The sequence below is a fragment of the Scleropages formosus genome, chromosome 8, assembly GCF_900964775.1.
Source record: "Scleropages formosus chromosome 8, fSclFor1.1, whole genome shotgun sequence".
Taxonomy (NCBI): domain Eukaryota; kingdom Metazoa; phylum Chordata; class Actinopteri; order Osteoglossiformes; family Osteoglossidae; genus Scleropages; species Scleropages formosus.
Window position 1 is genome coordinate 4,688,321 of NC_041813.1, and position 72,089 is coordinate 4,760,409.

Consider the following 72,089-nt stretch of genomic DNA (forward strand, 5'->3'; position numbering starts at 1 on the left):
ATAAATATAGAATATCTTATTAAACACAACAAATATTGAGCTTAATTGGGTTCAGTTAGGTGTAAACCTCAGAAGAGTCCTATATATATTCTATAGCAGTGCACAAGTTTCTGTGCAAATTTTCATTTTACCTTGGCTCTTAAGTACTTTATTGAGCACATTATTTCCCTAATTAATAGAATGTAGTTTTTCCTCTAGTAATAAATTTAATAACTTACAGAGAGTTCAAATTTCCCTTCTGACCAGTTCTGTTTGATGTAGAGTGCTTGTGATACATGTTGAACAGAGTGTTTTTCCTATTGCAGCATGTGTTTCCTCTTGCAGCTCGGAGAAATGTCTGCATGTCACTGATATAAACTACAGTATGCGATTCTTCCCACTATTCCTCGTTAATTATATTTTCTTTCCAAAGCAAAGTTCCTTTGCCGACAGTTCTTCGTGACGTGCCAGGAATTTCTGTTGTCTTTCTGAAGCGTTACCCATACAATGCACACATACAGTACGTTTTTATGTTTAGGTGTATTTGTTTTTCAGTGATATCAGTGAAGTTGCAGCATATTCTGCATGTGTCTGTAGGGACGTGTGTACCTGTGTACATGTACACTGGAATGTGTGCTCAAGCAGGACTGCAGACGCTGTAACACTCCCTGCAAGGCCCATCTGCAGGCTCAGTATGGGGTTTGGCACAAGACCCAGTCAGGATGCTGGGGATGGGGATATGTAAAGGACATTTTCTTGCTTGTTCAGAGCCAACATGCAGGGAAAGCGACCAGATCTGGGATATGATAAAGGATAGATATGGTATGTACTTGAGGGCAGTATGGGATAAACACAATTTCTTGTGTAACCACTGTTTTACATGGATATAAAAGGCCTCGGCAAGTTTAAAAATCACCATATTGAGACAGCTGCAGGTTAGCATAGTCTGAGGACATGGGTTTGTATCTTGAAGTTTGTTAGTCTGAGTCCCAGCAGGAATAGTGCCTTTAAGCAAGGTACTTGGCTTCTAATTTCTTGGTAAAATACTGTATAATTAGTTAAAACAAAACCTTGGCTGAACAACATTTATATTGCACATCTTGTGATGCACGTGGGCACATCATCAGTGAATTAACCTGGAGTATTTTGAGAGGTGCTGCTCCATAAATTCCTAATATTTGTCAATCTTTCTTTCTTCAGCCTCTTCCATCTGTTTTTCCCAAGGAAGTGTAGCTCTGGCAACCCTCTAGCATAATACACTTCCATCCCATCCTTACCTCGATTTCTGCTCCACCAGCCCCAGGGTCACCTGAGTCCCTTGCCAGTGTTACTCTAAACTCTTCCTCTACGCTCCTAATAAGTAACTATAGTGTGTTACTCTGCCCATACAAGACAATGCTCTTCAAGTTTTGAGGTACATCAAGCCTCGTACGAAGGTAGTAGCTTTCCTTTTTTTAGAATACCACAACTGTTCACACTGGAACTCTGTAAACCTGAAGGGACCAGAGAACTTGTGGCAGGGTGCTCTACTGATACACCCATGCTTTAAACTTACCTGGAAGTCCCGACTTGTCCACTGCTGCTAGCCAAGCTTTTGCAAGATGCCAGAATTGTCAGTGTATCCCTCAAACTGCCATCAAACAGCTTGCCGAAACTCTTCGTTGTCTTTTCCAGAATGGATCAAATTACTGTGCTCCCTTCGCTAAAGCAGAATGCATCAGTAGGCTTTCTCTTCATAAGAAACAGTGATGTAGACTTCCATCCATCCATCCATCCATCCATCCAGAACCACTAAACCTCTCCAGTCCCTGCAAAATCCAGCAACATCCTGGGATGGATGATGTAGCCACAGTTAAACTGTTCATGATGAACAGTTGCCTGAAACCAAACGTAGTGCATTAACCTCGACACTCAACCTCGGTTGATTTCACAGATGTGTTCATTTCAGAAGTGCAAATGGGATCATAAAGATAGTACAGCCTATGAATTTCCCCTTCTACAGCCTGTGCTACTCGGATGTTACCTCTCCAATGAGACTTAAAAACTCAACTCAGTGCAGTAATTTTGATTAGTCCTGATTAGTCCTTAGTCCTCACACCTTCTTGCAAACTTTCCACGCACGCAATACATATTCAGTGCACAAAACCAGATTTCAAAAACCTCTGGTCTGAGCCTGTGGGTCATTGTCCCCTCTTCTTGTGCTCCCCTGAGGATATGTCTTATTATGATCACTTCATAGCTTGCCTTGGGTACCTTCCTCACAGAAGGTGTAGCTCCAGCTCCCAACCCTCACTGCACCATTTGCTGTCTCTTCAGCTGTCCTCTACCTTTCCAGACAAAATAATAGCACAATAGTTTTTGTCCAGCGTGAAATAATCAAAAAAAAAGAAAAAATTATGTCTATAAATCATTTTTATTCTGCTTTGAACACTGGGCTATTTTGTGTGAGTTCACCCTTCCCTTTAGTTTAGCAACAGGAGGTTGTTGTTGTAGACATGCTGTTTCCCATCACTGAAAGATCAGACACAAGTGACTCAGTTACGCACCTCATTAACACACAACTCAGTCTACGTGGGTATAGATTGTGGTGTCAAAACTGCTGCGTAGACTCTATGTTGGGACTTCAGAGCCTGACTTTGGTGGCTAACAAACCAATTAAATAGCTTGAAATTCACTGCTGATGTTTTCAAAGGGCCTGGGAACTGGTAAAAAACAACTTGGGCTGGATGGATGAGTCTGGGAGCTAATCACCAGGGAGCACTACCAGAGCGGAGCCTCACAGTCGTTATCACATCCCAAGTAATTGGATATCTTGCCTTTAAGCATGGAAAGGGCAGACCTTTGGTGGTTTGTGTATATTGACAGGTGAGCTTCCTTTGAAATGGAGACCACTGCTGAGAAGTTTAGATGTTCTCCTTGCCAGCTCATGCCTTCTGCCCTTAACCCTATTCCTTTCTGAACCTGTGTCACCATAGAGTCTCCCTGTTGTAGCAGCCCAGATTTCTGTGGGTATGTGGTATGGAGAACATTAGGTGTCATAGAGGTTGAGCAACTGGTCTGGGTCTGGAATTTTAGATCTGGAATTCTTCATATGATTTATATACATTAATGTAGGCTGTTTCATAAGCAGAATTTGGTGCGTGTTCTCAGCATTGCAGAAAACAATATTTTCTTAGAGTCTCCCGTTTTATTATTTCCACAGACTTAGAGATTGTCAGTGATATCTGGAACTGAGGCTCTCCAAACCCCAGGACACGTTTTGCCCATTGTAGTCAGTTTCTTGACACTGAATATTAGATCAGATTCAAATGATAGATTATATGCGGTTCAAGTTAGGATCTATAAAGCTGTATAAGCAACGTTTGATTTATACATTTATTTACCCTCCTAATTTCCATCCCTGACTGAAGTTTAGAAGATCAGCATAAGATTATCTATTTTTCATTTCTTAACAGCATCATTTGACTTTTCTGGCAAAGTTGAAATGATCGTAGCATCATTAATTGTAGTTCAAGTTTTCAACAAAAGGGCAAATGGATGACAGGATCCATTATCCTTTTGTTTTGTTTTTTAATTACTTCATGTTTGAAAAGGCTTCGTTTTAGATGGTGTAGCAAAGTAGAAGACTGGTATGTATTTCAAGATTTGAGCTGGTGATACTACGTTTCTCTGCCTGAAATCTAAGTCGATAGTTTTTTTATGAAATCCTTACTCCATCTTCCATACTGTACCTCTTTATGTCCACTTCATGTTATCTGAATAAAAATTACATATAGAAGCTCCTTAAATTTCACCGATCATCCTATTCAAGACAATACCACAGAGTCATTTGGTATTAAATGCCTAACGTATTAAGGGTGATGGCAAACTGAGGAGATCAATAGGAGAGCAAGAACAAATGTGGATTTGATAACAACACAATGATTTTCTAAGAGACTGCGATCCAGGCTCATGAAACCATTGAACAATCAATTTCTCCATCAATAATATTATATTATATACTGTATAGCGGCCAGATCAGCACCAGGAGCTGTTTGATTTCATCTCAGCTGCTGGGTCCTCTCTTGTTAACAAGAAGGCATGAGTCAGGCATCACTTGCCCTGAAGGCAAGGAGGGGACAGGACCTTCTGCACCATCCTTATCAGGACACACTTGAAAAAACAGCAAGACCTCAGGCATTGCCCCTGTGGTAAGGTGATGAGATGTCCCACTGAGAGGCACACCCTCTGCAGATGGTCAGCAAAGCAGCAGCAGCTTAGAAAACGTAGAACACAGAATATCCTGAATTGGAACCAAGAGAGACTGAAGCTGGGATTGTCTTTTTCACCAACTTATTTTTTTTTCTGTGTTCAGGAATAGATCATAAGGTCTCTTTCATTCGCAAAGTATGGATGTAGAAATCTAGCAACCTTAAATAAAGTAAGATTTACTGATAGAAATCAGGCCCAAGGGCAGGGCAGGAGATGGATCCAAGTGTTGGGTTTATTATTAGAAGGGCAGATCAATGACGGTCCAAAAAAGCTGTTGGCCATTGCAATGCAGCCCCCGTTAGGAATGAAACTGTAAAAATAATGCGGCTGGCATTGGAAGTTGTGAATATGAAGGGTGTTTGCGAACACCCAATCGCACTGGAGCAAGAAAGCCTTGGGATTTGTGCAGAGAGCATCATACCTCAGGGGAATGGGCATACACAGGTCTCTGGACTGAATCATCATCGGGCCGACTGCTGATGATGTTTCCAGCACTGCGGAAGCCCCAGATGTCTCTTCGGTTGTCGAGGTGGCACCCTGTTGGAAGAGTCGGAGGATTTCATCCACAGAGTTTGATAAGCAGCGTAGGGTCTTGTCATGGGTGCCCAGTACATTGCTTTGTGCCACCAAAGCATTCTGGACCTTATCGAACTCTGCTGGATCCATCCATGAAGTCACTGTGGGTGTTGTTTGGATTGTGGTCAGAAATGTTTAGGGTCGAAGCCGGGGTCGGAGTTACGAGAGGAGATGTACGACATGGTCGTGTGGTAAGCAAGATCTATGCCAGGCAGGAGTACTCAAGGTCAGCACGAGAGCATGGTCAAGGATGAAGCAGGGTTGATATCTAGGTCTTAGAGCAAGAGTCAGCACATGCGGCATTCAGGAGTGTATACAAGAGTGTATACTATATTATTATACTTCTTTAACAAAAGAGATAACCAGTTTACTTATTATTACTTGTGTATCACTTCATGAAAAGCAACGCAATATAACTACACATACTGGACTTATAGATGCATAAATTATGTAGAACCCTGTTGGAAATACTGTAAATTGTTCGTAACAGTAGCAGTTGCAACATATTTAGTACAGTTTTTAAAAATAGCATAGGAATCTTGGTTAAAATAATTGCAATCATAATTTTGTGGAAATTTACGTTGATAAGACACATCTTAAATGTATGCATACATTCATCAATGAAAAAAGTTTCTGGTACATTGTTTATCTCTGAAGACACATTATTGTGTTTTCAAGTATACTTCGGATACGTTCTGGCTTGGCTTTCGCTGCCTTAAGGCTGCGTGGAAGATATTTATAACTTTATTAATTCTGTGGCTTCAAGCATATGTGTTGGAAAGAGAATAAAAGCTATCTGCCCTACAACTAGCAGGATCCTTGCTCCAAGTGTTCCCAAGTTGGGTTTTTTGCTGTTTGTATTTCAGTTCAATTGACAAGATTAGTGTTTTCCAAGGTTTGCCTGGGACCTTCTCTCTGGTGGGTCTGGGGTTCGATTCCTGCTTGGGGTGCCTTGTGACGGCGTCCCGTCGTGGGTGTGTCCCGTCCCCCTCCAGCCTTGTGCCCTGTGTTGCTGGGTTAGGCTCCGGTTCACCTAAACCACCTTCGGGACAAGCGGTTTCGGAATGTGTGTGTGTGTGTGTGTGTGTGTGTGTGTTTTGCAATGGACCAAGTACTGGATGCAGGCAGACAGTAAAGAATATGCCAGTGCATTTTATCTGGAAATTGTCCAGCCTTTATAGACAGTAGAGTTAATAAACATGTTGCCTTTCAACCCATGGAAGATGGACATCTCTTGTTTTCAGTACAACGGACTTTTAACCTCAGCTACCTGCAAATACCTTAACTGTCAAGATGATATACTTCTGACCTCTGATGAGTCTCATTGGTGAATCTCTGTATTCATTTCTCACAAAGCACACCCTCCCAGGTTGCGAATTTCACATTACATTTAAAACATTGAGCATCAGTAACATATGCCATTATCTTTATCTTATGTTTCAGAAAGAAAAGGACTTTCTGTTTCATATGGCTGTTGTTTTCAATGTGATGATAAGTTTCTGTTGGATTCCTGTAAACTGAACATAAATGTCAAGAACAGTTAAAAGGAATTTCCTTTTCTATCTGTGTCTCTCTCCTTCTCTTTGCTTTTCAGCTGTGATACTTCACTTTATGGAAATTAAAGTAAAAAAATGAATATAAATGTTCATGGGTTCAAACAGGTGACATTAATGAGCTCCACTGCAGTAAACTGCACCTTCAGCAAAGTGGAGTTCGGCAGGTTATGCAGAAAAGAGGTGAAGACGAGGCCATGCATACATCACTCAGAGGAATATTGGTATATTGTTCTAGGAGAAAACTGAGAACCCACTTCTCAAAACTCTGACGAAATGGGCTTGTGAAAAGTTCACATTATACATGTATTTTAATTTGTTTGGTCAGGTTTTAATCTTTTTATCAAGCATATTTATCTTACATTGAAAGTCTTGCAAACTGATGTTTAGACATTTAATTCACATATACTGCAATGTGTGTAAAATAATAATGAGTTTGAGTCATAACAGTTTTATAGTACACGAGAAAGGCAGGAGTTGAGCTTTATTTTTTTAGTAGCAGCTGAAATAGTATTTTAGGCATGGCAAAATACTTATTTCTTCATAAGCAGGAATGAATGTTGGCTACTACAGGCTGCTATCAATGTGTAGACTTCCAGTGTGAAGAATAAGAAAATGACTTCTGCCAGTTCACACTGATTTTTTGTATGCAGGGGAAGGGTACAGATTTCATTTTCAAAGGTCATACAGGAAGAAAAAAAGGTTTGTGAATTAATTCAGCGGTCTTTTAATGAAATAAATTCTCAAAATCTTCAAGTAAGCCTTGAAGAAACTGTATTGTTGTTGCTTAGTACTAACGGTGTTCTGAATAAAACATTTATGTAAAATCCCAATAAAACTGGGATGTCTCAGTGGACTTATATTTAGCCACAGGATGTACTTGGAGGGGGGCGTGGTGGCGAAGTGGGTTGGACCTGGTCCTGCTCTCCGGTGGATCTGCGGTTTGAGTTCCGCTTGGGGTGCCTTGCGACGGACCGGCGTCCCATCCTGGGTGTGTCCCCTTCCCCTCCGGCCCTATGCACTGCATTGCCGGGTTAGGCTCCGGCTCCCCGCGACCCCGTATGGGACAAGCAGTTCAGATGATGTGTGTGTGTATGATGTACTTCGATGTAAAGGCACTTGTAAACATTTCCAGATGTTCAAGATTATTTTCTCTGATAAAGGGCAAAATATTATAAGCTGAGATATTACATTCAAGAACACCTATTGCTCATACTATCACACTAAAAGTGTTTTGTTACTATGGGACGGAACAAAGGCAGGGCTGTTTTATCCGCCTTTCTCAAATATGGGCAATTATCTTCATGTGTTTTCCAACTTGTGGAAGGCCATCTCTCTAACCTTTCATGCAGAATCATTCACAGCTGCTCCCTACCAATCAGTGAAGCATTTTCATGGAGTTTTATGACCCAGTGCAAAGGTTAAGATAACCCATCCTGTAGGATCGTCTTTAATAAGTGTGGTTGGGCTGTTGTCAATGTGTACTCAGTCTAATATTGATACAGCAACAATTTCTTTTAATCCATTGTTCTCAGATTGCAGCTGCTCTTCATTAAAACAGATGGACTAACAGTGACTGAAACAAATGAAAGAATGCCAGAGCAAACGCAGTAAATTTGAATGCGTGGAGAATAGTAGGTAAGCTAAAATCCTTCTAACGCTTTGCCGGATTCAGTGCTGTACGGTAACAGAACTGATGTGCGAAGATGATAAATAGGCTGAAAATCGTCTTGACTGACCGACTGATCATTGTCCTTAAGGAATCACCCAATCCGGCAGAGTTCATGTGTTTGAGATCCATTACCACAGCTTTGTGCCCTCCCAGTTGCACAGCTCATGTGGAAACTTCAATATTTTTCCTAGTAAAATACTGATTATCCCTTTTACTGATGAGACTGCAATCAAATAAAATCATAAAATGTAGCTAAGAAAAGTGCTACTGTGAAGGACTGGGAAAATGAATGGTTTGTGTAAGAGGATGAAGGGTTTTATAATCTAGGAAGCAATGAACGCCTTGAGCAGAATTAAGTATTTACTAGAGACGGAACAAGTAAGACGTTTCAAAATTTTCTGCAGAAAGTGAAGTAATTTTAAATATTAATGGCTGAATGTATTGATCATGCGAATCAATTCTGCAGTCTCTGCTAAAAGTAAAAATGCTGTTGTTTTCAATTATGAAGCTGAAAAATTTCAAATGAGACATTGTTAAATTATCAGAATCATTGGCCCTCAATGATGGAGGAGAATAAATTTAATTATATTATCCTGATGTAACTGACTCCTTTGTCAACGCTCACTTACGGTATTAGATAATCAACTTTTCCCTGATTTACCGGCTCTGTTTTGCTGGTGTCTTGCTGCACCTTTGCTGTGTATATATGGGTTCGAATATAGCTCGCTCGTCTTTTCTACGCGTGGTTTTGTTCCGAGTGCTCTGGTTTTCTCACACAGTCCAAAGCCATGTGTTTCAGTTTAATTAGTTCATTAGAACTTATCATTAATTCTGCTAAATTGCTCTTAGCATGTGAGCATGAGTGAATGAGCGTGTGTGAATACCCTGCTTGTGCCTTCTTCAGAGTTTACTAGTGCTTGCTGGACAGGCTCCAGACCACCACAACCTTGCATTAGGATACACTGTTACTGGCAAGGGGGGCGCAGCGATGCAGCGGGCTTGGCCGCGTCCTGCTGTGTGGCGGGTTAGGGGTTTGAGTCCCGCTTAGGGTGCCTTGTGGCGGACTGGCGTCCCGTCTGGGGTGTGTCCACTCCCCATCCAGCCTTGCGCCCTGTGTTGTCAGGTTAGTCTCTGGTTTGCTCCGGGACAAGCGGTTTCAGAAAGTGTGTGTGTGTGTTACTGGCTATGAAAGATGTTCTTGCTATTTCCCTTCAGGGTAAATGCATTGATTGAGGGTACTGAGTGTGATTCAAACCAAGGACCTTCTGATTGCAGGGTGACAGGCTTGAACACTGTGATACCTACTGCACTGAAAAATGTGAGTGACATGGTGGCACAGTGAGTAGTGCTGCCGTCTCACAGCGCCTGGGTGGTGTGAGAGGACAGGGGTTTGATCCCCACTCAGTCTGTGTGGAGTTTACATGTTCTCCTTGTGTCTGTGTGGGTTTCCTCCCACACTCCAAAGACATGCACTTCAGGTTTACCCATAGTGTGTGAGTGACAAAGTGTCATCCGCTGATGTATGGATGAGTGACCTAGTGTAAGTAGTGTATCTAGCAGTGTAAATCACCTTGGTGAATAAGGTGTGTGGGCTCATAACACTACATAGAGCTCACTGGAAGTTGCTTTGGAGAAAAGTGTCTAATAAATAAATAAATGTAAATATGTCAAAGTTGGGGGGAAAAGGCTGAGTTGGGTACTCGCTGCTACGGAAAGCAATTGAATATGCGCGCACAGCAGAGCTGTTTCCTGCCTGCAGTGCCCTATACATCCTCTGCTGACAGGTTCCCCATGCGCAGCGACGCCGAGGAGCGGACTGCGCACCGCGTCTTTTCTCCTCCCGCGCGAGGTGTGTCGCGCGCCCGCCTGCCTTCCGTCGCGAGGCACCGCGCGCGAGAACCGCAGTAAAGCTGTTCCGGACACCCCCCGGCGCTCTGCGGTCTCATCTGTTCCTTCCCCGAGACTCATTTTTCACACCCGTGGTGGCGTGACGCGAAACTTGCGTCCGGAGCGTTAGGAACGGTGTGTGCGGAAGAAGAACGTATATAGGATTTCGAACACCCCCCGCCCCCCAGCCATTAGTCCGAAAAAAGGCTTGTGTTGCAGTCTTTTGCACTGCAGAAGGGATTTTGCTGCAATGCAAGTGGTACGTGGTGTAAGTACCCCAAAAGTGTCTTTTTTGTTAACACTGCTATTACTCAGATGACCCAGGCATAGAGGTCAGATTTCATTTAAAAATGATTTAAACACGTCCGAAGTTTTATTCTTACACGTACTTTTAGGTGAAATACTTGAATTATTAGAGTGCCTATTTCACTCTATTCTTCTTTTTATTATTATTATTATTATTACTATTATTATTAGGTAATTTTTCTGTTGTCTCAGCCTCCTGCCTGTTGAACTGGACACTGATCATCTCGGGAGTGTTTTTTTTTCTTTTTTTTTCACGCGGAAACTCTTGGGATGTGACACGATGCCTTCTCGCCTCTCCTGAAGGATTGCAGTTCGGCATCATGAAGCCCACCTGACAAGCTGCCCTGGCTACACCAAGAAGTAAATACGCTGAGACGGAGCCAAATGCGCGCGCAGTCCATTAACGCGCCGCAATTATTTGTATCCTTTTATTCGCCGGACTGGCAGCGATGCGGGTGACAGCAGCTGATATGATCCCAGGGAAATACGATTTGGTGCAGCGACCCAAAGGATGACGCTGCCTGCCTCCTCTTGACTTTTAGGATGGACAGCGAGGGGAACGCAGCCGAGCGCCACTTTTTCTCCAGCGAGCACTTAATTACATCCTTTCAATCAGTTAAGAGGCGTCTTTGCTATCGATCACTGGATCATTGGATGCGGTATAATGCGCAAATGTGCTTTTGAGTGATGGCAAACTCCTGCTTTTGACTGAATGCTTCGGGAAAAGGAAAAGATTTTCTGAGGTGGACACCTTAAATGGGTACTTTACTTAAGAATCTGAGGAAGCGGCGCACTTTTCGTCTTTTTTGCGCCCTGACGTCGGGGTAAGAGTGGGCCAGTCTGAAAAGCCACGAGTCTCATTAAACTGCTTCTTTTCCTGCGTTTTCGGCCATGTGGGGTCGGTTGTACATGTGAATGAAAGGCTGGAGGGGTTCATGCCGTGGAGGGGGGGGGGGTACGAAGAGAGTTTCTCCTAGGGGCTTCGTGAAGCGCTCGGCTCGTGGCGAGAGCTGAACGGATGCCGCTCGTCGCGCCCGTGCGAAGCCGCGGCCGCTGTCCGTGCGAGTCGCGGTGCTGAAATCTGGATGATGCCCGGCCAGCGGACGCACGGCTGCCGCTCCTTGCACATCAACGAGGACAACGGCCGCTTCCTGCTGCTCGCCCTGCTCATCGTGCTCTACCTGCTGTGCGGTGCTGCCGTGTTCTCCGCCATCGAGAGACCCTCGGAGCTGCGAGCCCATGGCCGCTGGAACCGGACGCTCTTCAACTTCAGCGAGACGTTCAACATCAGTCTGCAGGATCTCAACTCGTTCCTGCGGGAGTACGAAACGGCCATCGCCGCAGGGATCCGAGCCGATTCCATTAGACCGCGATGGGACTTCACCGGGGCGTTCTACTTTGTCGGGACTGTGGTGTCAACTATTGGTAAGGAAAAAAAAAAAAAAAAAAAAAAAAAAAAAATCACTTTTCACCTCGATTCGAAGACGTATTTGTTGGGAGTTTTCCCAATTAATAGTTGAATAAGCATCAATTCCCCCCAGTCCAACCCGTCTTTTGTGTGGAGCTCGCTCGCTCTATATTATAATTCTAAATCTAGCATGCCACACACACATATATGTGTACCCCCCCACGACACACACACTTTTGATTTAAGTTCTGCCCTGACCGCAGCCACTGAAGTAACTCATTACAAATATTGAAGGAAGGGACTATTTAAGTTCATCTCTAATGCTCTGCCCTTACTGTACTAACATCATTGAAATCTGCAATTGCCCCTCATTCTCAGTTTGAAAAAGAGCTGTGTTCCTACATGTGAAAAAGGCTTGTTTTTGGCTCTGTCTGTTCTATTACAGGAATTCATGGCTATTAACTCTTGGGGTAATTTGTACACAGTCTTAATTACCTAATTAGCTGGAGTGTCTTGATGTATATACCTCTGTTGATTACTCTTGGGCCTTGCATTAGCTGTCTGTCTATCATTTTTCAATATATTCATTTGTGAGAGGAAATTGTCTCTCCAGCTGTGGTCTCTAATTTCTAAATGTGTGTGTGTGTGTGTGTGTGTGTGTCTACACGATTTTTTAACCAAGAGTCTGTTGAACCACTATCAAATATATTTTTGAATTTCACAACTTCTGAGTTGTCAGTGATCACACGACAAGGAAGTCCAAACAAAAGAAGAACAATACACTCTTACTGGAATGCTTTACAGAAGGAGCCTGTTTATAGTATAACTGGCAAAGTCCTTTGTTAAAACAGGGATATTACTAGATCAATATTATCTAGTAATATGATCTAACCCTTCTGACATCAGCAGTGACTCAAGACCTATTCACAAGACATCTGTTTCTTCTTTAACAAAGTCAGCTGAAAAGCTCAGATTTATTTTTGGTCTCTGAAAGCTCATTTAACTTGGTTGATTCGACACAATACATAATTTTTTCTAGCAGAATCACACAAATGCCAAGTGTGCAATTTTGTCCTTGCATGGAACAAACATTGTATAACATTACTAAATTTTATTATGGAAAAGTATGGAAGTACTGTTGTCTATCTTCTGGTCAGTTTTATTATTATTATTATTATTACTATTATTACTATTGTTACTTGCAGCTGATATCTGGTCAAAAGTGGAGAGAACATTCTAGCTTCTCTTCCACTGCGCAGCATGCCCTGGCTCTACAGCTTGCCGCAGAATGGCCTGGGGGTGAGAGAATGGGGGGGTGCAGGCTTGGGATGGAGGAACAACATCCCTAGGAACTAACAATGGGCCAGAAATACAGAAATCTCTTCCATAGTCTCTTGACTTGGAGCGTGACGCCCCGGCCTGCATGCAGGCTTAGAAGGGTGGGATTTTTCTCGAAGTCCTTGTGTGTGAGGTTCTGTATATGCTAACATGCTTAAGTACACGTGTGCTTCCTTCTGTGTGTGGACATGATAGATGTTCTGGGGTCTGCGTTGAGTAGATGGCCATATTTTTGATGTATGTTCTCTCTTTGATCACCCCACTAATATTCATGTTTCTCATCCTTGTACGTGTTTTCCTGTATGTATGCTTTATTTGTACATAGATTTTAGCTTGGTATAGCCCTCCTATCCAAACCTTTCCAGTCTCATTGCCCTCTTTGACACCTCCTATTTCTCCAGCACTTGACAGACACTTGTAACACAAGCTCTTGCGACTCCAACACACATTTGAGATTAGCAGGGTAGAGTGTTACTGAAGACATCACTATTTCCTCTTTCCAACATAGGGAGTTTCCTGCCAAATCAGGGTTATAGCATTTGTTTCATAGACCATGTCATACCTGGGAAAAGATAATTATGATTAGTATCCTAACCTGGTCTCTGTAATTGATAACACCAAATCGAATTGGTGCTGTCAAACTAAAAAGAAAATGTAGTGAACATTGCATGGAGGTCATCAGTTGAACGCGGCATACTTGCCTGGCAATTAATTACTTCAAGGACTGTCTGAACAGTCAGTGAAATTCCAGAGAGCATCCTGGTCCCTAAAGGGACTTCGTATTGCAGTACATTCCCTCCTAGTTGGAGCAATTATATTCTAGCTAGAAAAAAATGTTGTTTATTACAGATATTTTTAATGAGCTCATCTTCGCCTTTGAAAATTTCTTTTCTTTGGTCTGTCATGGGATCTTTACTCCTTTCTCTATGTTTCAGTAACGGTAGGGCTTTACGGGGCAAAAGATATGATATATAATGTATAGCAGTGGGCTGATTTTTGTGTGACATCACCCAATGCCTGGAGCAGGTTTACACAGGGGAAAGGTAAATGCCACACTAAATAGGAACCTGTTGAAAATATTAGACTGTTTGACCTTGGTGTACACATCTGGGATGTGGTACAGTCTGAAGATGTATTAGAGGGTATTAAATACTCTACCGGTGAGTAATATAACACATTTAAGAACTTTGGGGGAGTCTCTGATTCTGTCAGTATGGAAAATTATGCACAGTATTGTGGAGAGACCCTTGGTTCTTCATGATCTGCAGTATCATCTGTGCCTGTGAGTAAGTTCTCTGCTGTCTGCTGACAGCTTGCAGTAGATGTCCAGGGTATTGTTGGCTTCCATGCATTTACTGACATTTACTGAAGCATCAAGTAAACCCCACATTCGACACTGATGAGGTGGCTGCCTATGGCACCCTCAACAGCAAGCCTACCCGCAGTGGAGAGAACAGAGAAGTGAAACCCATGGTTGTTCCACACCATAGAGACTTTCGTGTGCTTGCACTCAGAATGCTTCGATAGCTGTATTTCTTTAAAATTGGCAACAACCCTTTTTCTCACCTTGGACACGATGCATTTCAGCAAAAGGGAAAGAGCCCCTGGCTGAAGGCTGTTAGCCTTCTGGGCATGATAGGGCAAGCTACACCTGTGATTATTTTCTGCCAGTGTACCACAAGGGCATGCTGGTTTACTATACTCTCACCCAACTGCTACAGGCCTGCCAAGGTAAAGGCATTCAGCCACCCAAGCCATAACCTCACTTCTTTTACTTAACGAAGAGTCCTGATTTCAGAGTCACTTACATTTTGCAACTCAAGATGTGAGGGTCAGCACATGGTGTACTCATCAGGGCTGTTATTTTCAAGCTGAAGGTCCCTTGCTTGAATCCCTGCTTCTGTCATAGTACCATTGATAAAGGTACTTACCCTGGATTGATACACTGCTGTATAAATGGTCAAATCACTGTAGAATTAGTTATCTATTATGTCAGCTTGGACAAAGGTGTCACCAAAATAAAGATTACTTCCAATTTTATTTATACATCTATTTTCATAGTTTGCATGGCGGAAACGGTTTGTGCAGCAATGCAACCCTTCTGTGGGTGTTACGCCCCCCACGGCTGCGCAACAGGAAACACCTGCTTCGAATTAGCAAGCACAAGCTTAAAAAGGGGCTGCGGAACACAGCCCGATGCGGAACCTTGTTCAGCCTTATTGATCACTTGCGCTCCTAGTCTTGCTCCTCGTTCCTCGCCCTGCTCCTTGTTCCTCGCCCTGCTCCTCGCTCCTCGTCCTCACCTCGTCTCCGACTCACTGGTTTGCCTGATCACTCGCCTGTTTCTTGGATTACGGTTCTTGGATTTGCCCCTTTGGATTCTGTTTCTACATCGGTGACCCTTTGGCCGTTCCCTGACAACGTCTACTGAACCGCCCCTTGACCAAGCTTCCTGTGTCCCGCACTTGGGTCCGACGCAACCGCGCCGTGGGAATAACATAACAGAGGGGAGATGATCTCAGTGTTTTCTATGTCTGACAAGGAGCTTGTTTTCCCAGAAGTCATGCCTTCCTTTGTGTTGGAGTACAGAACTCAATCAGCTGGTATGCAAGCTGACTAGTGCACTTCCTCTCTACCCTGCAACGAAGTAAACCATGTTCACGACTAGGCTTACATAACCCCATGGCTTTGGATTCAGGTGACAACCCTTCCTCTGACTGACCACCATATGACTGGTTTTAAATTAGAGATGATCCCCATAACTTGCCATAGTTTATGAGTTAGTTCCAAGAAGCTGTCCTGCTTCCAAACAAATCCCTTAATCTTTGCCAGAGGCTACAATGCTTCAAGCCGCTTTCCCCCGGTAAGGTGGAAATTGTACAGCTAAATCGAGACCGGCTCTTTTACTGGACTGAGCCCCAATCTTTTGCGCAGACAGTTTCTGATCTCTATTCCAGCATTTTCTCTCCATTGCATGCTGATGACACACTTGGGTCTGCTGCATAAAAATGTTTAACACTGGCTGTTTCCACTAAGCCCAGTTCTGCATTTCTTTGTGTTGAACCCACTGCAATGCTTGACATCATTTCAACGGTGTTGTGTAATCAGCTGGAAAAGTGACATGTCAAGGATTTGCACATATAGATGTACACCCTCCCCCAAAACACACACATTCACAAATGAACTTATTGCAGGCCACCAGTTTCACACCTTGTGTTTCCAGGAGAAATGTCAAAGGACACCTACTCACATTTCTGTTTTTCTTACTCAGCTTCCCTTCCGCAGATCTTTGGTTCGTTATGAAAATCCAGGCAGAGCAGGAAATCGTAGAGTTAAAAAATGGAAAACCACTCTGGTCAGCAAAAATGAGACATTATTATGCTAGTGTATGCTTCAAGCGCGATTAGAGGCATGAGTGTTTGACCCGTCTTTGAAAAATTATCCTGCTCAGACAGCAAACAAGAGAATGGAATATGAGGGCTGTATATCAAGGCCTTGCAACAGGGCTCTTCTGTCACATATGGCTGCAACAGTGTTAAAATGATATAAATGCACCACTTAATAAATCAAGACTGGAGAACACCATAACTATGACTGCCATAATTAACACTAGTAAGTGTGTTCACGATAGAGTTAGAGTGTGAATCAGAGTGCAGGCTCTTGAAATCCGGTTACTACTTTGGTCAATGTCAGAACAAGTATTACAGGTGTCCTATTTTATAACTAATCTAACTACTGTACAACAGAGTGGAAATTTATGTAATATATATTGTATATATTGGTTTATACGGTGGTGACAAATTGTACTCAAGAATCATGTGTCTGCATCCAAATCTCTCCTTCTTTTGGATTAATGCACTTTTTGTATAGTTCTTGGGGATGGACATTGCTTTACATTTACATTTATTTATTTAGCAGACACTTTTCTCCAAAGCGGCTTCCAATGGGAGGAAACCAGAGCACCCAGAGGTAACCCACACAGAAAACATTCTTTTTTTTTTTTTTTTTAAATTAAGGCAACACACATCCTCTTGCACCATCCAGGCACTGTGAGACAGCAGCGATACTCACTGTGCCACCGTGCCGCTTTGGAGAAAAGCATCCGCTAAATGAATAAATATAAATGTAAATTCAATTTTGATTTTATTTATTAGAATTTTTCCCAGGAGCCACTGGTGTGCAGACTGTGAAATAAGAACAAATGACGATGGTGATTTGTAGCCTGATAATACATCTGGATCACAGGAGGCCCATAAAATCACATGCAATAGAAAAGAGAGTGGGCAAAGGAGAGGAAAGTGGATTTGGTTGCTTCATCCATCCCTGTCGCATAGTTGTCAGGAACATGCTTGCCTTTCACTATGTGGTAGAGAGAATCTCTTTGTCCTTTCGCTATCAACTCTTTGATAGGACAAATAAATCTCCACTTTACTGAAGTGCTCCTCCTGTTTCAGGGTACATCCTAAACTGTGAACTCAGAAGGAGGTGTTGAGTGTGTGTATGTATTCAAAGGTGAAGTGAGGATGGGAGCTGTTTGACTCCCCCCAGCTATAAGTCACACACCTGTACGATCAAAGCTGTGAGAAGGGAAACGTTTCTGGGAACTAGCAAACAGCAGCTCCAGCCTCCTCCCCCGGTAACTTACAGATCTGATCTTTCTGTGAACTCTTCAGCTAAGAAAGGGCAACCGTTTCTTTAGTTACTCACAGTTCTGTCAACTCTGTCTCATCTTAATTCATCCCTGCCTATGGGAAGCCATGCGTTCAAGTTAGAAATCCTGGCATGTTCAATGTCAGTAAATTCCTTACTGCACCTCTGCTTTTCTCACCTGTATGATGTGTTGTAGGTGATGAAAAAGGACTTATGTATAATTCATTTTCATTTTATTTCACATCGGTTGAGCGTTGATTGGTGTCAGATTGAAAGATGGATCATTCTGTGGGTGTCCGATTCCTCGACGTTCAAGAACGGCTTGTTCTTGGTTCCAATCCATTTGCTCTGCCAAGCTCAGTTCTTCACATCCTGACAGGACCCACTGCCATCCACAAATTGCACTGTATTGACCACTGCCTGAATTAATTCAGGCTTGAAATATTTCCAAAATAATGAGCTGGAACTCATCAAACTTTCCATGTTCTTGAGTAACAACAGTGGTTTTGGGCATTTGAAGGTGTGAACATCGTGTATAACTGGACCAGGCAAAGTTCAGCGCTTTTTCTTGTGGGTATCGTGTCAGAACATAGCACTCGTACTCTATGATCTTACATGGGTTTTTGCTAATGAGAGCTGATCCATGGTTGCGGGGATTTGATTTAGCCTTGAAGATAATTTCTTTGTGACATTGTCTTCTGCTTAGTGGTTCCTTTAGTTAAAACCCTGGGAAAGTCTTTGCTCATTCTCTAGCTGCACGTAGGGTCATTTGAAAGACTCCAGTAAGGGCTGAATGGAAAGGGAACGAAGGCCGACTTCACATACAATGGCTCGCTAATATAGAGGAGCTTTTAAATTAATTGCAACTGACAGCAGCTTCCAGAGCAGTCTCCTTCAAGCCCACATTGAGGGGTGCACGACACAATATCTGAAATACAATGTGAGCTCGTGTAATGTTATTACACATACCTGTCATAAGAGCGGTAGAACTTTGTGAACGATGACGTTCCGAACATTTCTCTATTCCTCTTCTCACTTAACCAGCTGACTGGTACCATCTATACTGTCCTCTCAAAGTTTTTCACCTCATTTCACCTCATTTTGGTCCACATATTAATAGCCAAGGTGACTGCAGTGCTGTGATTTGTCAGGCTCCTAGATTGATGGAACTCCTCAGAACTTTAGGCTCAAAGTTCACAGAGTGTTCAGACAAACTCCGGAGCCACCATTCTCCATCTGCCACTTTTGCACCACAGTTTAGATTTTTCTAATTTTGACAGTTTTTCTCTTATACGTTGACAGTTTTAACAAATTTATGCACAGTCTATCAGGCAAGACCCTGCCCACGCCCACTCCCTTCCCACACAGACACACCAGGTGCAGGTGTAAGCCCGGGCCAATTCGGAAAAAAATGGTTTAAAATTCAAACACTTCACAGAAAAGCATGATTTTTGGAGGAAGGGAGTAACTTGAGATCCGGCTTTGAGTTCAACAGATTTTTTCTAGTTTTCCGTTGCGCTGATTTTAAAAAAAAAAAAACATTTTCTTTAACTTTCTCATTTATTTTTCTTATTTGATTTTGAGACTCCCACTTTGTGTGTTCAGAAGTTACGGGAATAAAATAAAATCTTCAACAAATCCACTTACCTCTGTTCTTTGGCCTAGTCATTCCACAGATGCAAGCAAAACTGTCGGGAGCTTTTTGCTGCCATTTTGATGAACTTCAGTTTTCTCACAAAATAGTTGGCCTTCTTGTCATATAGCGCTTCATGATTTTGCTGAAGTGCATTTCAATCTCTGTCCCAGTATCTGAACACTCAGCTAACCTGAGATGAGCATACCTGGGAAAAAGTCACTTAAGTAGTGCACGTCTTAAAAATGTATCAAAGTATAGATACGCATTCAAAAACAAACAATTTAGTGAGCAGCCGCGGCATGTTTGTTGCAGAGAAGCTCAAACCAAGTTCAAATTAGACAGCGTTAAACTTCGGCCCAAGATGGACTGACTTGTGGGATGAATTTTCTCTGAACAGTGGAATCAGCAGTTGGCTTCATGTGGAAACAGTCAGCATGGGATCCCTAAATGGGGCAGCTGGAAAACAAACTGACAGGTGTCATGAAACACTACAGCAATACATGGCTTTTTATGAAATATTACCAAAATGTTGTGATCCAGTTATACGGAGCAGTTTCCAGAAATGTCTTAAATACGCCAATAATACGTTGTTGTGAAAATCACTCACTTTCACTCATTCACTATTAGTAACTGCTTGCTCAGCTCAGGCTTGCAGTTGCCCAGAAACTGAAACACAGCCTGGACAGGATGCCATTGCAGGGCACACACTCAGTCATGCACACATTAACACACTATGATGGTCTAGAGAGACTCATCCACTTGATATGCGCGTCTTCAGAGAGAAACTGGAGCACCTGGAACAGAGTGAGCGCGATGAACACTGGCAGAACATGAGAACTCGCTGAGACCGAACAGGCATCGAGCCTATGCACAAGTGCGCGATTCATACTCTCTGACGCACTCCTATTGCCTGCTCTTCCAATGTGCTGCCCCTGCTATGGAAAACGCGTTTCAAGATTAACAAGACAAATGGCCAAGAATTGTCTTCAAAGCATCCAGAAGAGTGGGCTGTAATATTTCACTGCTGAAGAAGTATACACGGATACCAGCATAATAAAATAAGTGAAATTTAAAAAGTTAGATTTTTAATTCATGTTACTCATCCAGGAAGGACTGTCTTCCAGAAATAGGTGTGAGCAAGTGGGTGGTGATTCCTAGGCAGGCGGCAGGGCGGGCTCTGATCGAGAGCTCTGCATTGCATCCCTTCACTGATTTATAACAACCAGCTGCTGACAGTAGAGACGAAATCAGCCAGGATTTTTAGGCAGCTGGTCTGACGACTGTGAGAGCTTTTTGGAGACTGTTGGCAGGGAGTAGGAGGGCTCCCTAGAATGGCCCTAGGTTTGTATTGAATCACCCCCCTTGTTTTGCTGTGATATTTTGCGTGAGCTTCATTTGGTTTTGTGTTGTGTTTTAAAGAGGGTACATCCCTGGTTGATTTAGTCGAATTGTGTAAATAAAGCCCTTTTGTTCCTGAGTTCTGCTGTCCTCACGCCTTTGTCCGGTCTGTGTGGCCACCTCCGTCCCACACAAGGCCACATTACCTTCAGGGAAGCGCTGCAGAAAAAAATTGTGTATTTTTTTCCAAAAGTGGTCTCCTTCCTACCAAGGCCAGTTCATCTATTAGGTCACAGCTGCTATGACAGTTGCTTATGCTATCTTGTAACAGGTTTGATTGTGCAGAAAGCATAAAAGTACTGCATAATATAACACTTTTATTATACTTTAATATTTACCTCTAAAGCTATGTCCATTATGAGTTGTGAATATGTACTGCAGTGTTTTAATATCCCGGGATTGTAAGTTATTGTGAAATCAAGATAGTATTTGCCCTATATATTAATTGTTCTATTGGGTTAAATGTTCCCTTTTCCTCTTGCAAGGACAGACACAGTCATAGCATCATGTGCATGGTCAACAATTTCTGATTCTAATTAAATGAACACCCCAGGGTGGAAACTCTACTTTTCAACTAATGTGAAGTTTCATGTGCTGCATGGAAAAAAAAACCTGTTCTTCATATCTTCTGCAGCAATTTAAAGTAGATTATAAAAACTGAATTGAAGAAACTAAATCTATGACAAAGGAAAGAAATAAGATTTTGCTTATTTTTTTACAAAGAAGCAGAAGGGATGCTGTTTTGCTTTGACAGTAAATCAATGCGTGGGACAGCAATGTCAGTCATTACTTTTGTCTTGAGCTGGAAATCCTCCAATAGTGAATAAAATACCAGAGAAGCACCTGGGTGCACTGTGAGGCATTCAGGGGATTCAAGAATTGGGGAAACAAAGCAAGAGGAAACAAAAATCCAAGATGTTCCTGCAAATCGTCCTGTTCACGTATATTGTTAATTTCTAAAAATGGGCTGTATTTAAACTGGTAAACCTGTTGTAATATCTGGGTATGCACAGACAAAAGTGTTAAAAACCTCGCTTAAGTTAAAAACTGTGGTTTCCATTTGGGGTTTAAATTTGCATCATTCTGCTAGAGTCAAGCTGAGCTCTTCTACACAAAATCACCCTTAGATCCATCAGCCTGGGGTTCTCTCAACAGGAAACAAGTAAGATGCATATACAGCATACTAGGAAATTACTGTCTAACTGGCAGGTGTCTTTGATGGAGGGAACTATTTTAAATATCTACATTACATTTATTTATTTAGCAGATGCTTTTCTCCAAAGCGACTTCCAACAAACTCTGTGTAGTGTTATGAGCCCGCACACCTTATTCACCGCGGTGACTTACACTGGCTCACTCATCCATACATCAGTGGAACACACACACTCTCTCTCTGACACTCACACACTATGGGTAAACCTGAAGGGCATGTCTTTGGAGTGTGGGAGGAAACCAGAGCACCCAGAGGAAACCCACATAGACATGGAAAGAACATGCCAACTCCATACAGACTGAGCAGCGATCAAACCCATGTCCTTTTGCAGCACCCAGGAGCTGTGAGACAGCAGCGCTACTCGATGTGCCACCGTGTCGCCCCATATGGGCATCGCTCACACATTTTAGCCGCTAGCCAGGGTTGTAAGGTGTTTTGCCAACCAAGAAAGATGACTCATTTCATGCCATCAAAATCCCTCATCAGCTCAGTATAATTAATGTCAGCTCCCAAAATGACTGGTACGTTTCAGCTCAGCTTGTGCCTAATTGATTTTCTAGATTTATTTTTTATTAGGGTTGCTCCTTTCCAATTAAGCACCATCGTGTAATTACCACAGTCCTAATGAGGAATCTGTTAAGCACTCTTGGCAATTTACACATACACACAGCCAGCATTAGACTATACACTGCAGGTGCATTGGTGTGTGTGTGTGTGTGTGTATGATTATTTTGAATGTGTATGGAAGCCTTTTGAGCTGCACGTCTCGCAAGTGGAGTTGCCAGCTGGATTGTTGCCGTTGCTTGTGGATAAATACATCTGTTTGGTCTGTATTACGTATGCAAATTTGCAGAGGTATGTGCTCTTTTGTTGTTTCTCTGCTGCCGTGTTTATGTTTTTGTGCATGCTTAGCTCTGTAAGGACATTTTTCAATATTCCTTGCATGAGCTCTACAGCCATCCCCCCCCCCCGACCGTACCCCCTGTCCCGTACGGGCAGCAGATGGTGCGGTCAAACTCAGCGGACAGTCCTGTTTTTTTGCCTTCTCATTTTCATGGGGTCGGGATATTATAGTCTGTATAGGTCCCTGTAAGGTCAGCCGGCGACTTTATATAAATTTGATATTTTCTGAAAGAAATGGGACAGATACAAAATTACCCCGAGTGGAGCATTGGTTTTAGTCATAACCTCCCTGGTTTGTTTCTTATTTCATTAAACGGCTGCCCGATTAGCACCTAGAAATAGCTCTTGTCTCTTAGTTCTCTCGGCTGGGAGATGTAAATGAGTTTCTTTGATTGCTGCTGTTGCAGTAGGAACTGGGTGTGCGTGCTGGATCATTTAGCTTTTTAACAACTCTGGCTGGGTAGACTGGGGGATGGCGCTGGAACCAGCTCTGTGACACTGCCAAGGGGGGTGTGCAATAGCCCTTGGAATTTTAGCGGAGCCTGGAACCGGAACTCCCCATCTGCTGTGTGGATACACAGACATGTCAACATGCATGTGCACAAACACAGTCACGTGCACGTGCACACATGCTCAAGAACGTACATACACACACTAACACGCAGCACGCACTCATACACTCGCGTATTGCTAGTGATTTATTTTGACAAAAGTGATTTCTCTGCAACTGTGAGCTGGAGTTCTGTTCCTCTTCCTGGAAATAATTAGTCACCATATGCCCCATTGAGCATGTTGCGGGTAGCAAATATTATTGTGACATTATTGTGGTGTTGTGTTTGATCCAAATAGATCCCACACAGCAGGACTGGCAGAGTGCGGTGGACCTTCGTTTATGTCACCCCGACTCAGCCAGGAGATCTAACCAGCAGTACAGAGCTCATAATGGACCCTGTAAATATCCTATATTCTGTATTCTATATTTTTTTTAAAAAAAAAAAAAAAGCTTTTGTAGCTCCTGTACAATCTGTTGACATTTCTGTTTATTAGACTGAACAAATCACTGCACTTGATCCTGGAGTCTTTTTACTTTTGTAGTTTGCGTATTATTTACATATTATTTATATAGTAGTTATATAGTATAGCAGCATTACTTGCATTGTGTAGTAGTAGTAGGAATAGCATATGTTGTTCTCTACATTTTCCTCTCTGTTCACACGCTGATCCAGGAGAAACATTATTTCACTCCTATGCATGTCCTACATATATTGTGGGAATGACAATGAAGTTGACTTTGACTTTGTCTTTGACTTGAAATAGACATTTTTGGTTTAAATCACCTGGAGACTAACATGGTCGTGGTAAAGAAAAACTGTTCTTGCATGTCTTTAATTGTTTTTCTGAACTGTGCGCTTTATGCCCATTTTTCTTACACACGCTGGAATACACATGTAGATTATTGATACATTGAATTAGAGGGGGAAAAATGAAAGATTTAAGTCAATCTCGTCTAATATTGCGCTTAGATTGAACAATACTTACATCTTTTATCTTATGTGATTTATTTATTTATTTATTTTGACATTTTTAAAGTAAATACGTTTATTGTTTAGTTTTTGACATGTTTCTGTGGGTACTGTGGCTTATTGTTTTTTCACATGTTCATTTTTAGCCTGTTTTACCCTTTTCTTACAGCTTTTCCTGTTTTCATTTCCTGATTTTGTGTGCGTGTGAGAGAGATTAAGGAGTCCAGCAAAATGACATGAGTTCTAGCCATTATGATTTTTTAATCTGCTCCCCTTATTGCACTTAAATTGCACAAGGAAGCAAGTGAAAATGGATGCTCTGCAGCTTTCAGTAGGGTATGTAATTGGTTCATATATCATTTCTTACAAGCATGGTAAAATGTTTTTTCAAACTAATCGCAAGTTTATTACTGACAATAGTAAGCTACTGGAGAATTTCAATTTGTGACAAAGGTTTAACTTTGGCCTTAATATTTAGGTTGTATTTTCTTTAAAAATTCTTACCCAGCGGTTTTAATAATGAAAACAAAAAAATCACTACTTTAGAAAGGGCCCAGTTTCCTTTTTAAAATGTATTTTAGAAAAGATCCATCTGGAAACAATATTATATTCCCTTTTGCCACCATAAATACTTGGTTCAGTGCATAGTGGTGTTCCATGTCAAGTTCAGCTCGTTTATATGCACTTGAATGCCTTTCATCCAAATGCACTGGTTTCCTCCAAATGTTCTTCAGATCAATTGGTGCTTCGAGATTCTTGGTTGTGTTGTCCGAGGTGTGTGTACCTGACCCTGTGCCTCCTTGGATTTACAGCTACTCATTGCTTTTCTCCAAAACAACTTACATTATTAAACTGGTGTAATTCAGGGTGTGTACATTGCTCAAACATACTACAGCCAGAGGTGAGACTTGAATCTATGACCTTTGGGTCCAAAAGCAGCAGCTCTAACACCACACTACCAGTTTTGCGGTTTTACTTGAGCACTATTCAGCTTGAGCCTGGAGTAAGACCTCATGAGATGTGAAAGAAGCTGAAGGGAGAAAGGTTGAATCAATTCACCAGCTGTTTAAACTTCCTCCGTCTATTTAGCTGTATCATCCACATTAAACTGAGTGATTCCCCATTGAGATGGATGGTTTCTAGATTGTTACTCATGCTTTAACTTGACCTCTCTTTCCTTAAAGGAGAATTTTGCCATCCTTGTGGCTTTAATTCAGACCTGCTGTGCTGAAAGGAGAGAATTACTTTATGTATTTAAACTCAGTAAATTTATTTAAACTCATGAAATCTTTTAGTTTTTTGTGTTTGGTTCTACGAAATTGGTTGAAATGCTTTCTTTTGATCAAACGCTATTGCACGTGTGATTACAAACTCAAAACTCTTACCGGGAAAGGATTAAACGAGCATATTGCAAGAATGACAAGAATGATCGACGATACTATTAAAAACACAGCATGAGAAGCACCCTTGCTTTCTGAGTAAGCATTTTTATAAATCATAAATAGGGGAAAAATTCTTAAATTTATCAGGATGTTCTTTTGGCTCACGACATGAACTTTTCAAAGTCCGCTGCACTGCTGAGTTGTCTTTCTGCCTGAGAAAGCAAGGGCATCACCAGAAACTGCAAGACTCGATTTGATTTAGTCTTGGCTTTGTTCTTTTTCCACCCTTAATACATACTGGCACAGCAGTGTAAGGTAATGGCTTGAGACAGCATAGGGAATCAATGCCTCTGCATTTTTAGACCTGCTATAATTTGGGCCTTAATAAAACCAAGCCGGGTACTGCATATCTCTGATGTGGAGCAGAGACTTTAACCTCCATACTTGACAATCATGCCATTTCAGTAGGATTGCGGGAAAGGAGCCCTAATTAATTAGCAATGGAGCTCTGGGATGGATGGCTTTCTAAAGAACGCTTAACAGTTTCTCTCTGTTTTCAATCACTGAGATTCTCTGTAATATCATTGCTGAACAGTCCCAATGCCTGTAAATACTGTTTCAATGGTCTTTTATAGGAAGCCGGTCATGGTCCGAGGCTCTTGGGGAATTAATTTAGGGGTTTCATTTACATTTACATTTACATGTATTCATTTAGCAGATGCTTTTCTCCAAAGCAATGTACTTCTCATAGAAAATACAGCGTGTTCATTACATTATGAGAAACAGAGATATAGCTGCAGACGCATGATTCTTGAGTACAGCCAGTTTCTTTCCACCATATGCACCAACGTTCATCACACGAGTAGCTACATAAAACATTATCACAATATCCACGATTCCTGATCACCTTCCTAGTAATTTTTTTTTGGAGGGACATATAAACATTTACGCTACATTACAGTTGTCTTCAGTTTGGACCCAGCTTACTGGCTGAGCCACATATACCATCAAATTTCTTTCCATTGTCTAATTGTGACATCTGAAATTTGCAATTTTCCAGGATGTTGTCAAAGAAGTGAATGTACTTTCAGTAAGAAGTGACTAGTTTTAATATTACCCAGTTTGGGATGCATATTTACGAGTTTGCAGTGCCTGTTGCTTTTTAAATTTTTTTTTTTAGCTCGGTCACAGCTGAAAAAATAGTAACGGCATCACATGGCCTGCAGATATCGTGGGCTGGGGACCGGAGGAGATTGTCGTCCACGTGAATCGGAAGGTGATGTTACGATATAGGAGACCAGCTCATCAGCTAATGCTCCTTTCCGTGTGCCAGTGTCAAACTCTGACCTTTGTTTTAATTCAGTTTGGGAGCGGACGTGGAAAACTTCACTTTGCCTGTGCAATCTGCTTAGTTGCTAGGTGTCGGACCTGCTGCCTACCCATTGCAATCACTGTAATTGACTGGAATGGAAGTAAAAGATTTCTGTTCAGACTGGAAGTAACAGTCCATACCACCCATAGTTTGCTAAATCATACACAATTAATGAACCCCTTCTTTTTTTGTTTCGCTGAGCATCTCTTTCAATTTATTGACAATCCCAAATTACGCAGTATACTCAAGCTTTATCATAACTTTATCACTTTGTCTTGCTCTAAAGAATCCCTAAACCCCATGTGTGCTGTCTAGCTATTCTTTGATGCTAAGTCTGTTTCCATTCTCTTGCCTCTCGCTCTACAGGCTTCGGCATGACCACTCCTGTCACGGTGGCGGGCAAGGTGTTCCTTATCTTCTACGGGCTGCTGGGTTGCGCTGCCACGATTTTGTTCTTTAACCTGTTCCTGGAGCGCATCATCACCCTGCTGGCGGTGGTGATGAAAGCAGTACGTGAGCGGCGGCTGCGCCATAGCGGCCTCCTGCCCCCGGGCCTGCGCCGCGACTTCGCCGAAGGGTACCTGCCAGGCTGGAAGCCCTCCGTCTACCATGTGATGCTCATTCTGGGCCTAGGTGCTGTTGTCCTCTCCTGCGGAGCATCAGCCATGTACACCCCTGTAGAGGGTTGGGCCTATCTGGACTCGCTCTACTATTGCTTTGTCACTTTTAGCACCATTGGCTTTGGGGACCTGGTGAGCAGCCAGCGTGCGGCCTATGCACACCAGGGCCTATACAGGCTGGCCAACTTCCTCTTCATCTTGTCTGGTGTCTGCTGCATCTACTCACTCTTTAATGTCATTTCCATCGTCATCAAGCAGGTTCTGAACTGGATGTTGCGCCGAATGGGCTGCCTCTGCTGTCAACGCTGTGGCAAAAATGGCGGTGCTTTCCTGGGCCGCCGCAATGCCATTCGACCAGGATCACGTGTCCGTCGCGGCCGCTTTGCACGGCCACCTGACTCGGAGGGTCCTTGTGACAGCGAAACCGAGGGCCGTCGCCTCTCCGGAGAAATGATCTCCATGCGTGACCTCACTGCTTCGAACAGGGTGTCATTGGCCATCATGCAGAAGCAGCTCTCCGAATCGGCCAACGGCTTCCCCAGGACCGTGTGTGGGAGCTCTCGACAGAACGGCTTCTCCGGGGGCGTCGGTGCCCTCGGTATCATGAACAACAGGCTGGCTGAGACCAGCGACACCAGGTAGAGGCGGCTAAGGGTTGGAGAGAAGGAGAGGGAGGGGGTGAAGTGGTTAAAGGGAAAGACAATCATGAATAAGAGAAGGAAAGAGAAAATCAGATATGGATACAGATCAGAACAAACCTAAGGAGCAATGGAGCCACAAAGTTTGCAGCCATTCAGTTTCTCTCATGGGTCTCCATCGATGTTCTTGTTTGTGGTGTCATTCTCATCAGGATACGTCCTGAAAATTTCTATCAAGCTGCACAGGAGGTCTGAGCTGGACCTGCAGTAACACGTCATACCGGATGCTGGCACATGCGCCATTATTAGGGTCATTGAAAGACTGCTAAGTATCAAAACCGTTGGGAATTACGTAACTACTCCAAGGTCTCGAATTGCAAACATTGGTGGTCTTCAATTGTCTGCTTCAAAGCCACAGAAACACATTCTGTTTACTATATATCAGCATTTGTCACTAGTCCTCAGTGTTAGAGAAAACTTATTGTAACATGGACATTAATACTTGTGATATTGTAATTGCTTTAAAATTAAAGTTGCTATGATGATCATTTTATAAGTTGCTGCTAGGTATACTAGCAAAATACCTTTCTTCCCAAAAAGTCAACATACAGCATTTAAATAGACAATTAAGAGCCTTTTATCTCAAAATTACTGTAATATCATATATATCTCCTCAAACTATGCATTAGCTTTTCTGAAACTGGAGGACAATGTTTGATCACAATGATTTACAGTCTTTTCAGTAACTACCTGAAAAATCTCACAAACAAAGGCTGGTATATGAGGGTAAGCCAAAAATATCTCCAATAATGGTTTTATTTTATTTTTTTTTTAAAAAAAAACATTATTATAGATACTTTTTGACTTACATGGTAATTTAAGCATACATTTTGATTACACGTAGTTAGACTAATAACCAAAAAGATCTTTGTCCACTCAAACTTTCCTTTTGCTGCATTACAAAGGAGCTTCTGTGCCTGGATTAAAGCCCTTTTGCCTGTTAGATGATTCAAAGGCCTGACAAAATGATTTGAATGCTGTGTTTCGGTCTTTTCAAAGCATGTCTTGCATGTAGCCAGAGCTGTTGGTAGCACAAGTGGTTTTATACAGTATTGTGGGTTGTGGTGATAATAGGGGAGGAAGCATAGCTTATTTTTATTTTTATTTTTTTTAACTTTTCCAAATTCTTCATTCTGTCCATCATTTGGTGTTTTGAAGGAGGCAGAATTTAAGTCGCAAGACGCTGTGTTGCAGCCACAACAGTGCTTTTACAGCAGGTTCTACTTTCGTACTCCGGTACAAGATTTAAACGTCTTCACGAAAGACCTCAATAACGCCTTTGCAAGTTATATAATTAAGTATTTATAACGCCGGTTTCTGCACAGATAGAGCATTCAATGGGGCCTATATAAAACCTTTAAGACACTTTCCCAGCCGAAGCATTAAATCTTTGATAATTAGTTTAATTGTAGTGTTGTTAAAGAGTCGTACAGTACTCTTTGTTTAAATGCTATGATTCAAATATTTTAAAAAAAAATATACAGGCGTCCTCATGTTTGGTAGTTGGTAGTTCAGCATCGGACATGGTCCACCTTGTCTTCACAGTGTTCAACCTCGCTTCAGTCAGATGGAAACCCGCAGACTCTGGCCTACCAGGGCACAAGAAGCACTGAAAATCTTATCGAACACTTGGTGGTCATGCTTCTTTCTTTGCGTTTTCAGATACCTAGTTGGCAAAACCTGCGCCCTTTGCAGAAGAATCATCAAACTAAAACAGATTAACCTTCTTTTCCTCTTCAGTGCTTGACCACCACAGCCTGGTTCCACGGACCACACGGGGTGAAACCCTGAAAATATAAACATAAAACCTACAAAATTAGCTCGTCCTCTGAACAAAAGAGGAGGAGTGCGAGAGTAGATTAACCAAGAATAAGACTATTATCAGCTCTTATCATGGATGTTGTCGCTTTCAATTAGAGGTTCGTTGCATTGAGCTCTCCATTTCTGACCAGGTTCTTATTTAAACGGCAGGAAGAAAGGATTCATTAATGTAGAAAAGAATATCTCATCAGACCCCTTAGTGCCTGAATTAATAGCACAGAGTGCCGTTGTCATACGATAAAAACAAGCGTAGGGTCGGGATTAATGGCGGAATGGACCGTTGGCTGGCGAAGGATGCTAGAGCAGGCACGTTGCATATGAATGAAGAAGGATTGTGGAAAGAAGAAATGAGTTCATGAATTTCTTTTTTATTTGCATGGTTAAATAGTGCTGCCAAGAAGATGTTCTTTTTTCATTTTTAAAGAAAGCCAAAGCTTTGTTGCACAGCAGCTTGCCTGATATTAGCCTCCTGCTGTTTTTCCATGATATCATATGTAACATGTGGCCATTGTTTCAGGGCTTGACTGGACGCCTCGTGCAGGCTGTGGAGCCGAGGAGTGGACTCGGACACAGAGAGGGAGAGACAGATTGACCACCTTTTTTTGGATGACCTTGGCATTTTTTTTTTTTTTTCTTTTTGGGTGCGTGGAGTTTCAAAGCGGGCAACTGAGAGGAAGGAGTAGACGCAGGAGCACGAGAGAACAAGGAGCACAGATGGAGGAGCGCTACGGAAGACTAAGGGAAAGAGGAGGGGGGGTCCTGCGGCAAGAGCCAGGCAGCGAAGGCAAACGATGAGCAGTCAGTGCATGTGAGTAGAGAGGGCAGCTCACTGCAGGATAGGGCAGCTGCTGGAGGAGGCCAAATCGACTCCCATTAACACAGAGGTCTCCCCATCCTCCATGGCTCTCATCATCAGCATCTATCTCCCCCATCCTCCCGCACATTCAGGCTCTCCTGCTGTTCATTATCTGGCACAAACCACTATGCTGCGCCTGCATATCCCAACCTCTTCTGCAGTGCTCACTGCTACCAAGTCCAAGCTGTGTATATATACCCTGTTAGTGTATATAGAAATTAAGCATCTATAACGGTGTGCCACGTTTAGAAGGAAACTGATAGATTACTGCTTTCCATATTTACCATATATTCTTTACTATATAGTTTGCATATATTCTACAGCAGTTAGAGTAAAAGAAGAAAAAATCTCAGGTAGTTGAAAACTTCAGGCTTGATATAGTTTCCTGCATGCAGTTATTGTAAAGCCATACGAAGTAAACATGTACATAGAACAGAAATCTTAACAGGTATATTTTTGTAAACCTAGAAAACGTCATCGGCCTACGATTCAGACGACAAACACAATGTACTGTACATACCGGGAGGGAAGCAAATGTTTATACAGCCTGTCGAGTTCTGGAGCTCTTAAGAGACTCCTGAACACTCTCCTTGGGATGCATCCATATAACAGTTCCATAGATAGGAGGGGCCTGTGGCCGATCAACACAGCAAATCCTGTATTGGGTGTTTTTAATTCTGCAGTGTCAGCAGAAAGAAGGCCACAAAATGATCTTACAGGATTTTGAAATTGAGGGTCTGAAGACTGGAAAAATGTAGGTGTGTCCAACTGTGACCGGTGGAAACCATCTCATCGAGCTGGGTTGGTTCACCTCAACGTCATCCCCTATAGCAACCCTCACCTACCTCCCTTCCTTTATGGAGAATCATCACACACTGTAACTCCGGAGCGTAATTCATTTGCTGTATATCTGATATAGTCCTTTTTTATAAGAAGGCTTTGGAAGGTTAATAAGATCTTACCAAATTTTGTTACAAAATGGATCAAGTTGGGAAAGCGGTGTGAATATACTCTCCTCACCCCCCTGCCGCCCTTCATGTCACCATGACTTTGACTGTGATGTTCAACTGCAGTTCTGCCCCTTCTTAGACCCTCCATTGGTGTCTAATAATACCTAATGTACCTGCGCATGCACGTGTTGTATGTGTGAGTGCCTACGTATAATACTAGGATGATGATACACATGGTCAGTGAATAGGGTCAGGTAGATAAGGATTTGAAAAAAAATAAAGTAGGATTAAAAAAACCTTGAAATGCTTTATTTTTAAAGACGCTGTTGATGCATTAAGCTTGTACAGAATTAGGAAACTTAACATATTAGAAACCGTTTAAATCCATGCATGGCTTTGTTTTAAATTGCCTTACATTTTCCCTGCAAATATGGACACGTTTCTATATATAACATATATGAACATGTCCAAAACTTAAATACATTTATATCTAGTTTATTCTGTAAAATAATATCCTTTTGCATTTTGCAAAATGTATTTCCATTGATTGCAATGGATCTTACTGTCATAATGTCCTCTATATCCTCCACTCTGGTAGTGAGGAGGTCTGTGGACACATATGTCTTTGTAATTAGTTTCAGTGCTTCTGAGAGGTGATGTCAATGTATTTTTTTTTTCTCTTTCCCTATCAATATCAGTCCGTCGTTGCATTGTTACATAGAGCAATATGAAAGCCAAATGTGTCCAGATGGCTGCGTGAACCTGTGAATGATGTTACACTGAGACGGTGTTGTTTGTCTGAAATGGCCACTGAAGATCTGTGATGCCCATGCAAAAAAACCAATGTCTTAATAAAGGAGAAACAGTAGTCATGTAATACAGTACTATGGGAAGTAGCCGGTGAAACCACAACCAGTGAACCCCCCAAACCCCCAACGGCTGCTCTTGAGTACAGGCCCATTAAGTCCATCACACCTTGGTGAAAACTAACATGAGAATAAGAAGGCCCACTGGGAAATGGGACAGAAGAGTTTAGGAGAGAAGGAAAACGCACAATACATTCTTGCCTGTAGTTTGTCACCCCAGCAGTATTTTTTTTTAATCCCCGAGTACAGTTACTAATCATTTCTGCCTTTTTAAAATATGGTTAGGAAATGTTATAAAAGAAAGGTGTTAAAACTCAAATTGCCCTCTTCTCTGAATTATTCAGTTAGCTTAATTGTATCTTTTTTTTTAAAAAATAAAAAAACGAGTTTATGTGCTTGTTATGAAACTAAATTATGTGTTGGTGAACATATAAATGGAAATGTCTACCTGTTAGCTTCCTTGCAGAACAGATGGAAATATGTTGTTTGTGTTAACAGCAACATGTGAGTCACGGACTGCTTCACATTTCAACGGTTCTCTGTTTCTTTGTGTATCAGTGGAACATTATACTTTCCCTCTGTCTGATTCCTTTTGCCGTTGTTCAGGTAGCCGAGCTGCATCATCAGACTTAAGGTCCTTTCAAAGACTCTGGTTCCAGGTTACTGGTTAATTTACAATCCATGTGTAACAAGCCTTATGCTGCGCTTGTCAACCCACCCTCCTTATGACATCACCTCTTGGCATCGCAGTACTCTGGCTCATATTGCCTGCGTCGTCTTGTACCATTAATTTAATGTATGCAAATTAATTCCGGTTGCAAGTTGCACATTTATACCAATGATTGTACTTTTCTATTTATGTAACTAAAACAAAACACAAAGAAATTATTCATTTAAAAATAAATTTATTCTATTGAGTTTTTTTGTTCCCTGGTCTGTCTTTATGTGTCTTTTCCATCTTGTGATTCACAAGGTGTTTCGAATGCATCCATGTGTTTTGTGTATTGTTGACCAAGGCTTTCCGTGATTATGTGTGTGTGTGTGTGTGTGTGTGTCTTCATCTGCGAAAAACCCTCTCTGGGTATGAGACCGAAACACAGTATTTGCAGGCTGTTTAAAATGCACTTTCAGGTGAACTGATGATGCTCAATTGTCCATAGTGAGTGTAGGTGTGAGCAAAGGTGTGTGTGTGTATGTGTGTGTGTGTGTGTGTGTGTGTGTGTGTGTGTGTGTGTGTGTGTGGCTACCCTTTGTTGCACTGGCATTCTGTCCAGGATGTACCCCTCCTAGCGTAGTGCACAGTGATTCTTGGGTAGGCTCCGGACCACAGTGATCCTTGCTTGGAGAAGCAGGTAATGATAGCGAGGTAGTGAGAACGAGTGACTAAAACCAGACGAGTGTTCAACCAGACATAATGCTTATCGTACATGAAGGTAAGCCCAACGTTCATCTTACCTGTCCGTGTTACCTGCACTGGGCTGGACAGGACATTGTTGAGCTCTCAGCAGCCCCCCCCCCCCCCCCCCCCCCCCGATGATGTCACTGTGGGGTCCTCCTCACTCTCTTTCAGATCATCATATTTTTGCCGAGTTAGACAGCAAAACAGAATTTCTGCATAAGAGAAGCATTAAAAGCCTTTCAGGGTCACATTAAATGTATTTCTGGTCTATGTAGTTAAATCTGACCATCAGGCTTTAAATTTCTTGAACGACTTTGCAGAGCTTTCAGGTATTCACAGCAAGCGAGAAAAAAAAAAAAAATTCCTGACATCTCCCAGCTTCCTGTAGACATAATTCCTTATAAGGTGAGTCATTTTCAAGAAGGTTTCAATAATGTAATCATACGTATGATGCAACTGCCGGTATAGCAGTCACGCTCATAAGGGAATATGACAAAAGTATTCAAGGCAGCTGGACAGAATCACAGCAATTACAGAAACTTAAAAAGTTACTTTAAACTCTCAGTAAAATGATTCACTTTCCTGGTTCATTGCTATAATAAGATTCAAGAAACGACCCAGCAAAATGCTAAACTTGCCCTTTGCTGCATATAAATTTGAGCCCCCCCCCCCGACCTTTACAGTAGTTTTTATTTTTTGTGTTTCCTTGCACTTGCTCAGCACAAACCCCCAGCTCCCTGACTTCTAGCATGCAGGATGCCTCCTGAATATCAAACATCTGCTTGACGCTCCTCTGAGTCGTTGTCCATGTCAGAATCCTCCTCGCAACATTTCCCAAAGGAACCACAGCCTTCTGCGCGCGCACACACAGTCCAACACAGGACAGTTACGAAATGTTTTATCGTCAAAAACAGAATGAGCTTTTGCTATCAAAACAAGATGTGTGCTATTTCTGAGAACAAATGCATTTTTTTTAGACAATAAAAATGCTGGCATATTTAAAAGATGCGGTACATATCTTCATATTTTTATTTCCTTGCCGCTGAAATACACAGATACAAAGTGCACATACTGCGGTTTACTGAAAAGCCCAGTTACATGTTCATTTGCATCCCACTCACACTCAGAAATCCATTCAGATTCTACAGAAAAAGAAGCTAAACAACTTAATGGCACAGCAGCAGCAACATCTCTAGGAAGACGTTAAACTGCAGTTAAAATGACATTTATTGTCTATCAGACATTGCACTGTGGAGACAGCAAGCTGTTCAACATTAGCACCACTCAACGTTCAAAACAAGAACATTGTCTCCCACGCTCAAATGGTTGAGAACAGCAGAAGCTGTTGGCTATGTTTGGTTTGCCTTTCAGACAGTCATCCACGTTTCTATGATAGGTTGACAGTACTAGAATAGACCTGTAGGCAGGCGATCATGTAACAGAAGCTGTCGTTCGGGACACCTTATAGTAGCGGTGCAAAAACTGCTGCACCTAGTAAAAAAGCGCCTGGGTGGTGCGAGAGGACGTGGGTTCGATCCCTGCTCAGGCTGTGTGAAGTTTGCATGGTCTCCCCGTGTCTGTGTGGGTTTCCCCCGGGTGCTCTGGTTTCCTCCCACACTCCAAAGACATGCTGTGCAGGTTCACCCATAGTGTGTGAGTAACAGAGAGAGTGTGTGTGTGCTCCACTGATGTATGGATGAGTGACCCAGTGTAAGTAGTGTATCTAGCAGTGTAAGTTACCGCGGTGAATAAGGTGTGTGGGCTAGTAACACTACATAGGGATCATCGGAAGTCACTTTGGAGAAAAGTGTCTGCTAAATAAATAAATGTAACAATTAAGCTTTTCCAATTTAATGCTGCGCACATTTGTTTGTACAGACTGCAGGCTGACAATTACTCAATAAGACTTACCTGACAGCCAGTCCACTCAGTGACATCTTGTACATAAGCATCACTCATCAGGGCAACGTTGGTTGTTTACACGCTCTCGCAGACAGGCCAGTGCTGAACATCTTTCACCAGCAGGCATAACAATGGCTCTGGCAAGGTTCCCACTGAACTCCCACCAATCCATCACAGTTCAGCTGCCAACCGGAATGTCACACTGACTAGGATACAGGAGTAGAATAAAGCAGGTGAGAAACACAGCCTAAGAGAACAAGGTCATAACCTTAACCTCAGCAAAGCCCCAGCAAGGAATCCCCACACACATACACACACACACATCATCAGAAACCTCTTGTCCCATACAGGGTCACGGGGGGAGCCGGAGCCAAACCCAGCAACACAGGGCGTAGGGGAGGGGACACACCCAGGATGGGACGCCAGTCCATCACAAGGCACCCCAAGAGGGACTGAAACCCCAGACCCACCAGTGAGCAGGATCCAGTCCAACCCATTGCGCCCCCGCAAGGATTTCACTCCATCCAAATAATCTTTGCCCAGAGACACCACAATCTAAACAAAGTCCCAAATCCAGTACATGCCACACAACCAAAAAATACCAACTTCTTACAATAAATTAAATAAATATAGCAACGTGCCAAAACCCAGAAAGCACTTCAGCTTGCCTTCAGCTCTCTTGATTTTCTGTGAAACTGTTGACAAAATGATGAAGGGTCTATAATGGCCTAGGCAACAATCTCATGGGCGTCACTGGCTCCAGCGATTGCTTTGCATGTTGTGTAGGGCTAAGGAAAATAAAAATACTCCTTTGTCTTACTCTTCACATATTCCAATACAATATCAATAACACACCCATACACACTGCTGAAAGGATTCGAGGGTAGTTCCATGAACAGCAGGATGAAGTCAAAGGTGTTCCATGGCCCCACAAACTATCATGACAAACTTCTTCATCCATGAGGGTCCCATCCAAGGGCAGGAATCTTTCCTGGATCAATAGCTAATTTCACACCCTTCAGAAATTATATGAAGATGGTCCAAAAAGAACTGAAGCAGTTCTGAAGGCAGTTCAGAAGGTCTCTCTCCTTATTTACTACTGGTTTAAATAGTACCTTAACTCACAATTGATTTGAGAGATCCTTCCTTAAATGGCTAGTTTGAGGACTCCTCTTGCCCAGTGGTTGGTTGCATAAATCCTCCAACATTAAAGAGGTAATCTGAATAATTCATCAACATGCAAATTCTGGTTTGTATGGATTTCTCCACAAGTTTGAATCGACCATCAAAAAACAACCAAATCCATCATCCCAGGACTACAGTTCTCTGGAGACTGCCTATCTAAAAACATGCAGAGTTGTTTTTTCCAGTAGTCAAAATTAGTTTTCTGCTCATCACTAGAGAAGAAAAATAAGCATCTTCTTTTAATAGTGTTACCATATTTTTCTCCTGTTTGTTTGTCAGCTGAGAAATAGTGCTTTTCCTGTGTTTATTTTCTAAACAAATGAAAGAAATACTTTGGTTAAGAAAAAAAAAACTTTATACAGACAATAATTGTCAAGATACTTCTTGTTGCTTCTTAGTGGAATATTCTGCTGCCATCCCACAGTGTGCAACATGTGCCAATTTAGAAAATTCATATAGTTGTAAGTTACTTACTTGCAAAATCCCTCTCTAATAAAGCTAAATGACAATTTTAGTTGATTCCCAGAAAACACCTAAGGTACAAACTCAAGGCCGATGATGCACACATTGTCCTCTCGTCCATGGGAGATGGATGTTGGAGATGGATGTTGGAGATGGAATGAGGGCAAAGGATTCCAATTCCTAGGTGAGTGGAGTCAGTCAGTCCTCTGTGCTGCTTGTTGAGAAAATAAATCAGGAAAGATCCCAGGGTAGGAGCTCCAACACCGCAAGATATTTTATCCTCCTCAGTTTGCAGGGGCCTGATCTACTTCCAAGAAGCTAATGGTACTTCCATTCAGTCAGCTCGCATTTTTATTATTTTAATTTACATTTATTCATTTAGTTGATGCTGTCACGTCCATGCCCACAACTCGGTCGACAGCACCTGACTCCAATTCAGCACCTACACTTTAAAAGACACTCCGCAACTCCCAGACCTTTGCGGAATCTCGTCAAGGATGACCACCCTTTCTTGTGACTCTTCGTTCACAAGCATCGCTAGCTCTTCATTCACGTCCTCCGGTTTCTGACTCCTCGCTTCGTTTCCCGACCACGTCCACGGATCCTCGTTCCCGTCCTGTTCGTCGTTCGACCGACCCTTCGCTAAGTCCCCTGACCTCGCCCATGGATCTTCGCTCTGACCCTGACCGCTGATCGACCAACCCTTCGCCTGTCCCCAACACCGAGAACTTACCTCACCTTACCTCCGGACGAATGGCGCCGCACTTGGGTCCAGCCATCCCAGGCCTCTATGTTTCACGTGACAGATGCTTTTCTCCAAAGCAACTTACAATGTTAAGCTACTTAGAGTTATGTTATTCACCCATTTATACCACTAGAGTAAACACCTGGCTCAAGGGTACTACAGCCAGAGGTGGGGATCAAACCTGCAACCTTTAGATGTAAAGGCAGTAGCTGTAACCATTACAATACCAGCTGTCCCTATAATTAAACCAATGCATTAATTTCATGAAAACAATGTGCATCAAAGAGACCCGTGACTCCGTTTCCTGCCTGTACAGTCACAAGTTATCTAACTGCAACACACAGGAGGAATTCAATTTCAGTTTCCACTGTGTCATATGAAGATAGCCTCAGAGCATCTCAGCTATCGACTGACAGCGGGACAAAGCAATACTGTAAGCAATGCCCACAGGCCATAGTGAGAGCAAGACAAATCTTTACCATCTATGAAAAGTCAGGAAAGACGCAGGTCGCAGTTGAGGGAGAGCAGGGTCGACGGAAGTTCACCTGATGGTGAAGTTAGAGGAATGTGGATTTAGGGATGTTGAAGCTTCCACAAACAGCAAAAAATAGCAGGTTTTGTTAATATTGTTCTACATCTCAGTTTGACACCTCTAGCTTGTTTCATTATAATCAGTCCTGGAACACAATGATAATCTTATGTACTATAATTGGAATAACTATATTTTTCAAACTTCCTGTACCTACATTGAATTTGACTGGTTACAGCTAAGCATGGAAGTTAAATAACACAGAAACAAAGCGGCTGAAGCGGGAGTTATTTTACGTGCTAGTAAGAGGTGAAACATATGAAAATGATTTATGAAAATATCTGATCAGAATGTCAGAAAAAAGCATGTAAATTGTTAAATTACTGAATGATGTGCATACATGTCAGTCTGCTGCATTCATGTGAGTACATCTGGGCTTTATGAGACTTTACTGAATATAGGTTGCTAGGCTACTGCCCCAGATTTGGATTGATGCCTAGAAAAGAGAGAAAAAATACAGCTCATCTAACAGAAATATATCAAGTTCGACTATTGTTGGAGACACGTTTTCCCTGGTCATTCAAAATTATGGTATGGGAAAAAATAGTAATTTATGGGGGAAAAAAAGGACTTTTGAAAGAATCACGCAGTCTCCTGTAATTTCTGAAGGGGATCGGGTCGGCAGAAAGCCTCTAAACCACATCTTTGCTGTGGGAAATAAGAAGCACTCGGTAATTTTGTGTGACATGACATGGCAGCAGGCTTTTGTAAAACATGGCATTGGGTTATGAGAAAGCCTTATTCTGCAGGTCAAGACATTAGTTATAATACATTAGCGTCTCACAGCCGAACTAGCCAGAGAGAGTTATTGTGGGCATCCTTTGCGGTAAACTATATAACCATGTTCAGTCACACCTGGAAGTGACCTTGGTCAGCCCTTTAGTAGAATATGAAAAAAATATTGGATAATTGGAAAAATACACCTGGTGTTGTGGTTAAGTGACATTAACAGAACAGCGGAATACCTTTGTAGAATCATAATCTGATTTATTTGGCCAAGTATGCACACACATAGAGGGAATTTGGCTTTTGTTCCCAATGGCTCATAGTGCAGAGAAGACAAAAAAAAAAATCACAAAATCCATATACACACACATATAAACATACATGCATACAACAAATTCAGGGATGGGAGGAAATAAGGAATGAGGGATGGAATAAATAATGGGGGACAAATAAATGATGAGGGAGGGAATAAGTAAGAGGGATGTTTATATACTTGATCACGTGTTCGGTGTCTGTTTTATTCTGAAGGAGTGTTTGAAAAGTTTGAATCAGTGACATTTCATCCCCACAGATGCCTCAGGAAAAGGAACAACAGTGACTAACTTTTAATTAGTGGTCTAAGCTGTTTAAAACTCACATGTGTGATTAAGGATGAGGGAATTTTAATCAGCTCTCTTACAATGAAAAATACTGCAGCTCCCAGAACCATCTTTGATTGTGCATGATCTTAACAATAAGATTGGTAATTTGGTTTCTGGAAGCTTCTGCTCGAGTTTGATTTCCAGTACAGAAAACCAGAGGGTTCTTGTACCACACTAAGAGCTCCCTTACAGCTTTATGCATTAAATAAGCACATGCATTAGGTCTGCTGGGGATTTTATATGGATCTCACAACGGTAGAATGTCTCGAAACAAGGATACAGACTATTTCAAACATATTATTTACATATTTATTTCATTCTGTTCACTTTTCTGTTCACTTTTTTAATGCAATGCAAAGCGTTTGCGCAGGGAATGTTTATAAAAAAAACGAGTTCATTTCGTTCGTGCAGAAACAGCTCCAGCATAAATACAAATTATAATCCAGTTGGCAGCCGACTGATCGGGTGAGTATCATTCTCGATCTGAAAACCAAAAGTTTGCTGGTTCAAGTTTGACTCCATTCTACTGTTGTTTTTACCCTTTAGCCTGGTACTTACCCGGAACTGATCCAGTAAAATAACCAGCTGTATAGACAGATCAAATGCTATGCGTCACCTTGAATATAAACCAAAAATTAAGAATAATGTCAATAGAGCTTCTGTGTCAGACATTCTATTTAATTTGCGACTCAGAACCTAAAACTAACCATAAACTGAATTATCTATTCCTCAAAAGCCTGTGTATTCTATATTCATTAAACATGCAGCTGGTAAAACATTTCCCCATCGATTGGAATTACCACCCCCAACCCCATGCTATAAAATTACAAAGTGCCACATCAATCACTTTAGCCTGTATTTATAGGCAGTTAAAATATTATGGAAGGTTACACATTATGTGCTCAAGCTATTGTCAAAGCCATTAAGTTGGAGAGAAACTATTTTAACCATGCATAGCTACCACATGCCACATGAATATGCATACATGCATAATTACAGAAAGGGAACCAGTTAAACAAATTTGGTTCCTAGCCTTCTTATTGTTATAAACTTCTCTGTCTTTGACTTAATGACTCAGTGTCATCATGACCATAAAGAGTGGATGGATGGATCGATTGATGGATCGATGGATCGATTGATCAATATTTACTGCATATTCTCCAAGCTCCTCACTCTATTTAACCAGCGGAACAGGTCACCATGCATTTCAGTGGTCTATAAACCATCGTTCTATCCTGATGCAGACTACAGTTCCATTGTTATATTTTCCACTCCTGTTGAAGCAATCCATTTCATTTTCGCATGGGAAAATGTCACCCATAATCTGCCTCTTGAGTAAATGCACCTCAGTGTAGGTAATCGCACAGGCTTTCGGTGTTGTCTTCAATGTTCGTTTATTCGTGATTGGCTTAGGGAAAATGCACTGGGGTTCCTATCACAACATGTGGAGGCCAAGCAGTCACCCACACACCATCTGCGCTGAATGGATACATTTGTAGGAGTGCAGCAGAAATACAGATGTGTGTGTTTGAAAAGAAAATTAAACTTTTTTGCACCCCGGAGAAGATGCTTGTGTGGAAAAATCGCATTGTGTGTTCCTGAGCGTACAAAGCAATCTATGTAGGGTCTAATACAGGAGTTGAAGTCTATGTTGTCAAAGGAATAAATTTAGGAGCTTGTCAATTTCAGATTCACATGGACCAATTAAAGCCCAGAGTAGACATGATTTAAAATGGTAACCATTATTGCAATGCAATGAAAATTGCCATTAGAGACCCAAAGTATGGATGCAAACAACATCACTTGACACAGACAGGCCCCTAGGAGCTGAGGGACCCTATGCATGAAGCACCAACCATCAAGGAAACTTCAAATTGCCTTTATTTGTTTGGAATAATAATAATAGCACCCATTATCTTCACCATCGCCGATTTAAGTTTGATAAAATGACGCATTTCAACTTGATGCTTCATCAATTGGTTAAAAGGAATATCTGCAAATAATGTATCTGACTAGAGAGGATATTTGCACAGAGAAAAGTGTTGGATAAAAGTCAAAATGAGTAAAGATTATGCTCTATGGTGGGCCACCAAATTACATTTTGAACAACAAGGGAACGAAAACTTGTAGCAACAACAAAGGAGCCAAATGAAGAAAAATAAGGAGATGGCTGTCTTGAAATTTTACTAATCTGGATAAGTGGCACACACAAATAACTTGGATGTACACTCTTATTTGCTCATTTCAAGACCCGTTCGTCTCTGGCTTGAAGTTGTTGCTCAGGCACAACAGGGTGGTACAGCGAATAGCACTGCTGTCTCACAGTGCCTGAGTGGTGCGAGAGGACATGGGTTTGATCCCCTCTCAGTCTATGTGGAGTTTGCGTGTTCTCCCTGTGTTTGTGTGGGTTTCTTCTGGGTGCTCTGGTTTCCTCTCATACTCCAAAGACATGCTGTTCAGGTGAGTGTGAGTGACAGAGAGTGTGTTCCACTGATGTATGGATGAGTGACCCAGTGTAAGTAGTGTATCTAGCAGTGTAAGTTACCCTGGTGAATAAGGTGTGTGGGCTGATAATACTACATAGAGTTCGTTGGAAGTCGCTTTGGAGAAAAGCATCTGCTGAATAAGTAAATGTAGCTAAGTGCTTCTTCTCCCTAGCATGGCTTGACGCCACAGAGATTTATACATGTATTAAATGCCTTGATACCGTTTGAAAATTACCTCCACATTTCCTGTGTTTTCTCTCTGCTTGCTTTCATTTGCAAATCGTGCACGACCAATTTTTAGGTTGCGGTGAGCTTTCAGCATCTGGATGTCAGCATTGGTAAATGTCAGTCAGAAACTTGAATCCTGCAGTGTCAACAAAAGATGGATTTTGCAAGTCTCGGGTGGCGATACATAATGCAAGCGTCGGGATTTGCCTGAGATGCACTGTAACATTCAGAAGCAGGACACAATTCATTTCTGCCCTTCTGTTAACTGCCTGTGCAACTTCAGACCTTGCAGGTCTGACCAGGGACTTTCAGTCACTGTTAAACACAATCGATCCAAGCAAAATGACAGCTTTGCCGTCACTGAAGTCATGTAGTTATCATTTTTTTCCATGACGATTCCTTTGTTAGAGAGATGATATTTTTTGACAAGATCAGTTTTCTCTTCCTCTGTTCCCTAGAAAAAAAAGGCAAAATAAAGGCAGTGAGTCGCATAGCACTACAGGATGCGGGATGCAATCAGAAGATTGCAGTAGTTCGAAAAAGTGGAAGTGCCCTGTTGAGGTGGCCTTGCATGAAGTACCTCAACTGGATTTTTACAGTGAAACATCAGACTATTGGGATATAAATGGAAGTGTCCTTAGATACAAGTGTCAGCTACACAACCAACTATTAATAATAATCATTTCTTGCCCAGTCATTACACTTTAATTTAGGGTTCAGAACCTAAGAATAAATGCAATGATTACTCTGGAAGCTGGGAGAATGATCTGCTCTTTCTGGTGTCTGCAGTCAATACTGAATTCTCAGCTCATTTTAATTTCTTGTGCAAAAAGTTCTTGGTTCTGAGCATCACAATCCATCAAGGGCTTAATGTGCCAACCAGCAAGGAAGAGCTTCCTAAATAATTAACTGTTCCGATAAAAATGGATTTCCTGAGTCAATGTTTAACTTTACTTTTTATTCATGAACCCAAACTCTAATAATAAAACAACAGCAATTATGAATGTGATGTAAGTCCTCAAAAATCTAAAATACTGCGCATGTCCCATTATAAATTTGACCATGTGCTCTTTCAGCATCACTTTCATACGTGCAACCATGGTGAACAGTCAAAAAAAGTAACAGCTGCACGTGTCCCAAAGTCAGACATGTCAGAATCCAAAAGTTTATTTTTTCCCTATTGTTTGTGCAAGGAAGCCCAACATGTTCTTGGTACTCAATAGTTCCGGAAAAAAAATCACAGTAGACTTGTTTCCTTTCCACAGCTCAGAAAGATTCTGAAAAAACCAGCCCACTCCTCACAGTGCCCAATATGGTACACCGGACGACTATTGCAACTCCCTTTACAGGGGTAGAAGCTAAGTGATTTTTCAATAGATGATAGATGCTGGAAGATGATCCTTCAGCCTTTCACTGACCCATGTGAAAAGGATCCAGGGATGCAGGGTCCCTAAAGGATTTGGGCCTGTGTCTGCTGCCAGTCAGTAACGGTTTGACCACATCATGAAGTTCCTCAATCTGTTTGTCCCATCAAAGTCTCTGGTGCTATGACAGTCTGCTCATTGACGAGCACTTAGAAAGTCACTGCATGCAGATTGCTGGAAGCCTAGGAGCAACAGACGTTCTCAGGTCATTTGCAGGACAGAACATGTATATGTGTGAGATTAATGCTGGCTCTTATTTACCATGTGTGCACCCATGGAGCACTAACCCACCTTCTGTCTCAGCAGCACGCATGAGCCAACACACATATGTGCAGTGATGAAATTGCAATTTGCAGGCACCAATAACAAAAAGCAGTTCTTAAGCATCCTTTATAGTTTCTGGTTATGTAATGCAGAGTTAGTTCAAAACCCCTGGCATCCAGCAGGCAGGCCTATATTTAAATCTGTGAATGTATTATCATATTTAACATAGAATGTGACTTGTTGTCAACAAGTCTTGAAAATTAATAGCAATGTTTATTGAAAGAGGTGATTATGTAAAGGAATTTGGTGATATAAGATTTGAATTAATTTTATACATATATATATATCTATATATAAAGGGGCGTGGTGGCGCAGTGGGTTGGACCAGGTCCTCCTCTCTGGTGGGTCTGGGGTTCGAGTCCCGCTTGGGGTGCCTTGCGGCGTCCTGTCCTGGGTGTGTCCCCTCCCCCTCCGGCCTTACGCCCTGAGTTGCCGGGTGGGCTCCGGTTCCCCGTGACCCCATATGGGACAAGCGGTTCAGAAAAAAATATATATATAAATATCAGAAAGTATTCAGACTCCTTCACATTTTTTTATGTTGCAGCATTATGCTAAAATTGTTTAAATTCAGCGCGGGGGTGCGGTGGCGCAGTGGGTTGGACCGCAGTCCTGCTCTTCGGTGGGTCTGGGGTTCAAGTCCCGCTTGGGGTGCCTTGCGGCAGACTGGCGTCCTGTCCTGGGTGTGTCCCCTTCCCCCTCCGGCCTTATGCCCTGTGTTGCCGGGTAGGCTCCGTGACCCCGTAAGGGACGAGCGGTTCTGAAAATGTGTGTGTGTGTGTGTTTAAATTCATTTTCTCCCTCATCTACATTGATTACCCTATAATGACAAAGCAAAAACAGGATTTTAGACATTTTTGCAAATATAATTTATATTATATTATAATAAAAATATATAATTAGTGCAAAGGGTGTGAATATTTACGTCAATATGATAATTATTGTATTGACGTAAGTACTCACACCCTTTGCTATAACACTCGAAATTTACCTCAGGTGCATCCCATTTCCACTGATCATCTTTGAGATGCTTCTAGACCTTGTTTCGAGTCCATCTGTGGTAAATTCAATGGGTTGGACATGATCTGGAAATGCACATACCTGTCTATATAAGGTCCCACAGTTGAAAATGTGTATCAGAGCAAAAGTCAAGCCATGAGGTCAAAGGAATTGCCTTCAGAGCTTAGAGACAGGCTTGTATTGAGGCACAGCTCAGCGAAAGCCTACAAAAATTTCTTCAGCATTGAAGGCTCCCAAGAGCACAGTAGCTTCCATAATTGTTAAATTAAAGATGTTAAATTAAGATGTTGAGAACAAGCATAACTCTTCCTAGAGATGGCTGCCTGGCCAAACTGAGCAACTGGGGGAGAAGGGCTTTGGTAAGAGAGATGGCCAAGAGCCCGGTGGTCACTCTGGCTGAGCTTTAGAGATCCTGTGTGGAGAGTGGAGAAACTTCCAGAAGGACAACTATCACTGCAACATTCCACCGATCTGGGCAAAAAACACTAAAAGGCACCTAAACTCTCAGACTGAGAAATAAGATTCTCTGGTTCGATGAAACCAAGACTGAACTTTTTGGCCTCAATTCTAAGCATTATGTCTGGATGAAACAAGGCACCGCCTTGATACCTGGTGGTGGCAGTATCATGCTTCGAGGTTGTTTTTCAGTGGCAGGAATTGGGGAGACTGGTTAGGGTTGTGGGAAAGCTGAGTGGAGCAAAGTACAGAGATATCGTTTATGAAAACCCGGACATCTCTCCAGAGACCTGAAAATAACTGTCTATCGACGGTCCCCGTCAACTTGAGAGGGCTTGAGAGGATCTGCAGAGAAGAATGCCATAAAGTCCCCAAAACAAGGTACACAAAGTTTGTTGCGTCATACCCAGGAAGACTCGAGCCTGTAATCACAATCGTTCAGATGGAGACAACGACTCACACCAGTGCACAAAGAGACAGAGCCATCATTCCTTAGGAGCCAGCTCCGTTCTGCTGTCTGACCCACTGCCACTCACTACAGTCCCACTGACTGATGTTTCCTTTAATCTTGCCCTAATGTCATTAGTTGCATGCTCTACACCAGTACGCTGACCACTGTGAAGGTCTACAGAAGAGGGTAAGGAGGGAGGAAGGAAGAAAAAGAGCAGCAGTGATACTCTGGGGGGATAAAGGAGTGACCCCCCCCCCCCCCAAACTCCCTCCATAAACAGGGATGAGGAAACGAGGGGTGAAAAAAGACGGACTAACGGAAACAGACTTACACACTGGACCTCAGGGAAACCGAGAATGTTCTGTCTAGTGGATGTGCACTAGACTTAATGTGGAAAAGAGGGGGCTGAGATGTGATTTACATTCATACAAACAGCACACGCGGTAAACCTTATTGGTAATTTCATTAAAGTGGACCTGAAGAGTGAACCTGAAGCTTCATGAAGTGATTTACTTTTCCCACAAGGACTTCTTGGGCTCCAGGTTCATGCTGTAAATGGTTCATTATCATTCATAGGCACATTGGTCTCCTTCATTGTGGAGGTCAAAGGGTCTTATTTACCCGTACCACGGACCCCCGCCCCCCCGAGATTTTATGCTTCTCCAAAGAAAGGTTTACTCCGGCTTCTTCGGGGAGAGTGGTTGAGAAACGAGAAGGAGTACGGAGTGGAAATCAGGCTAGTATTGAAGTGAATGCTGAGTAATGACTCAGTGGCAGAGTTAAGGGTAGCAAGATGAGTGGTTTGGAATTAGATTCATGGGCCAACAACATGACAGTCTACCTTTCTAAAAATCTACCATTTGAAATAATACTGAATAAATACATACAGGTGTAATACCATCTGTGCTTACATGTATGCATGTGCGCATGTATGATTGTGGGTGAATCTTTGCACTTGGGGGTGACTGACGTCGACGAGTGTCAAGGCAACAAAGCTTTGGCGAGGTCCAGGGTCTGGATACGGAGATGGCCCTGTGTCAAAAGAGCCGCTGGCCGACGGCGTGCGGCACTAAATGCCACTGCGTCACGGGCTAATCTCCCGTGACAGCGGGTCGAAGTAAACCCGCATCAGCGTGACCTGTCCGGGCCGCCTTCCAGGGCTTCGACACCCCTTAAATGTCATTTGGGATGGCCTCGAGCCCGTTGCTGCGAACGACAGCTGTAGTCATGCTGTCCCGCTCTCTCACCTTTTCCCCCCGCACACGTTCATCCCCTAATCATCTCATGTCTACAGAATAACTAATTATTATCTGGATTCCACAATTATAATCCATTGTTATTTCCATGAACTCTTGTTTCTGGGTAACAGCTGATAAATAAACAGTTTTTTTAAGTGCAAGCAGGTGATCACGACTGGAAAAGGGTCTCCATGTGCTCTGCACCATGACTGCATAGGGACAGAGCCTCTTTACCCCATGGTCGGAGCAGTGCTGAACACAGGCGCGGGAAAGGATGTCTGCACCGACACATGAGCTGGGAGGAACGAAAAAGCCGTTGACTCAACTGGTAGCGGACAATCGTGACGCTGCTCAGGTGTGAGGGTTTAATGACTTTGGGGCTGGAGATGAGTGACTTGGTGGATTTGGTTTCCCTAAAGTTTGCTGGAATGCAGCTCAACTTTGGATTCCCGCTTAGATTTTCCCCGGGCAGAGAGCTCCATGCGCTTGATTGGCACATGGTGCCGAACTCCAGACTTCGGCGCCATGTGAGTCAGTGTAATTAGAATAACAACAATAAGGCTTGCTTTCTTCTGGTAACCAACCTTCTCATGACAGGACCGCAGGGACACGACAACGCAGCTGTACCATTGCTACTGTTTTTATAATGTCATTATGTTGTTTGGCAGACACTTATGCACAGAGTGACTTATGCACCTGACAGTTTTGCATCAGATTGCACAGCTGGATATTTTCTGTAACAATTCAGGTGAAGTATGGTACCATGAGCACCAATTAGGCTGCCGTGCTGAGCAATCAGCATCGGTCTCAGCAGTCCTGGAGTTTGTGGGTATGTTTCTCCGTAATGGTGCTTATTAATGAAAGGGGAAAATTATGAGTTCGTGTGGAAAAGTGGACCTTGCAAATGTCTTTTTGTCAGCGGTCGTGTGTGTGTGGGTGTAACAGATCTTCATTGCGCCCGATGTTGGCGCAGAGACTTTGTCCTGCAAGATTTGATCACACTAACTGCCCCCAGGGTGGTCATCGCAGGACAATGCGGTTGCCGTAAAGCGAAGGCCTCTAGACCTCAGAATCTGCCGTATAGCTGGTTTAACTAATTTCTGTTTAACCTCCACTTTTCCACGTCCGGGAGAAACAACGAAGCAGCCAATTAGTTCAACGAACAATTTCCGAGGAAGCAGCGCTCCGACCTGAGCTCCCTGCTTCCCTCTGTTGGTCAGACCACCTTCCTGTGGAGGACCTTGGATGAGAGCTGCTAAAATATTCACATCCTCCCTTCACGCCGAAGTTGCATGGCAGCGCAGTTATCCATCACACAGATCCCCACTCCAGGGCACTCTAGAAGCACCACAAATGCAGAATTTCAGATTTTCTGGTAGCAGTAGTTTGTGCGACTATTTTTTCCTTCCCTAAAGCTGAGGTTTCTTGCGGCGAACAGATTGCATTGCAATAAGGAAATCACTCCAATAAAGCAAGCACACATACACAGTCATACACAGTCCCTTGGGTAGGGGTCTACATGCAACTGTCACGCAAACACGTTTTATCTGATGCAATATGCAGGACTTAACTGTTGTACATTTACACAATTTCATCATAGTGGCCATCATAATAGAATACCAGGCAGTCATGAGACACAGATCCCGTTTTGGATTTAGACTCAATATCTGTTGTTAGAATTATCACATTTTTCTTGGACATTATCAGAAAAATTATGACTTACAGCCAGAAAAATAACTTGTGTATAATCACAGGATGTCACTGAGCTGCGGGGGGAAGACAAGGTGACCCAGGTGTTGCGTCCTATGATTACTGCTCAGGAGACCTGTGAATGGTGATCAGATCCTTCTTCCTTCATTCCAGAAACAGAAAAAAGGCCACCTTGTTTAATGTCTCACACACCCTCCCTTGGTTACATACAGTAGGGACACATATGTTCATCCACCGCACTCACACTACACAAACACACACTCGCAGTTACAATCACTCCCAGACATACTCTCTGTAATTATTAGGTTATTGATTTTCTCAGCAAACTGCTCCCAGGTTACTCACACTGACAATTCCTTCCATATACCCCCCCCCATTACATGTACATTTATTTATTTAGTAGACGCTTTTCTCCAAAACAGCTTCCAATGAACTCTATGTAGTGTTATCAGCCCACACACCTTATTCACCATGGTGACTTACACTGCTGGATACACTACTTACACTGGGTCACTCATCCATACATCAGTGGAGCACACACACACTCTCTCTGTCATCACACACTATGGGTGAATCTGAACAGCATGTCTTTAGACTGTGGGAGGAAACCAGAGCACCTAGAGGAAATCCACTGATCACACTAACTGGCACGGGTAGAACGCGCAAACTCCACACAGACTGAGCGGGGATCGAACCCACGTCCTCTCATACCACCCAGGCGCTGTGCCACTGTGCCGCCCACTAAAACATACGTTCACCAAAGAAAATCAGGCTGAGTACCTTTTATAACCACATGCATAATACAACCTTTCGGTCACAAGTTCCTGCTCCCTAATATTGCGCAATCTGGTAGGCAGGTAGAGGACATGATCCTCAGTACTGTTCGGGTTCTGAAAGGTCATTCCCATATATTTCAAGGGGCAGCTTTACTGGCCTCATATTAACATGGCCCTATTCTATCATCTGGTACACCCTTATGCACCATGCTTGCCGTAGTGACCTTTACAGATTTGTTGACCTCATTGATATTCTGCATCTCCTCTGTCTCCACATAATAAACATCCAGCAGTTTGGATTTATTCCAAATTTTTTTTCAAAATTTGAAGCTTCTGCCCCCGGCAAGTAATTGGCAGTGGTAATGAGGCTGGTGTGTTAATGCTGGGATGTTTGAGCTGCAGATTGACTGAGACTTCTCAAACCGCTGCTGGGAAAAATGAGAGTGAGGGAAACTGTGTGTGAAAAGCACAGGGGTCCCTTTTTTTAAATAATTTTACATTAGTTTTTTTTCTGACTTGTCTTCCCTCTTGCTTATGACTAACAGCAGATACACACAACCCATCTGAAACCTCTTGCCCCAAGCAGGGTTGCGGTAAACCAGCAACACAGGGCGCAAAGCTGGAGAGGGAGGGGACACACCCAGGACAGGCCGCCAGTCCATCACAAGGCACCCCCAGCAGAACTCGAACCCCAGACCCAACAGAGAGCAGGACCCAGCCTAATCCACTATACCACCGCACCTCCCTAACAGCAAGTATTGACTGCATATCATCAAAACAAAAACAAAGGCAGAAACAGCATTTATGTATGCAAGGGAAAAATACAGAAGGTCTGATTGTGTCCTGTGCTTGAACCGGTAGAATGAATATTTGGTCACACACACACATAGAGCAGCAGTTAAAATTCACATCGATGCCATTTTGGCTACAGAGGGAACTGTGGGATTCAGATGTCAGTGGCTACTCCAGAGATCAGCCTCTCTTGGCAGCAGCGATGCAGTTAATGAAGTCAGACGAGCTGAATCGACCCCGGCAGCAACGTCTCGAAAATTAGTCTTAGAGCCAAAACAACAACAAAATTATAGGGAACATGTGGCATGAGAGGCAAATTAATCACTGTTGCAACATTGCAAGGGGAGGTTTAAATCATGAGCAAACACTGCTCTATCTACAGGGCGTGTGTGTGTGTCCATACAGATGAATTCTGAGACTACAACAAATGTGAGTATTTAGGAGCAACAGATTCTGAATATATTCAAACCTAATGAGACAGAAATATCTCTGCCAAACAGGGAAAATAAGGTCTGCTTCAGGATTTTACACACTGGGGGCAATCAATACTAATCTGTGTGGCTTTGTGTGGGATAAAATAATCATCTCACACCTTTTACAGATTCAGAAATCTTGTAGATGTAGCAGTTAGTCCTGTGTCCAGTGCACCTGCAACACGCTCATGTTCCCCTGTCCATTGTCCAGCTCCAGGTTGAACTTTTAACAGCGCTTTTTCCGATACTGATAGATTAATAGGTGACATGGTGGCACGGTAAGTAGTGCTGCTCTCTCACAGCATCTAGGTGGTCTGAGAGGATGTGGGTTCAATTCCCCACTCAGTGTGCGTGGAGTTTGCATGTTCTCCCTGTGTCTGTGTGGGTTTTGTCAGGGTGCTCTGGTTTCCTCCCACAGTCCAAAGGCATGCTGTTCAGCTTCACCCTGTGTGTGTGTGTATTCCACTGATGGATGGATGATTGACCCAGTGTACATCTATGGGTGGAGCCCATTTGAGACTCACATGACTGGGGTCTGTTAATGACCCAATAATCACCTGCCAATTAGAGGATGTTATTGAAATTAACCTGGGTGGTGTCCTCTTTTTCTACAGTTAGCAGTACTTAACGACCCATTAATGGCCAGAACCACCAGAGCCAAGGTGTAAATGGGTGGGAAACTTTTTGGGGACAGATGCTAAAACTGTATTATATGTGGTTGATAAATTGTGTCTCAGTCCACCTCCCCTGTTCAGAGAGGGGTTTTCCAATTTTACATAGATGGCTTCCTTCACTCCTCTTTCAAACCATCTGTCTTCTCTGGCTAAAATGTGTACGTCGTTATCCTCGAAAGTCATCCTCTAATTGGTAGGGAGTTATTGGGTTGTTAACAGACCCCAGTCATGTGAGTCTCAAATAGGCTCCACCCATAGATGTTCCAAGTTTAAAACCAAAACTCCTTAGAACTGAAGAAGCCACTTGGATGAGCGGTGAAATGTTTTCAGGAAAACTCATGCAAGGCCGGTTGCCTTTGTTTTAGCTTTGTTTTGGATATGTAATGTATAGCTGATTCAGTGTCTGCAACCACCATGGTGACTCAGCTCTGTGGAGTGAATCATTTTCCTGCTTACTCCTAGCTGGGACAAAGCTGCTCCATCAGAAGTCACAGAGTCCAATTATTGAAATAAAAAAGTCCCCTCGGATGAGCTGGTAAAACTCACTTGCCCCTGTAAAGCACCAGCAAGTGATCAAAAATTAAATGGACAAAGTTCAAAATTCAGATGACAGGTATTATAAAATAGATAACTGTGTCTAAATAAAGTAACATGATATTTTGGGAATCATTTGAATCTGTAGCTTTTTTTGAATATGAAATTTTAAATGTCATTTTGATTATTTGATATCAAAATATACTAAATAAAGGTGACTGTACCTGGCTACTAGGAGACAACAAACGTGTAAAATTCCAATTGACGCCAACAAATTTTTTTTAACTAAAATAATCACATGAATGTTTTTTTTTTTACTTTGCTGTTTGCTGAGGCTATTTTGAACTAAGGCTGTCCCATTCTTGCTCGTGGACATCCAGGCAGTTTCAGACAGTTTTATTCCTTCCAAGACCCTCTCCTAGGGGAAGTCAGGAGGTTTTCCCTCAAACCAAGAGCCCAACGCAGCCCCGGATTCCTTCCTTGTCCACATTTTAACAAATCCGGAAGAAACTGTGCAAATCAAAAAGCCTGTATTGCACCCTGGAGAGTGATGCTACTCGCAAGGCCTTCAAAGGTCCTGGATCCTGAGAATCCCCAACACCGAGACCCCCAGCACCGGCTGAATGCAACCTCAGTCACTGTCGAGAGAGCTTGCCTGAAACAGGGCATCATCGATGTGTTTCTCAAGCCATCCCTCACGAACCCCCCCCCGCCGGCTCCCCCTTCGCTGGTCGCAAACATAAGGGTCTGTCTCCAGTTGTGCACATGAGAGCAGCGCTGGCGTGGGGGAATCAAGGTCGTTCATAACCATTTCTTCCCCGTCGTAGGGCTCAATAACCTGGCCCTGAACCCAATCTGTTCTGCTGCATTTGTTTGCTTTTATTAAGGAGAGAATAAATTCACACCTACAGTCTCGTCCTCCTTCCTCGCCTCTCCCGAGTGCTAGTAACACTCTGCAATAAGATTATCGTTTTTGCAGATCGGCAGTAACGCCACGAGCTTCTATTTTCGGGCCCGCACTGAGTCAGCTCTGAATCAAATTCAGGAGTGAGAAAAATAAATGAATAAATAGAAATAAAGGCCCAAATAAAACATAGAAAGGAGACTGCAGAATGCTCCCTTAAGCTGTCCTTCAAAGCATGCCAAAAAAAAAATGTTCCATTTTAATATAAACCTGTTTTTCTCCATTGCTGAGGAAATATGCTTCTCTTTCACCCACTTCTTTTGCTATCTCTCAGTGGTTTGCACATATTGCTTGGCTATTTATTTTGAGGTTTTTCGATCTGTTTTATTATTTTCTTCTGAGTCCAGTGATGATATACAGTAAATTGGTGAGTGTTACATAAATTGGTAAGGGAGCTGAGAGAAACTATAACTATTACAATAATTGTCTGTGGATTTATTGGAGGGGGGGGGACAGGTCTCCCCAACATCCTCCCATTACACTTAGGTTTCGGAGTCGTTTTTACTCTCCAGTTGACTGAAAACGTGGTGTATTCCCTCAGTGCTCCCTGCCCGAAAGGTATTGGTACCAAGGTCCTCGAAGGTCCTACTCTGTTTTGTCAAACAATTTTCAATCACATCCTTCACCCCCAGCAACACTGCTCATCAAGAGTAATCTCCCTGTTCTCTTTCAATCAAGCCCCCTGCTTCTCTGGCAATCTCAGCGTCGCTAATGAACATCGGCACACTCTCAACCGGGTATTTTGTTTGTCACGATACATTCGGCGAGCTTCCATTTGCATTCGATGAATTTTTCATGCCTTTCCAGAAGACAGGAAGATGATGGAAGAATAGCGCACAACAAGTGACTGCCCTGCTTCCCACTGATGCGGGATGCATGAGTTCAATCCCCGCTCAGTCCGTGCGGAGTTTGCATGTTCTCCCTGTGTCTGTGTGCAGGTGCTCTGGTTTCCTCCCACACTCCAAAGACATGCTGTTCGGGTTCACCCATAGTGTGTGAGTGACAGAGAAGGAAGATGTTTTTTTCGGTCCGCGCAGGCACACACAAACCCACAAACAGTCACTACATGGCATTTCAGGGTAGAAAATGTCCAGAGTAACTAACTTACGTTGTATGATTTGCTGCTTCTTTGTCTTTTAATTTCTATCCTTGATGTTTGTCATCCTGGTTCAGAAATAAAGGTTGAGAAAAAGCAGTGCAATTTGCCTTGTGTAACAGGATGAAGGAGTGGCACTGGCGACAGGGCACCTTGTTGAACAACCGTGTCTAATTCTCTTGTCCTCCCCTTGTATTGAGACACAGATGTGAATTGTAAAACACTCACACGCCTCGGTTCTGGGATTTTGGCCAAATTTTGGCAGTCGGGATTCACGGGCGCTGCCTGCATAGGGAAATGCATCACAAGAGGCAGCCCGCGAAATTCTCTTGGACAGTCACGACAACCTACGACCCAAGGAACTTAAGGAAAGGCTCCTCAACCGATCTCAAACAACGAGCCAAGAGTTCAGACAACGAAATTGAACCACAGCGGAGAAACGCTTCACAACATATTTGACCGGTCATAGAAATCCAGCTTTATTCACAAGGGAATCTGAGCAGCTTTGGGACAACAGCACAATTCCCCATAAGGGCATTTGAAGTAAGCAATAAATAATATCATTTAATGCAGTAAATTATTGCTGTCTTTGAAAATCCTCGTGATGTTGAGGGGTCTGGCTGCATACATTTAATTTTCTCTCTTCCTGGGAGGTGGAGACAAAACTCGACGGTTGAGCAAAACATGGACCGATGCTTGTTGTCAACAGGATGTTGGATGTTGGAGATTCTTCTTTGACATCAGTATCAGTGACATCGCCATTGCTGATCACATCATCTGCATTGACTTTCTGTCCAAGCCTTGTCAAGGAGTCACACTCTGGCTCCATCCACTGCATCACTCAGGGAGAAGATCAACAAACTTGCATCACATTTAGTAGATCGCTATACACACAGCCACCTCCATCTCCTCACGATCTCACACATGGATAGACACAAACACACACCCACCCGTATGTGCCTTCCCCCCATTCTACATCCAACTGTGAGGTTGGCTCCTACCCAGAATGCCCCGCAAGCCTTCCGCTCCCTCTGGAAAAGCAATGTATTGCTGGCAAGGCACATCACACCTCAACAATTTAATGATGCCAGCGCAGCACGCTTCTATACTTTTGCCAGAACATCGACGGCTGTTGACCTCAGAAGCAAATTCACACATTGTTTTCTATTACACCCTTTTATCATGAGCAGAGAACAAACAGGAGCTCATCTTCTGCTTGCTATTTGCAATTCTGCGTGAGCGAGACATTTTCTGTCTCACATTGCATAACAGAGAGAAGCGAAACATTGCTCTAGTCTTGTGAGCTCTAAATCTGTACAGTGTTCAGGATCCTTCGGGATCTTGTACTGGTTGATCAGCTGCACTTCATGCCCCCCGCCATCAGTGTCAAACAAAACCAATATGTTAGTGGATGGTTTGTCTATATTAACTTGTATGCTGGGGGGGTGCCACAAAGACCTCACACTTTAGCTGGAATACACTTCTACCTCAAGCTGACTCTAACATACTGCAGAGATCATGGCTGCCTGCAGACTGCAGCATAGTCCTCCTTCCATCCGAGAAATACACCGTAGCACCCTCTGTCGTCCAGGCTGAGCAAATACCCACACTGCGTCATCCTCTTTCCTCACCTGTTACAAGATATCATAAATTCCAACCGGACAAAAGTTATTCCATCTGCATGGCAGCAACCACATTTGACACGGCCTTATATAACCACCGTGATGTGGAATACAGTTACATTTACTTAGCAGACACTTTTCTCCAAAGCAACTTCCAATGAACTCTATGTAGTATCAGCCCACACACCTTATTCACCAGGGTAACTTACACTGCTAGATACACTACTTACACTGGGTCACACATTCATACATCAGTGGAACACACAGACTCTTTCCCTCTGTCACTCACTATGGGTGAACCTGAACAGCATGTCTTTGAAGTGTGGGAGGAAACCAGAGCACCCAGAGGAAACCCACACAGGTACAGGGAGGACATGCAAACTCCACACAGACAGAGCAGGGATCAAACCCACACCCTCTCGCACCCCCCAGCTGCTATGAGAGAGTAGTGCTACTCGCTGCGCCACCATTGAACGTGCAGGTCACCAGCGAATGGACAAGATCCTGAATGTGAAAGCTAGGCAAAAGTACTTATGAATAGAACATGAGGGAAAAACAGAGCTATTTGTCAGCAGGAATGAAGCAGGGCTTTCAGGGGCTGAGTAAATTGTTCCTGAAGCAATTGGAGTCAGCATGTTTGCCGAGCTACAGATAGTCGCGAGAAGTGATTTGGGGTTCAGATGTTACCACACTTAGCTGAGGAGCCTTAACTGTGTGAATGTGCATGTGTGTGGCTACCTCCTAATGGACTGGTCCCCCATCCAGGGTGTGCTCTATTGAGCCGAGCACACCTTGCTTTCGGGATAGGCCACAGAGCACCACGACCCTGACTTAGGACAAGTGGTTGTCGACAGAGAGCGAATGCAGAATATTATTGTGATACCCTCTGATGAACAAGAGATTATTTGTCCTATAATAAGTAAACACAGTCATGTCCTCATACTGACCTTTCTTTCCTTTCCATATAAATTTCTCCTCTACCGCTAAAGCACAATATTGTTTACGCAAAGGGCAAAAAAAAAAACTTGGAAATTGTAATAATCCAAATTTCATGACAAAAAATAATTATATAACGTGAACCGTATTACTCGGCTTTATTATATTGTATTATTATATTATAAATTCTTTTTGTCTTCCTCCTTCTTTCTCTTCCGTTTATCCTTGTGCGTGTGAGTGTATGTGTCACCACCTGCTCCATACAGGGACAGGAAGCAGGATGTCCAACTGTGCAGGACATCTGCCAGGACACCTGCACGTACATGTTTCCTACATGCAGCTCCAACACAACTTGTTCCCAACCCCTGTGAAATTACCTGTGCGTCACATCACGCTGGTCTACGCTGCAAAATAGCAATAGCGCACTGAAGCTGGTATGTAATCTAATTTTAGGGATTTGTAAATTTAAATTAAATTCCTATTTTTCCTACTGAGCAAGTTACAAGCACTATTTCACATTAAACGCGCACGCACACACACACACACACGCACACACACTGTCTGAACCGCTTGTCCCATACAGGGCCGCGGGGAGCCAGAGCCTAACCTGGCAACACAGGGCGTAAGGCCGGAGGGGGAGGGGACACACCCAGGACGGGATGCCAGTCCACCAAAAGGCACCCCAAGAGGGGCTAAATACCCCAGACCCAGTGGTGCCACTGCACCACCGCACCCCCCCTCACATTAAACGGTTCGATTCAATTCTGGAATAGCTGCACACCCTTCTGGAAGTTTTTAGAAAGCGGTACATGAACATACCTGTGATAAATTGTAACCTTTTGACCCTGAGCCCTCGCTCTATGTATATGGATATACTTGCTTTTTGTCTGTATACTGTCTATCAGTATGACATTTAAAAAAAAAAATTAAAGGTGGAACATTAAAGGCAATATAACTCGCAGACGGGGGGTGCGGTGGTGCAGTGGGTTAGACTGGGTCCTGCTCTGCGGTGGGTCTCGGGTTCGAGTCCTGCTTGGGGTGCCTTGCGGTGGACCCGTGTCCCCTCCCCATCCAGCCCTTCATGCTGTGTTGCTGGGTTAGGCTCTGGCTCCCCGTGACCCTATACAAAGCAGGTAAGTAGACTGCGGTGTTTAAATCATAAACATTTATTCAATTTATGGGATTAGTCGAAGAATTAAGATTTCGATTTTTTAAGTTTATTTTAATGTTTTATACAAGAATAATGACCATCCCGATGGGGATCCGAGCAGCACTGTATGCCACACAGGCACACGGTAAAATTACTGTAATGAGCTGTTCAACGTGTTCAAACAAACCAAGAAAGGCAGAGGATGAGTAAGAACCTGCGTTTTCACATGTTTACGAGTTGTTTTACACAGCCGGTGTCACGCATTGCTCTGACCGCAATATTTTTGAATATGAATTGAGGTCCTCAAGAAATAAGTGACCCGGGTGTGGAAATGTCACTTTACTGGAAGTGTTCGCTTGTTATTTGTGTGTGAGAGATTCTCGGGATGCCGTGCCAACCTGTCACTGAGTTTACTGACATCTCTGTCAGATGGCGAACTTCCTCCGTGTGGTTTTCCACACGTAAATTAGTCATTAGCACAAGTCTAACTGCGTTTCTGTGCCCTTTGTTATGTGATCCACCGTCACATATGACAGAGATCACGTACGAGAGAAACTAACAGGATGGCACATTATGACTTGGTGGCATTTTACGTGTTAGGGCACATCTAAAAAAGAAAAAATATGCTAAATATTTCTTAAATCACATTTTCCGCTTGCTGTAATACTTCAGTCCTTAGGTGTATTGCGAAGGGTGTTATTCTGAAATTGAACTTGTGTAATAGCGGGGGGGGTGCGGTGGCGCAGTGGGCTTGGTTGGGTTCTGCTGTCTGGGGTTCGAGTCCCGCTTGGGGTACCTTGCGACGTTCTGGCATCCCATCTGGAGCGTCCTCTCTCCCCCCCAGCCTTGTGCCCGATGTTGCCTGCTTAGGCTCTGGTTTACCGCCCCCCCCGCGTGGGGCAAGTGGTTTTAGACAGTGTGTGTGTGTTAATACCAGAGTCCACACTCTAGTCAAAAATGATGTTTGGAGTTTCTTGTTCCAGCTAAGTTTGCCATTCCAGAATAATCTAAAGCGGACACAGCTTGCCTCATATGTCGACTTCCTTCTGATTTTCCCGTGTGGGGTGCGAGCACACCGGGGCATTGGCAGCATCCCTGTGGAAAGGCTTTAATGGCCGTTAGTCAGACTCAGAGACCAGCCTGTGCTTGTGACGAACTGCACGCCAAGGGCATCCATCCTAAAACCGCCAAGATCATATTATATTCAAGAACATCCATATCCACCATTACCATCATTTCCCATTATTAAGTGTTTGACAAGATTACTGGAATATACATGAGGTTAGTACATTTTTGCAAATGGAAACTAAGTTTGAGAAGAGCAATAATAAATATTTAGGTGACATCCACTTGGAGACCAGTTTGCAACTTTTCCTTAAAAATGAGGAGTAAACCTTAAGTTTATGAACAGATTTGAGTCTTTACATTTAAATACATTTACATGTGTTCCCTTAGCAGATGCTTTTCTCCAAAGCGACGTACATCTCGTAGAAAACACAACGTGTTCATTACAGTAGCAGGAAGAGGCACTTAGATCCAGACGTGTGATTCTTAAGTGCAGTTAGTTTCTTTCTTTCCGCCATAAGAACCAACATTCATCACACGAGTAGCTCCATAAAACTTCATCCGAATAGTTGACAATTCCTAATAACATTCCTAGCTTTTTATAGATATGTATGAACATTTACATTACAAAAGGAAGGTGGTGAAAGAACTGCTATTCTTTAACACCCACCAAGTATTTGTTAATAATTGTAAGATTCTTCTGTATTTATGAAAGGTGTTGTACATTTACATTTACTAATTTAGCAGACGCTTTTCTCCAAAGCGACTTCCAATGAACTCTATGTAGTGTTACCAGCCTTCACACCTTATTCACCGTGGTAACTTACACTACTAGATACACTACTTACACTGGGTCACTCATTCATACATCAGTGGAACACACTCTCTCTGTCTCTCACACACTAGGGGTGAACCTCAACAGCATGACTTTGGAGTGTGGGAGGAAACCAGAGCACCCAGAGGAAACCCACACAGACGCAGGGAGAACCTGCAAACTCCACACGCACTGAGCAGAGCTCTAATGTCCTCTCGCACCACCCCAGCGCTGTGAGACAGCAGCGCTACTCGTTGTGACACCGTGCCGTCCATCTATTAACTTGTCTTTAGGTAGAAAGGTTAGAGCTGCAGTGCTAATCCCCTGGTTCTTACATACTTCCATGTAACCATCCTGTTTTTACCCAGGAGGTCGACACTGATTTCCTTCCCACATGACTCACAAGGTCCTGCATTCCTGTTCAGTCAGTGCTTGTTCTGCAGCAAGCGTTTCACACCCATGGCCAGACCACAGTGACAATGCCACCCCCCGTCTCGCTCTTCTTCCATCTTTCTTTCAGTCCCTTTCTCCTTCACACTTTCGGAGTTTCAATATATCGTTATGGATATTGGGCGATCCTGGTGTTTTCTTCCTTTGTTTATTTTATTTCTCTGTCTCTGAAAGTAATATTGCTCAGAGTTACAGGCAGAACCAACAGAGGTTACAGCTTTATAACAGCCGGAGTAATCAAATGAAAGATCCATAACATTTTCTCATAAACATTAAATTTAATTTTTTCTTACTGCGTCCCTCATAACACGTTGCTTTAGTGGTCTCAACAGAAGAAAAAGACACAGAGACATCCAACTAGAGCTTGGCATGAGGAACGACAATTCAATGCACACCAGTACATAATGACATTACAAAGGGTGGATTGTTTTCTCCTTCCTCGCTTTTCCTTTGCTGCTTTGCTCAGTCGCAATGCTTCCTCATGCTCCGCACCAAAAACTTCTCTCACTGCCCTGCTGGAGAACCTAAAAAAACTTTACATTTACATTTATTTATTTATCAGATGCTTTTCTCCAAAGCAACTTCCAATGAACTCTACGTAGTGTCATGAGCCCACACGCCTTATTCACCGCGGTCACTTACACTGCTAGATACACTACTTACTCATCCATACATCAGTGGAACACACACACTCTGTTACTCACACACTAGGGGTGAACCTGAAGAGCATGTCTTTGGAGTGTGGGAGGAAACCAGAGCACCTGGATACACTACTTACACTGGGTCACTCATAATTTTAAGGGAAGACTGAGAGGTCTTAAAGCACGAAAATGCGAGGTAACAGTAAAACTCCGGGTTCTGTATGAACAGATCTCGTAGTTCCAAAGAAAAAAAGCAGAACGCTGACGGTGAAGACAGGTTCCAACGGGTTCCTCGGCATTGTCAGAATGTTACAGGGAACTTTTTAGACACGCATTTTCCAAAGAAAGAACTGGAAGCAGCAGTTCGTTCTGGTTGCAAACGCTTCTCTAAAGCAACTTAAAGTTCCGAGACAAAACCGCACCCAAGAACAATACCCCAAATTGTTTTTTTTTTGTAGGGGACTGCGCTCTGCCATACCTTTTGTGAACGTCAGCTTTGTCTGTTGCGGAGGACCAGCATTCCAGGCACTCGCATTTCTCTCTGTCCCAAGTCTAGGCTTGCAAAAATTCAGCTTTGGGTTGTAGTTTGAAATGTGCCGAAACCAGTAAAAACATTTCCATCGAGTCATACTCACCCTGAATAAAAAAAACACAACGGATGAAAGTGTCACGTCTGGCTGCTTAGTGACCGAGGTAAAACTGTAGTGAAGACATGAACGAAATGAACATAAAATAGGAACCCATTTCTTCGCCTTAGGTAATTAAACAGGTGATATTTAAGGCTATCTAAAACTTTACTTTAGTCTTTTGCCAGGCTTAAAATTAAATAACGTTGCTGGATAAATAATACAAATGTGAAATACAAACATGAAGCATAACACACATGCGTAATACGCACATAACAGAGGGAGCTGAGTGTTTGAATGTGTCATGAAATTATGTGGAATGAATCATTTTCCTGCTAACCCCCAGCTGGGATAGACCTGCTCCATCATAAGTCACAAAGCTGGATCATCGAAATAAAAAAGTGCCCTCGGACAAGCTGGTAAAACTCACTTGCCCCTGTAAAGCACCAGCAAGTGATAAAAAATTAAACGGGCAAAAATTCCAAATTCAGACGGCAGGTATTATAAGATAGATAACTGTGCCTGAATAAAGTAACATGACATTTCAGAATCATTTGACTCTGTAGCTTTTTCAGATATGAAATTTCCATTATTTGATAACTAAATATACATGTAAATCACTGCAGTCAGGAACGCCCTGATTTTCACATGTAATAACAGAACACATGATAGGGAGGTAAAGCCAAATATGAAAATTAGTACCCTGAGGCCTAGAATATCTTTCAGTTTATGAATCTTCTCCTCACAGTCACCTTCTTTGTAGTTCCACTGAACTCCTTAGTGAACCTTCTTAGTTTGTGTGAAAGTAGAGTTCTATGTGGATGCAGTATAACGCTTCCACCGACCAAAAGCAAAACAAATTTGAAAAATTTTTTATTACAAAATTAACTTTTTTATTTAAAAAAAAAAAAAAATGTTTAATCAAGAAATGTCCTAAAACTGTACATGCCAAAATACGTAGACATATATAATAAAACTGGGAATGTCTTACAAATGTTTTGAGTCATATTCACGCAGTTTTTTAAAGCTTTGAACACAAAGCAAAAACTAAATGGTTTGTTGTTTCTAACAGCAGTTTTTTTTTCCCGACTGAACAAAAAAGTTGTATGTAGAATTCCAGCAGTTTTCTTATTATAAAAGTTAATGCAATTTCTTGAAGTATCCAAAGTATTTTGGTTTTAGCTTGACATTTCCTTGCTTTGCAGAAGGCGGCATTAGTTCTGCACGTTGTCCATCTGTCGCTCCTACAAGTTAAAAAAAAAAATGAACACATGAAATGACATTTCTTTACTGTAACTTAAATCTTCACTACCCATTTAGTTTATGCAGAGGCATAAGAAAAACCTTTGGCCTTCTTGATTATGAGCCCAAACAGAACTTACATTACATTTATTTACTTAGCAGGCGCTTTTCTCCAAAGCAACTTCCAATGAACTCTATGTAGTGTTATGAGCCAACACACCTTATTCACCAGGGTAACTTACACTGCTAGATACACTACTTACACTGGGTCACTCATCCATACATCAGTGGAACACACACACTCTCTGTTACTCACACACTCTGGGTGAACCTGAACAGCATGTCTTTGAAGTGTGGGAGGAAACCAGAGCACCCCAAGAAGATGCAAACTTCACACAGACTGAGCAGGGATCAAACCCACGTCCTCTCACACCACCCAGGTGCTGTGAGACAGCAGCGCTACTCGCCGTGTCGCACTTAAAACTAGTAGGTTGCAGACTGAAAGCTTATTTGGCTTTATCTGCGGCCTCCATGTCCTAATAGGTCCTCCCAAGACACAAGTATATCTTTTTTTCTACATACATATTAGACCCACAGTCCAATCCGACTGGACACACTCACCTGTCCTTTGCTGTACATGGCCTCCTCCCGTTTCCTGATGAAGTACTGGCAAAAAGGAAAAACAGATGTATAGTTACAACTTAACTTTCAGATACCACATATACCATGATGGAGAGGCATCATTATTTGTGACGGGAACACCGGTATTTTTAATACAAATGAATGATGCCCTGTAGGGATCCTCAATTTTCTTCCCAATTAATATGCACAACAACTGCAACGACTTTTTGCATTAGTGTGGTTTTGGGAACGATTTATATCTACAGTTTGATGTTTTAAAAGCAGTATTCTAGGGGTTAGGAGAAATCTTCTCTTTTCAGCAGGCGGTGCTGGACCAAGGCCAGGAAGATAGTGAAAGACCTCAGCCAACGGACTTTTCGCCCTGCTGCGGTCAGGGAAACGTTTTCGCTCCCTGAAGCCCGACACAGAGAGAATGAGGAGGAGCTTCTTCCCGCAGGCCATTCGGGCTCTTATCCAGGATAACACCACGGAGTAGAGACTGGACTGTATGCACAAGGAGCGCCATTTGAGCCGAAAATTGCTCTGATTTTTTTTTCCCCGCACAACATTGCACTTTTTATTTAACCTTTAATATTGAACTATACATATTTTCATCCTACTTTATTTTATTATTTATTCTATCATATTTTCAACATTATATATTCCTCAAATTCCAGTAGTATGTTCCTAATTTCTGCTTTATTTGTGTCGCCTTATTTATCTGTACCGCGGACAGTCGGAAAAGCATTTCACTCCACGTCATACTAAGTATGGTTGTGCATGTGACGAATAAAACTTGAACTTGAACCTGAAAGTCAGGAGTACGATAACATGAACGACGAGATGAGGGGTATTATGGTGCATGTTAAATATAAAATGTACTCTTGTATCAGAAAAGCAGTGGTAAATTGGAAAAATAATTAAAAAAAAAAAAAACACAACTGACCAGGATTAGCAGGCCGCCAATCAGAACAAGGATGACCACGACGATGACTGCAATAATACCCCCTGTCACCCTTTTCATGGTGAAAGTGGGAGCCTTCTCATCAACATAATAGATGACAACATCTTTAAAGGTCACATTCTGCCCATCAATGTTGACCTGGAGCTTTGACTTGCTTCTAAAGAGCGGTGATTCCTTGACCTACGGACAGAAAAGCACAGTTAAGAACTGACGACTGCGGTATGGTAAAAATAAACAAACAAGTAAATAAATAAAAAAATAAATAAAAAAATAAATAAATGTGACTTATTTAATAAAAATCAGAAAAACTTTCTTACGTCTTTCATCAGGTAGTATGTCATGCGGGAAAGGTCTTGTACCCTGTCTCCAATGTCCTTTTTGACATCTACAACCATGAGGTTTGCGTTCTCATCATACTTCAGGGGGAAAAGCGAAAAAGTCACATAAAAGTTCACGCTGAGCTCAAGTCGAGATGATGCCTGATAAACAACAGATAAACCTTCTCGCAACTATGCCTGTAATGTAGTGTAATTTTTTTTTTTTTAATTTACTAGGAAGGAATCGTCGATATTCTGATAAAGTTTGATGCAGTTACTCGTGTGATGAACGTTGGTTCATATGGTGGAAAGAAACAAATTAACTGCACTTAAGAATCTGCATCGAAGTGACTCTTTCTGCTAATGTAATGAACGCATTGTATTTTCTATGAGATGTATGTCAATCTGGAAAAAAGCGTCTGCTAAACGAATAAATGTAAATGTAAAAGGTAATTTGGCTGCAGATACACAAGTTTTCATTTCTAAGTAGTAAGGTTGATATCCCTTATAATATGCATGGATGACACTAACAGTGACACATAAATGAGAATAAAAGAAAATTAAAAATCGTTAAAATTAATATTTCATTTATTTCTTTAAATGTATTTTATTTTAATTCATTTAAAATAATTAACTTAAATAATTTAAAATTAATAATACAAATTTATGTTCAGTTTATCCACTCAGCAATAAGGGAGGAACTCACCTGCACGTCTTTAACAAGACCCTTTTCCAGCTGATAACGTTGCTGAAGCGCAGTATCAATTGCACTGAAAATGGAAATAGTGTTAGAGGTCCTAACAAACAGTCTTCCTTATTCAGTACCGGCATGGAACACACTGCATTTATTTTATAATAAAAAAACACTGCTTTTACTCTTAGAAGTTGGGAGACTTGATAGCAAAATTTCCCAAATGTTCTTTAGCAAGACGCACACAGCAACGCGGAGAAGTTATATAGCAGATTTTACGTACGCTTTGATTTTGGTGCTGTCGATGGGAGAGGTCGGCGGAGTGTGAGTGAGGTCCAAACGTACCCAACTAGCAGAAGATTGAGTGAAAAAAAAAGGGGGGGGGGGGGGGGGGGACTCTTAGCCTTTGACATGAAATCCTCCACTTTTAATAAACATTTAGAGTCAAGCAGTTAATTTTACTTTTTATTTTTCTTTACTACTACCGCGGATCATTTTCATAACTGAAGTATTTCCCACAAGAGGAATTCTGGGTGTGAAGCACTAGTGTAGGAACAGTACGCCACTTACTAGGTCTCCGCTTGCTCACACTCGATGCCCTTGTCGCCCTTGTCCGAGCGGCGCACGCCCGCGCTGTTGACGCACCAGCACACCTCGGTGTTGTTACACTGCTTGGTGCGAAATTGCCCAGTGGCATCACAGTCTGGGTCATAGATACCGTCGTTGTCCACGATGGCAGTTTCTACAGGCTTCCCGCCTAAACGCTTCCCTCTCATTCTGCGCTGCATTTCTTCTTTCATCAACAAGCATTTGGGAACCACTACCAAGGAGGGACACGATCAGTTAAAGATGATTGTAGCATTTCATCCATGCATACAGTTTCAGTAACTGCGTGTCTTGAGCAGGGTCCTGGAGAAATGGAGCCTATCCTGAAAGCATTGGGCTCAAGGCAAGGGGTTGGGGTGACACCCTGGACAGGATGCCGGTCCATTGCAGGGTAGCCAGCCGCACACACACGTATTCACTAACTACAGGCAATTTAAAGTCACCAATCCACCTGAACTTCATTTCTTTGGACTGTGGGAGGAAACCAGAGCACTCAGAAGAAACCCATGCCGGTACAGGAAAACATGCAAACTGAGCAGGGATCAAACCCATGTTTTCTCACACCACCAGGGTGCAGGGCGAAGCAGCAACACTCCTCGCCATATGGCATTTTGACTAACAGCTAGACTTTTCCATGGAGAATCTTTTGTAGCTGAACGAAGTCAAGCCAGAATCCAATCCAGACCCTCGACATTGTATCAAAAAAGGTACGACAAAATAAAGTCATATATCAAGCGAAATAAACTAGAGCATTTGCTGCATGGTTTTGTGACTCCAAGCCCACATGCGGAGTCTGAGAAATACATTTGGGTGCTTTTGTGGTTCATTATGCTAAACTGGAACCCGAGCAAGGAGAGGAGCCCTTGAGGGATGGGGGATCACTTACATTTCTCGCAGTCGAGCGGCTTCTTGCTCGAATCAAACGGCAAGAAACAGCTGCAAGGTGGACTGGAATTGCTGCAATCGGCCCAGTCCAAAGTTTTGCACGAACCTGAGACAGCAGAGAAATATTAAGGCGCTTTACTCGCATACGTGGTAAAGACGCCTAACATCACTGCAACTGTAAAACACGGTAAGCGAAAGGGTTACTTACACTGAGCCGAAGCCCCTACCGCGAAAACCACGAGAAGCAAGACCGCAGACTTCATGGCTGCAACAGGAGGAGCGTGATGAAGAGTGGAGTGAAACAGGGTAACACTGCACACGTTACTCGCATCAACACTGCCAGTGTCACTGGTGGTGGTGGTGGAGGTGCTGCTCCTCCCCCTCTTTCTTTCTTTCTTTCCTCCTCCTCACAAGAGGCTCTTCTCGCGCCAATCAACACACCTTGTGTGTGTCCTTGTTCTGCCCACCCAATGTGGAAAAAAAGGGAAAAATAGTTCTTTGGAATGTGAAACACATTGAGTCAAACATGTTCAGACAGAAAACCATGTCTGAGGTCTGCTGAGATGTTCACAGTGCTTTTTCATTGCCTTTATAGGTTAGGATATTTGGCAATAAAAGGAATTTTTACTAAGATATTTTTTCCGACCATTTTCAAATAGTTTCCTCAGTTTTATTTAAATATCAGAAAGCGAAAAGAGACACGTGGTCCGGACGTGTGATTCTTAAGTGCAGTTACTTTGTTTCTTTCCACCATATGAACCAATGTTCATCACGCGAGAAGGTGCACAGAACTTTATCAGAATATCCACGATTCCTGATTACCTTCCTAGTAATTTTTTTTTGGAGATACATCTAAACATTTACGTTACGTTATAGGAGTAGCTGTGTAAAGGTTTATCCGGGCATGATCATGAAGTTATAGAGCATGAACATTTACACCTTACAATGAACTTAACAGCTAATGGGCGAAGTGAGTCTGGAAAAAGTGAGTTTTAAAACCCTGTTTAAATGTGGACAGGGATTCAGCAGTTCTGAGTGAGAGGGGGGAGGTTGTTCCACCACAACAGTGATAATTTACTGTTATGTTACTCCTGCTTGATCGTAATTATACTGTTGTTCAGAAGAAAATAAAGGCAAGGAATGTGTTTGAAGCAGGGTATTTTTACTCTCTGGATATGGGGTAAACAATGGACCACCCTTACGGGCCAATGGGATCATGTTCTTTTTTGGGAAGAGAAAAGGAGAAAGGAAGGGAGGGGATAGATAGATAGATAGATAGATAGATAGATAGATAGATAGATAGATAGATAGATAGATACGTCGAGACGTGTTGTTGCCGAGAGCAAGACGAAACCCGCTCCTGGTCCACAGTCCGCCCTCCTCTTTCAGCTCCCCTCCTCACCCCAACTTCCCTGGAACCATCACCCCCCCATGAAAATAAATGTCATTTCCCATTTTCACGCTGGAAACAAAAAATAAGTAGGTGGGCCCACGTTATGGATTTCCACAGTCATACAGAGATACATTTACATCACACTTTTATTTTCCCCATTTTGCTGACGACCTCTCCAACCCCACTTACAAATATTTACCCGTTTACACAGCTGGGTGATTTTCAGTCGAGCAATTTTAGGGTAAGCATCGTGCTCAAGGGATCTACAGCACATGGCGAGACTTGAAACTATGGGTCCAAAGGGAACAGCTCTAACTCCTACACCACCTGCAGTACTGTTGTTTAAAACTGATAACATTAAAAACAAAACAGTTTTGTGTCTCAAAATGTAAACTGTTGAAATTTCATATGTTAAGGGTAACTTGTATCCAAATGCGGTACAGTATTTTGCCTCGTGTGCTGCGTAGTAACTCACTGTCCGCACTGTCACGGAGCAGGGTACAGGGGTACAAGGAGCAGGGTGCAGGGTAGGGTACAGGGTAGGATACTGGGACACACACACGGTACACACACAAATCGCACACACACGGCGCACACCCACCCTCACACTAAATCCAGTTCAGAGTGGCCAGTTCAGCTGAAACAGGTGTCTCTATAAAACCCTTAGAAATAGGAGAAAACATGCAACTGAGTGTGGATCGAACCCATGTCCGACAGCACAGCCATGGAGCTCTTCCACATAGTTAAGGGAGAAAAAAAAAAAACAGCTGTTGTATTCAAAAGCATTTTTCTCACACACACACTGTCTAAACCGTTTGTCCCATACGGGGTCACGGGGAGCCAGAGCCTAACCCGGCAAGACAGGGTGCAAGGCTGGAGGGGGAGGGGACACACCCAGGACGGGACGCCAGTCCACCACAAGGCACCGCAACCGGGACTCGAACCCCAGACCCACCGGAGAGCAGGACCCGGTTCGACCCATTGCACCACCGCACCCCCCACACCATTTTTTTCATTAATTAAAATTCTTAATTTCTGGTAACGTACCATTTAAACAAACAATTTCTAGTAACTGCTAAAAGTGAATTCAGTACCATTATTAGAAAATGCTTTGATATGTGTATAATGCTTATTCAGAGGGGTATGGTGGCGCAGTGGGTTGGACTGGGTCCTTGCTCTCCGGTGGGTCTGGGGTTCAAGTCCCGCTTGGGGTGTCTTGCAAGGGACTGGCGTCCCGTCCTGGGTGTGTCCCCTCCAGCCTTACGCCCTGTGCTGCTGGGTAGGCTCCTGCGACCCCCGTATGGGACAAGCGGTTCAGACAATGTGTGATACTTATTCATCATGAATTTCAAGTGTTTTGTCATCTCAGCTGTTTGTATCCCAGGTTCAGAAACACTTACCGGCATTCTGATTTAGTACTTGGAGCAACGCACTACACGAGTGATCCAGGTCCAGAGACTCATGATGGTAAGAATACAGAAGAGCGGATAACAGAGTGCCCAAAAATCTACAGCTGTGATGCACTTCTGAAGAACACAATCTCAGGATGAGCATGAAAACTAACGGTTAAAAGTGAACAAAATTTCTGTATGCAAAAACAGGTATAAGTAAATCTTGCAACATGTTCCACTCGGATGAATTAATGGCCGTAAATCCATTATGCCGTCAACACTGTTGAATTTTAATGCCCGAATTTGCATTAAAAAAAGTTTATTGGTAGTTATGCAAGAGCAAAGCTGGTGATCATGAAAGTCTCTGCCTTCATGTGGGCTTCATGTACAGTATTTCCTTTTGTTACTTTTTTCAATGAGAACAGCAAACAGAGTCCTGATGGTATCGTCAATTTACTGAAAATGAGACCAAAAACAAAAACACTAGGGTGTTCCCTTTTTGAGAGGTGTAAGATATCGGAGGCTTCTAAGGTGAGCCATTGTGTCCAATCTATGGGAAATTGAGATGGGGGGGGTAGTTGAACGAACTTGATGTGACATTTTACACCGACTACAGCTCATTTAGAAAATACGACGAAGATATACAGCTTCAGACAACCTTCTTGAAGAAGGTGCTCCTAAATTTTGAAAGACTCAAAAAAGATGCAGTAAGTCAAAGCTTATTGTTTCCTTTAAGAAAACAAAACTTTAATTTTGCTAGAATAATGCTAATACTAATACTACTACTCCTACTAATAATAATAATAATAATAATAATAATAATTAACACTCACAACTGTAAGAGTTTGGCTGCTGAAATCTACTGAAAGCAGGTGCTTTAATGGAGATAATAAAAGACTAATAAAAGACATAAAAGATGTGATCTCTTTACAGCTTTATAATATTGTGTACATTTTAAGATTAGAACTTCTGATTTTCAGGTATTCGACCTTCATTAAATATCGTTATGGAGTTATTAATTTTCTCCAAGTAATATGCGCTGTCTGAAGCATATTTTAGTTTTTAATCTACAAATCTGAAGTAGCACATTTCAAGTAGCTCTGATTTCTAGGTTGTTTTGTATGTCACTGGTGGCTTCAACCAAGTTTTTTTTTTGCCGATAGATCGGTGCTGCAGAAATCAAATGACATTAATATGCAACACAGCTGCAAAGTTAAGAGTAAAATATTGTTACATAAATCTTTTTATTGTGTGTTTTTATATAAATTCGATTGGTTCGAAAGTGGATTTGGTCTCCAGTCACATCCAATGAGCCAATGAACATATTCTGCTTTCTTGATGGGAGGTTAAGCAAAAATGCTTCTGGAAAGTTCCTAAAGCCCTGATTTTCAAACTGGGACACTGCAGAGTAGCCTTGGGCTAAGCGGACGAGGAAAGACATTTCACTGAATGCCATTCCTGTCCTATGAGAAGGCAGGGCTCAGAGCAGACTGGCCAGAAGGTATGTTTATCTTTCAAAACATAA

At 42.6% G+C, this 72,089-nt stretch overlaps 2 protein-coding genes across 5 annotated transcripts; one reads left to right on the plus strand and one right to left on the minus strand.

The window, feature by feature from the left end:
- The first annotated feature begins 10,006 nt into the window (after positions 1-10,006).
- kcnk12 (potassium channel, subfamily K, member 12) lies at positions 10,007-31,272 on the plus strand. Of its 4 annotated transcripts, none has more exons than XM_029254301.1 (4): positions 10,007-10,186; positions 10,417-11,649; positions 27,414-28,305; positions 30,704-31,272. In XM_029254301.1, exons 2-4 carry the CDS (start codon positions 11,310-11,312, stop codon positions 30,708-30,710), a joined length of 1,239 nt encoding a protein of 412 aa, XP_029110134.1. In that variant the 5' UTR covers positions 10,007-10,186; positions 10,417-11,309; the 3' UTR covers positions 30,711-31,272. The 4 variants fall into 4 exon arrangements, with proteins under 4 accessions (XP_029110134.1, XP_029110136.1, XP_018621685.1 ...); XM_029254303.1 differs by having other exon boundaries at positions 10,528-11,649; XM_018766169.2 differs by lacking the exon at positions 30,704-31,272 and having other exon boundaries at positions 27,414-28,309.
- Positions 31,273-63,397: 32,125 nt separating this feature from the next.
- Positions 63,398-68,180, minus strand: epcam (epithelial cell adhesion molecule). Its single transcript, XM_029254312.1, has 9 exons — positions 67,989-68,180; positions 67,782-67,886; positions 66,860-67,109; positions 66,573-66,638; positions 66,305-66,368; positions 65,599-65,697; positions 65,264-65,461; positions 64,318-64,362; positions 63,398-63,698 (listed from the first exon to the last, which is right to left on the minus strand). The coding sequence occupies exons 1-9, from the start codon at positions 68,041-68,043 to the stop codon at positions 63,669-63,671; spliced, it is 912 nt and encodes a 303-aa protein (XP_029110145.1). The 5' UTR covers positions 68,044-68,180; the 3' UTR covers positions 63,398-63,668.
- Positions 68,181-72,089: the final 3,909 nt, after the last annotated feature.

Excerpts from the sequence above, each read along its gene's own strand:
- kcnk12 (XM_029254301.1), top strand. The coding sequence starts at position 11,310 with ATGATGCCCGGCCAGCGGACGCACGGCTGCCGCTCCTTGCACATCAAC. Across the intron at positions 11,650-27,413 it reads GACTGTGGTGTCAACTATTG|GCTTCGGCATGACCACTCCT; the intron begins GTAAGGAAAAAA and ends CTCGCTCTACAG.
- epcam (XM_029254312.1), bottom strand. The coding sequence starts at position 68,043 with ATGAAGTCTGCGGTCTTGCTTCTCGTGGTTTTCGCGGTAGGGGCTTCG. Across the intron at positions 66,639-66,859 it reads TGTGAGCAAGCGGAGACCTA|TTGGGTACGTTTGGACCTCA; the intron begins GTAAGTGGCGTA and ends ATCTTCTGCTAG. Across the intron at positions 64,363-65,263 it reads TTGGCGGCCTGCTAATCCTG|TACTTCATCAGGAAACGGGA; the intron begins GTCAGTTGTGTT and ends CCTTTTTGCCAG.